The sequence below is a fragment of the Salvia hispanica genome, chromosome 3 (assembly GCF_023119035.1).
Source record: "Salvia hispanica cultivar TCC Black 2014 chromosome 3, UniMelb_Shisp_WGS_1.0, whole genome shotgun sequence".
Lineage (NCBI taxonomy): Eukaryota > Viridiplantae > Streptophyta > Magnoliopsida > Lamiales > Lamiaceae > Salvia > Salvia hispanica.
The window spans coordinates 51,715,624-51,787,712 of record NC_062967.1 but is presented as its reverse complement, the minus strand read 5'-3'; the positions used below and the strand labels follow the sequence as shown (position 1 = coordinate 51,787,712).

At 35.7% G+C, this 72,089-nt stretch overlaps 6 protein-coding genes across 8 annotated transcripts; 2 read left to right on the top strand and 4 right to left on the bottom strand.

The window, feature by feature from the left end:
- The first annotated feature begins 994 nt into the window (after window positions 1–994).
- Window positions 995–3,062, top strand: LOC125216090 (probable methyltransferase TCM_000336). The gene is made up of 4 exons (XM_048117710.1): window positions 995–1,198; window positions 1,298–1,702; window positions 2,163–2,435; window positions 2,570–3,062. The coding sequence occupies exons 1-4, from the start codon at window positions 1,124–1,126 to the stop codon at window positions 2,912–2,914; spliced, it is 1,098 nt and encodes a 365-aa protein (XP_047973667.1). The 5' UTR covers window positions 995–1,123; the 3' UTR covers window positions 2,915–3,062.
- Window positions 3,063–22,092: 19,030 nt separating this feature from the next.
- Window positions 22,093–23,097, bottom strand: LOC125212941 (bZIP transcription factor 11-like). The gene has a single exon (XM_048113252.1). The coding sequence runs from the start codon at window positions 22,747–22,749 to the stop codon at window positions 22,282–22,284; it is 468 nt and encodes a 155-aa protein (XP_047969209.1). The 5' UTR covers window positions 22,750–23,097; the 3' UTR covers window positions 22,093–22,281.
- Window positions 23,098–29,050: 5,953 nt separating this feature from the next.
- LOC125213847 (putative 4-hydroxy-4-methyl-2-oxoglutarate aldolase 3) lies at window positions 29,051–31,849 on the top strand. Of its 3 annotated transcripts, XM_048114601.1 has the most exons (3): window positions 29,093–29,202; window positions 31,044–31,122; window positions 31,201–31,849. In XM_048114601.1, exon 3 carries the CDS (start codon window positions 31,221–31,223, stop codon window positions 31,719–31,721), a length of 501 nt encoding a protein of 166 aa, XP_047970558.1. In that variant the 5' UTR covers window positions 29,093–29,202; window positions 31,044–31,122; window positions 31,201–31,220; the 3' UTR covers window positions 31,722–31,849. The 3 variants fall into 3 exon arrangements, with proteins under 3 accessions (XP_047970557.1, XP_047970558.1, XP_047970556.1); XM_048114600.1 differs by lacking the exon at window positions 31,044–31,122 and having other exon boundaries at window positions 29,051–29,202; XM_048114599.1 differs by lacking the exons at window positions 29,093–29,202; window positions 31,044–31,122 and adding an exon at window positions 30,469–30,623.
- A 71-nt stretch (window positions 31,850–31,920) lies between these two features.
- LOC125213845 (thioredoxin domain-containing protein PLP3A) lies at window positions 31,921–34,523 on the bottom strand. Its single transcript, XM_048114597.1, has 9 exons — window positions 34,390–34,523; window positions 34,193–34,300; window positions 33,493–33,567; window positions 33,362–33,409; window positions 33,107–33,249; window positions 32,787–32,859; window positions 32,643–32,704; window positions 32,238–32,335; window positions 31,921–32,160 (listed from the first exon to the last, which is right to left on the bottom strand). The coding sequence occupies exons 2-9, from the start codon at window positions 34,274–34,276 to the stop codon at window positions 32,057–32,059; spliced, it is 687 nt and encodes a 228-aa protein (XP_047970554.1). The 5' UTR covers window positions 34,277–34,300; window positions 34,390–34,523; the 3' UTR covers window positions 31,921–32,056.
- Window positions 34,524–43,299: 8,776 nt separating this feature from the next.
- On the bottom strand, window positions 43,300–45,761 carry LOC125210777 (AAA-ATPase At5g17750-like). Its single transcript, XM_048110362.1, has 2 exons — window positions 44,695–45,761; window positions 43,300–43,867 (listed from the first exon to the last, which is right to left on the bottom strand). Exons 1-2 carry the CDS (start codon window positions 45,727–45,729, stop codon window positions 43,424–43,426), a joined length of 1,479 nt encoding a protein of 492 aa, XP_047966319.1. The 5' UTR covers window positions 45,730–45,761; the 3' UTR covers window positions 43,300–43,423.
- Window positions 45,762–60,302: 14,541 nt separating this feature from the next.
- Window positions 60,303–64,578, bottom strand: LOC125216217 (toMV susceptible protein tm-1(GCR26)). Its single transcript, XM_048117875.1, has 9 exons — window positions 64,364–64,578; window positions 63,341–63,994; window positions 62,995–63,201; window positions 62,479–62,694; window positions 62,176–62,392; window positions 61,730–61,977; window positions 61,268–61,446; window positions 60,924–61,177; window positions 60,303–60,640 (listed from the first exon to the last, which is right to left on the bottom strand). The coding sequence occupies exons 1-9, from the start codon at window positions 64,568–64,570 to the stop codon at window positions 60,489–60,491; spliced, it is 2,334 nt and encodes a 777-aa protein (XP_047973832.1). The 5' UTR covers window positions 64,571–64,578; the 3' UTR covers window positions 60,303–60,488.
- Between the last annotated feature and the right edge of the window lie 7,511 nt (window positions 64,579–72,089).

Below are 72,089 nucleotides of genomic sequence, written 5' to 3'. Positions count from 1 at the left end.
TGTTTATGAGAAAATCTTATAATACGTGATATTAATGACCAATAGTCCTATATCAAAATTATTTACTAGTAATAATTTATAAATTAAGAATTATTAGGCATAATTTATGCCCGACAATCTCTCTCATAAAGCATGTTTTCAAATAGGGACTCTGCCATCTACTTGAAAATTTATAATACAATGGCAGCTGGGAAACAACTCATCAACATTAATTAATTAGAGCATCATTAGACATTAATTATACTTATATTGATCAACTAATCTAAATCAAATTCAACCACTGGTCGTTCTCTCATCGTAAATAGTGCGGCCACAAATCATATAATGAAATAGATAGATAATACTAATAAGTAGTATAAAAAATGTTATTGTCAGAACCGCTGATTCCCTGATAAGAAAATTTACTTATATTAAAGAACTGTTTTCGTTTATGAATGAAATTGAATTCATTGTAGATTTTCAAACAAAATTTAATTATATTAAAGAAGAATAATACTCCCTTCTCCGTAAAATTTTTTTAGTCCGTTCTTAAAAAGTATGAACTTTCTAGTTTTGAAAAGTATTTTCTTTTAATACGGTTATCCGGTGGTTTTTTGCAGTTCCAATTTGAAACCATCAGGAATCAGCGGTTCTGGCACGGTTTCAGTTCCAAAAGTTCGAAACCTAAACCGACCAAGAATGACGGTTTCGGTTCTATTTAAATCTCATGTTTCCGGTTCAGAACCGTAACCAACGGTTACAGTTTCGCGGTTCAAGAGTTGACCAATTTTTCGTAGCACCCCGAAAGTGCTCGGAAAAACTGGGCCCTGCTCGAAAAATTGCTCAGAAATAATTCCGAGGAAGCAAATGGCTAGCACCATTTTTGCTCGGAAAACGCCATTTTTCCTAGCACTTTGGGAATATTCCGAGCACTACGGTGCTTGGTAAACGCAGCTTTTTTTTGTAGTGACATAAACTTTGGACATGGAATCTTAGACAACGTCAGCTCGTTTATGCTTTCCTCCAACTATAAAACCCAACTCATATATCACATCATCAACAACATCAGCTCGTTTATGCTTCGTACACTTAAATATTTCCTATAAATTCTTCTCATCATTCAAAAACCGCTCAATTTTTCACCATGGATCTTGAAAAGGCTTTCCACATGAAGGGTGGCCTCGACGAAACCAGCTATCCCAAAAATTCTGCATTGCAGGTCATTTTCTTTCTATGACTTTTTTTATTCTTATGGTTTTTGGAATTACAATTCACACATATTGATCAAAAATTAAGTTGTGATTATTTGATTAAGCAGAAAAAGGGAGCTGAAATGGTGAAGCACATAACCCTAGAAAGCATAGAGAAATTGATAATGGAAACAAGGCCAAAGAGCATGAGGATTGCAGATATGGGCTGCTCTTCAGGGCCCAATACTCTGTCACACGTTAAGGATATCGTCGCCGCCGTCGAGGGAACCTGTCGGAAAATCGGGGAGGCGGCGCCGGAGTTTCGCATCTACCTCAACGATCTGCCCACTAACGACTTCAATGCAATTTTTAAGGCCTTGCCGGAATTCTACCGGGAGCTCAACGTCGGGAAGGAAGACGGCTGCCGCCCGGTTTATGTCGCCGGCTTTCCCGGCACGTTCTACGGCAGGATCTTCCCCGACAACTGCTTGCATATGGTCTATTCCTCATATAGTCTCCACTGGCTCTCCAGGGTTAGTTGTTCACTTTTTATTTTAGGACAAATTGCCGGGAGAGGAAAAAAAAAAAAAAAAAAAAAAAAAAAAAAAAACACGAAGTTTGGTCATAGTCAATTTCAAAAATAGATAATTTTATTATAATTTTGATTTAGATTTTGAGAAAAACTATGTATGATTTGAAAGCCGAAATTCATGATATATATCTCTCGCAAAAATGATTGATTTTAGTACGAAAAAGAATAAAATTAGACTAAAAGTATTTTGGCTCGTTTTTCCTTAAATCTAAATCAATAGGACAATTGAGAAAATGTCAAGGTTATAATAGGAATTGATTAGTTCGGAAAGTTGCGGAATTGACCAGAATTCGAACCAAATTTCATGATTTTTATAGCGATTTATTCTCTATTTTAATCCACTGGAATGGTGTACGTTGCTAATGATCAGAGTGTCACATTGATTATATGGTTGAATTCAGGTTCCTTTAGGAATTTATGATGAGCAAAATATGTCGATGAATAGAAAGAGTATTTATATATCTACAAGGAGCGAAAATGGAGTGTGTGAAGCATATTACAAGCAATTTCAAGAGGACTTTTCATTGTTCCTTAAATCAAGGTGTGAAGAGGTTGTGAATGGTGGGAAAATGGTGCTAATATTGTTGGGGAGAGAGGGGCCTTGTCATGTGGATAGGGGCGTTTCTTTGTTATGGGAACTTCTCTACCAATCTCTAGCCACCCTTGTTGACCAGGTAATTTAATTACATAAAATGCAAACTTTATATATTATACAAACTCAAACTCTTCGATACTGTGTCAACACATTGTAAGATCTAAGTTGTGTATGTATGAATATTTGTAATTTATATTCATGATCATGGTGTAGGGTGAAGTTGAGGTGGAGAGATTGGAATCTTATGAGGTGAACTTCTATGCACCATCAATGGAAGAGTTGGAAGATGAAGTTAGGAAACAAGGGGGTTTCAAGATTGAGGTGATTCACAAGTTCCAAATGGATAGAGATGCCGCAGCCTCCAATTCAATTAGCTATGGAAGTGCAATGGCAAAGGCAATCAGATCCATACAAGAACCAATGATTGCTCACCACTTCGGACATGGAATCTTAGACAAGTTATTCCAACTTTATGGGAAATTAGTGGACCAAGAGATGGCCAAGGGTCATATTTCCTCTACTTCCATTGTCTTAGTTCTCACTAAATTGTACAATTAATTGCTTGCATGTGTGATTTTACAGCCATGGCCCATGTGTGCTTGAGGTAATTCAGTATTGATTGTAACAAATACTATCTCATACTGTGAGATATCTGTTCATTTCATAGAGTTATTACCAATTAAAAAAATAAATTTGTTAAATTGCATGCACGGGAGTTATTTCATCTGAACACATATATATGATCCTTAATTAAGAATTTTGTTATGAGAGCTTAATTACGAATCTATAAATCTATAAAAGCCGAGTTTTGGCTTCATTTTGAATATTTATAAGTTTTGGGCATGAGTTTTAATAATTATAAATTTTGGGCCAATTTGGATATTTATAATAACTAATGAATATTTATGTATAATAAATGCCATGAAATAATTTAGGCTATAAACGGCATAAATAATGAATTTAGACAATAAATAGCAGTTACAAATATTTATGCGTTTTGGAGTGTTTGGAAAGGGACGTTTCCTTAATCATTATATCAATTAGCCACAATCTATCTCTCTATACACACACACATATATATATAGGGATGTATTAAAATACTTTTCATATCTTTTGTCCTTTTTCCTTCTTAATCCTAGCCCCACGATTTTGTCATCTGACGATTAGATTAATGTCACGTGTCATTTAATAATGCACATTTTCATTCTAATAATACACAGCGGCTAATAATGCAACATTATAGACTAATAATGCATTGATCACAACCATCCAATTCAAGGATCCAATGGCTGAGATTAAGAAGGAAATAGGACACTTAGGGTGCAAAGGAGCCTAACGCACCCCTATATATATATATATATATATATATATATATATATATATATATATATATTTCGTAAATTAACATAACATCTATTAATAATTAATTGTATGACTAATATTTCTAATAGTATATTACTAATAAGGATGAACATGGGTTGATCCGTAGGCCGCGACAGAAGTAGATTACAGGAGAAATGAACAGATAAATAAAGAAGAAGATGTGACATTGTTGTGTTTTTGTTTGGTTAAGATTTCTTTTGTTTATTTAATTTGTAAGTACTTTTAAGTTTGTGTTTAGAGTTTTGAGTGTTGGGTTTGGTTCGGAAATATATTCTATGCATAATTGTGCGAGCAATATCTTTTTTTCTAAATGCAAGAGACATTGTGTGAATATTTTGAAATTTATAATTTGTATCTACATGCTTAATGGTACTTATGATTTCAGTATTACTATTGTTACAAAATGTGGTATACGTAAATAAAGTAGTTATTGGAAGCTTTTAATTATTTTATAAATACTGCAATTTTCGTACAATTATCTTAAATATGTTTGGCACTTGATTGATTTCTAAATTTGTTTAATTTTATGTTTTGGGATTACACATTTAAATTATTTTATATGTTTATGATTTTTAATCCTTACTTGTATTTGATTTTAAATAATTAATTCAAAATATAAATCTAAAGTGATAAAATTAAACTGATTCGTGTATCGAACGGGGGTAGACACTAGTAAGTGTATATTTACCAGGAATTTTGCCACTAATTTTATTGTAACATCACACCACCATTTTAGCCATTGGATCTGAAAATCATGTGCTTGTCATGCTGCCACGTGTAAAAATGCGGAGGGGTAAAATAGGAAATTTCTAAATTTACGTAACAAGATTGCAGTGTTATTCATTGAATATTGCAGTCTTACCACAACAATATTGCAGTTTACAACGACTGCAATATCTAATAGAGTAGACTGCAACCCGTGTTCTGTTCACGAAATATAATCCTACGCGTCCATAAATGAGATCTAACAGACTATATTGGTGGTATGGTGTTATCCTATCTATGTTGGCACCATAGTCCTCCCCTACACTGATACGAAGGGCTTCGTATCTGGCCGAAACAGGGTGGAGCACCGCATTTCGGCGCCGCCTTTTCTCTCTAGGGTTGAGAGAAAGGCAAAAACCATGCGTAAAAAGAAGGAATAAAATTAGGAAAATTTTGTTGTATTGATTCTTGAGGGTTTCAATGAACATAATTCCTATTTATACTAAGGACCGTAGGTTTTGGTTCGACTAGATCATTTTGGGAAAGAACCAACAAGAAAACCTGAAACGGAGCTTATAATTTGCTCGACTCAAAAGTTCCAAATTAAATAGTTCCAAAATAATGTAAAACAATAAGTTAAGCAAAAGTCTAATAATAATAAATCTAACGCGAAACATAATCTCTGAACCATGCTCGCTTCCTTCTTAGTCTCAACGGCCGTCCCGGCTCTTCCGTCTCGTCCTCGCTACTCTCCTCTACCTTCGGCGGATCCGGTATAACATTCGAGTTACTCTCCGATGAGTCCTCCACGACTGGTGCTGCCTTCGTTGATTGAGTAGTCGTACCCGTATCAACCCCCTCCCCGTTAAGAGGCTCCTTGTCCTCAAGGAGCGACGGAAAACGCTCGGCTATAACATCCAGTGGCTCCCACAAAGCAAGGATGTCCTCCTCCCCAGACCACTGGATCAGAGCCAGCACCACAGGCTGCCCGTCTCGCAGTGCAACACGGCGGTCAAGAATTCTGGCTGGCTTGATCACTGAGCGAGTGCCCACGAACTCCCCTCGTAATTCAACTGGTGCCACCAAGGACCCTCCCCCCCTCTACAAAGGGTCAAAGCAGACTTATATGGAACACATCATGGATGCGTGCTCCGAGCGGAAGCTGCAGACGATAAGCGACTGGGCCGACCTTCTCGACGATGGTAAATGGTCCGTAAAACCTCATCGCGAGCTTCGCAGACAGGGGCTTCGCGACAAAATGCTGCCGATAATTTTGCAACTTCAGAAGGACCTTATCCCCTACCTCAAACTGCACATTTCGCCGGTGATGATTCGCGAAAATGCGCATACACTGCTGCGCGCGTTCCAGAGTACGCCGCAACTCCACCAGAAGCGCCGCGCGTTCCTCAATCAGCGTCGATACGGTCGGCTCATTCCGGATGCGGCTGCAGAAGGCGGCGCAGCCACAAGAGGCGGCGCTTCTCGCCCATAAAGCGCTTTGAAGGGTGACGTACCGATGGGGATGTCAATTCAACCCGAACCCGTGGGTCGGCCCGAATAGCCCGGTAAAATTAGTGGTGGGTTAGGGCTTTAATTTTGTAACCCGAATACAAAACGGGTTAAATGGGTTAGCCCAAATGGGATGGCGGGTTAAACGGGTTGGCCCGAATGGGTTGCGGGTCGGCCCGACGGGTTGCAACTTTCAATTAAAAAATTTTAAGTTTTAGGGGGGTTTTTTTTTTTATTTTTGAATTTCATGTGGCACAAGCATCGGTCTTTCTTCAATCTTTTCTACACTTTTCATTCAATCTCACACAATCAACTTCAAGTTCCACCTCGACTCGTTATTCCATCGTCCCTTCATCTGTCACTACTATCTTACCACCACCAAAGCCAATCAAGACAAAATTAAGAACTAACACATCAAAATCTCAAAATATTTATCATTTTAAAATGATTCATGTAAGATATAATTTTTAATTTTCATAAATAATTAATTACGAACAATGCCAAAATAATGACACGAACACAAGCTTTAATTCAATTGATTGATTTAATTATGATTTATCTTTAATTGTTTATGTTGTAGTTGATCGAGATGAAAGACTTGTCTCCAACTATGATCGAAGAAAACTATGAAATTTGAAGATTTTTTATGATTCTAAAACTAAAAAGAAAAAAATATTTAAAATTTAAAATCATTTTACAGACGAAAGTTTTGATACAAAAGATTTTTTTCGAAAACTTTGAGGTCCGAATAGCCCGATGGGTTAGCCCGAAACTCGGCGGGTTAGGGTTGAAAATTTATGACCCAAAAAATTCATAACCCGAATAGCTCACACCCAAATAGCTCGGCAACCCGGATGGGTTGGCCTGAACCCGAACGGGTTAGCCTGATTGACATCCCTACGTACCGATGCTCTCATTGTGAAAACGATTCAGGGCGAGTTCCGCCCAAGGTAGGAAGACCGTCCACTTCAGTGGACGATCAACAACGAAGGCTCTCAAGTACTGCTCCAAACCCCGATTACGGACTTTCATCTGACCGTCTGACTGCGGGTGGTACGCGGTGGAGAAGTGTAGCGTGGTGCCATTGAGATAGAGCATGTCCTTCCACACATCACTAAAAAATACCAGGTTATTAGTAAGAAGTGTAGATCATTATTTGTTGAAAATTTTCTATATTTAGACCTCATCTAATTTTTGGGGATGTCTCAAAATAGTAAAACTAGTCTAATTTTTTGGGGACAGATAGAGTTAGTTTTAAATGAATTAGTAGAATGTGGACCCTACTACCATTTATAATATAAATGAACCGAGACTCCTATTTGCGGACAAGACTGAAATGGAAAAATAAAACTCTTATCCGCAGACTGAGGGAGCATATTACAACTGCTCGTGATAGGTATTATTTAATATTTTAACGTTTACGAAATAATGTTCCAATCTATCATTTCGAGGCTTTCATGATATAAAATAATATTTAATTTTTTTTTGTTTTGAGCGAGTGAAATTAATACTCCTTCTATCTCATCGTATTTGATTGATTTCTTTTCTACATGAAATTTAAGGAAAAAGTAGGAGAGATAAAAAGAGAGTAAAATATGAGAGATTAGATATTTTATTATTAGATAAAAGTATATATTAATCACTCGCAGTGGGACAATAAATGTATAAATTCTACACATTTTCTGCCAAATTTCTTCACGTTTACAAAAATCTGTTGCGAGAAAAAATGAGATTTCAAATAAAGGATGAATGGAGTATTAAACACATATTTGTAATTATTGTTTAAAAGTTAATGATAATATATCACTATTATTTATCCCATTACTTAGTTTGTCTCATTAAAAATAAAGCGTTTTTCTCATTTTGGTTATCAGCAGCGAAGGCTTTCAAGTACTGCTCCAAACCCCGATTACGGACTTCCATCTGACCGTCTGATTGCGGGTGGTACGCGCTGGAGAAGTGTAGCAAAGGAGCGAAGTGGGCGTACTTCGACAATCGATCCACCACGACCATAATAGCAGTATATCCTCTCGATGGTGGCAACCCCACAACAAAGTTCATTGAGACATCCTCCCAAACCCGTGACGGCATCGACAACAGTTGCAATAAACCTTCGTGGTTTGGCAAGTAATGCAAGAAGCTATAAAAGCCTTGACGTCCCTTCGCATGTTGCGCGAGTAAAATTACACAATCAAACGGCGCAACGTTCGATCAAAGCCCAGAAGCCCTGCCAATGGCGTGCTATGGTGTTCGTGCAGTAGTGTTTCGCGCAGGGGCGAGTCCTTGCTCACCACAATACGGCGTCCCCAATAAATCAACCCATCTGACAAAGAATATTTAGGATCAGCCGTGCCTGCCTCAAACTGGCTGCACAAGGTACATAAATCCGGCAACGCCGCCGTCTCCTTACGTAGCAGCCCCAAAAGACCGGGAATTGGGTGAGCTAAAGCCGAAAGCAGGGCACCCTCGCCCTCAGCCCCCTCATCGCGATGCGACAACGCGTCAGCCACTTTGTTGGCCGCTCCGGCCTTGTATTCGATCGTAAACTTGTAACCCATCAGCTTACAGACATAAAGATGCTGCTCCAGAGTCTGAGTTACACGTTGTAGAAGTTCCCGCAAGCTCTTCTGATCGGTTCTAATGACAAACTCCCTGCCAAGCAGATATTGGCGCCACTTTGGAACCGCTTCCACTATCGCGTACAACTCTTTATGATAAGTACAGGCGCTCCATTGGCGGGGTCCCAGTTTCTTACTATGAAAGCCAGAGGGTGGCCATTCTGCATGAGAACCGTGCCTATGCCAAAATCATAGGAATCTGTCTCCAAGTAGAAGGTCTGCGAAAAATCTAGAAGATGAAGAACCGGGAAAGCAGTCATTGCCCGTTTTAGCGCCTCGAAGCTGTCAGTCGCTGCCTGAGACCAAGAAAACACCTCCTTTTTAAGGAGGTCAGTCAGAGGTGCCACTATAACAGCGTAATGTGTAATAAAACGGCGATAATAGCCAGTGAGACCCAAAAACCCACGAAGCGGACGAACCGATGCAGACGTTGGCCAGGCGACCATCGCCTCTATCTTTGCGGGGTCGGCCTTGAGGTGACCCTCTGATATCAAATGCCCCAAATAATCCACGGTGGTACTACAAAACAATCATTTAGATAACGTCACAAAAAATTGGTGGGCTTCCAAAGTAGACAAAACCTGATCCAAATGGACATTGTGGGACTCCAGGGATGGGCTGTAAACCAGAATATCATCAAAAAAAATACAATTACCGATTTTCTCAAAAATGGCTGGAATATGCAATTCATCGTAGACTGAAATGTAGACGGAGCATTGGTCAAGCCGAAGGGCATCACCAAGAACTCGAAATGGCCATCATGTGTATGAAACGCCGTCTTAAACGCATCTGTCTCATGCATCCGAATCTGATGGTATTCCGAACGAAGGTCCAACTTGGTAAAGAACCGAGCCGCTCCCAATTCATTAATGAGCTCGTCCGCCGTCGGGATAGAAAAATGGTCAGGGGCCGTGGCCTTGTCCAGGGCCCTGTAATCTATGCAAAACCGAAACGTGTCCTCTTTCTTGCCAACCAATAGAACCGGCGAAGAAAAAAGGGATGTGGCTTTGCTGCATCACTCCTTGGTCCAACATATCCCTTACTTGACGTTCAATTTCATTCTTCTGAAAGTAAGGATACCGATACGGCCGCACATTTATCGGTTTGCTGTTAGGTAATAGGTGGATACGGTGATCGAATTGCCAGGCAGGAGGCAGCCCCCTGGGTAGGCGAAACACATCTCCATGGCAGCACAAAATGGCGCTGATCGCCGGCGGCAGGTCATCCAGAAATTTCTCCTCCGTAGATGGCGGATCAGCTTCGGTATCCGTAGGGGCCTGGAGCAGCTCGTATAGTTCAAACGCCGCAGAGTGCGACATCAACGAAGCAAAGGAGTTCAGAGACAGCAAGGAAGGTGCCCGCAACGCCCCCGAAAGCACAACCAATTTATCGCCCTTGACAAACTCGATAGACTTAATACTAAAGTCGGTGGTAACTCTGCCCAAGGACTCCAGCCATTCCATGCCTAAGATGAAGTCCAGGCCACACGAATTGGTAGGACATGTAAGTCAATCAAAAATGGATTTCCCTGAAATGTCAGGCTGGTGGCCTTGCACAAATGAGAGCACAACAGGGAAGCACCATTCCCTACATAAACTCGAAAAGGCCGAATAGCTGTCAATGGGAGGTGCAGCTTTCCTACAATTTTCGGGTGCAAGAAATCGTGAGAGCTCCCGGTATCAATAAGCACCTCCACCGGCTCCGAGTCAATAGTGCCCAAGAGGGTAAGGGACTTCGACTGCCGCCCTCCTTCCATTGCCAACAAATGGGACAGGTCTGCGGTTATAATTTCATCCGGAATAGCCTCCTCGGATGTCTCAACAGGGTCGTCCTCATCTTCACACACACCCATGTATGCCAAAATACGATGCTTGCAGACGTGACCCGTAACCCACTTCTCAGGACAATAGAAGCAAAGGTTCAATCGGCGTCGTTCCGCCTTTTCTGCGACCAAAAGGCGAATAATTGGCGTAGCGGCAGAATCCTGAGAGCGCGCTTGATGCACTTTTTATTAGCACTAAAAATACCTGCAAGTATACAAGGTAGATCTAGTATAGCTAAAGGTCAGTACCGGGTTGTCGAACACGGGAAATAATATCACCGATTGACTACCTTCTACTAAGCTTCTTTTACTATTTGGAGAAATAAAGATTTCTCGAAAACTTTTGAAAACAAGAAACGGAAAGCAGCTAATTGCAACTACAACTAGAGGTAAAACATATGAGATAATAGAATTCCAGAGATGAGCGTTCACAGTTATGGTTATACAAATTTCAACTACAACACCCTAGCACAGTTTATACTTCGATGGAATGTGTCACACTAGTTATGCCCATGCAGTACAAGCGTAAATTACTAACACTAGGGTTGTCAATCCTAGATTCATAACTCCTAAAAGCTCCTAAGACCCTTGAAAAGTCCTCATTCTCAATTAACAATGCCGCTTTAAGGGAAGCTAATTGTAGTGTCTATTAAGTGGATCTAACTCACCAACCTCCTCTCACTATTATGTAGCAAGTTATATTAAATCTGAATCGAATGTGTCACTCAAACATGCAGTATTACGGAACAACTTAAGGAAGAAACGAAGTAACAACAAAACGGGTAATAAATAGAAAATGGAATTGTATAACCAAAGTCGTTACTAACACATCCCTAGAAATCCTATGAATTTAGTTACACATTATAGAATAATCTAAAAACATAGTTTGAAGGGAAAGCAAAGTAAACATAAGAACTAAAGCGATAAAACCCAAAGGTAGAATCCTCGTAGCCTTGATCTTCACTTGAATCTGTCTTCAACCTCTTGTACAGCGAAGAACTCTCAAATATTATGCTCTAGAATTGTGAGGCAAAAAGTGTGTAAAATAAAGTATGAGTGTCTGTGAATGAAAAGGTTCGAGGGGTATATATAAGGGATAATTTGAGTCCTATGGATATAAGGAAAAGGTTGGCTAATTTTGATAAAATCTAGAGGAAATCTAGGTCAAATCGTGTGCCGCGTTTTCGCAGCGGACCGCTGCGCCTTGGCCAGCGGTCGCTGTGCGTTGCCCGTAGCTTCTGCCCAGTGGCTTTGGGACCTTCTCGAGTGGTTGCTGCGTACTCCCCAGCGGTCGTTGGGCGTCTTCAGATTTTTAGCACAACTTACTCCGGAGCGGGCCGCTATAGGTGTAGCGGTCGCTATGACACACACAGCGAGCTGTTGGACGTCTTGAACGCTCCAGACTTCCATCTTCGACTTTTTCCTATCTTTTTGGCTCAAATATGAACAATTCTCACAAAACATGTCAAAATACCAAAATAGATAAAAACATGTAAAATATGGACATGAATTGCCATTTTAGACACTGAAAACAGATAAAATAAGGGCCTTAAAACCATGCAAAATCCGAGCGTATCAGCGGTATCGAGAACGTCGCGCGGTTAGCCGGAGCCGGCGATGCCTGGCTGGTGGCAACCGGCGGCATAGCCTGACTCCGTCCTCTGTTTTCTGCTCTGCATGACGCCAACTATAAGGCGATAGCGAAGGTAGTCGCCAATGACGCCGGGCGATGAAGCAGGACCTCGTCCTGAATCGGTTGTTTTAGTCCGGCAACATACAAATCAAGTAACACGTGGTCAGGAACACCCACAATTTTAGTTTGTAATTTTTCGAAAGCTAATTGATATTCCAAAACCGTACCTGTTTGCTACAGTTTCTTAAGAAGACCCATGTGATGCAACAATGAGGGTCGAAACGTCGTCGGACGTCATCCAAAAATTTCAGCCACGTCACAAATTCATGGCTAGAACAGTAATTCCATATCCCATCAGCGACCCAGGTTCAAAAAGCATGATCACGTAATGCAGACGTTCTGCGTCTGGTGTACCGACGTGGTCAAAATAAAATTGAATGCCACGAATCCAGTTGTTAACCTTCGTACCGTCAAACTTTGGTGGTTCAATCTTAACTGCGGGTTGTCTCTGCTCCGCCTGAAAACTACCGAACGTAGTAGTCGGTCTCGGTGGGCCCCAACAGGACGAGGCTCTCCGCAACAGAGGGTGAGAGATAGGCAGACGAGCCGCTAATCGCTGCTCCGGCTGGCCGAACAGCTATTGTTGTGGTATTGGCTGTGAAATTGTGGTCGTTGCGGGTATCGAAACCCGTGCATCCTGAAATCCAAATTGCGGCATCGAAATTGGTTGCGCAAGGATCAGAGTATGAGGGAACTCTGATGGGAAGGGAATTCAGATGGGAACGAGGGCAGATTGGCCCTGCGTTGGGATGCTCACGTCGTCGTGGGCGTCCATGTGAATATCGGAAAGGTGCTCGTCGTGAGCGGTGAAGACTGCATGACAAAGGGCGGCGCTGGAGGCGGACTACCAAAAATCAGCGCATCGCCTGGGGTCTCCTGTCGCGATCTCATCTCACTCATCATGGTCGTGAGTTCCGCTACCTCAGACGACAAAGCATACACCGTCGGATCCGATGTCCCACTCGGCGGTGGCGGTGGCGGTGGCGGTGTTGTCACGCCCACAGGTTCGATGCGTACCATGCTCGAAGTATTGGCTGTCATGTCGAACGGAAGGAAGAGAACCAGTGCAAGCACCAATTGATACGAAGGGCTTCGTATCTGGCCGGAACAGGGTGGAGCACCGGATTGCGGCGACGCCTTTTCTCTCTATGGTTGAGAGAAAGGCAAAAACCGTGCTTAAAAAGAAGGAATAAAATTAGGAAAATTCTGTTGTATTGATTCTTGAGGGTTTCAATGTACATAATTCCTATTTATACTAAGGACCCTAGGTTTGGTTCGACTCGATCATTTTGGGAAAGAACCAAAAAGAAAATCCGAAACGGAGCTTATAATTTGCTCGACTCAAAAGTTCCAAATTAAATAGTTCCAAAATAATGTGAAACAATAAATTAAGCAAAAGTCTAATAATAATAAATCTAACGCGAAACATAATCTCTGAACCATATCGGCTTCCTTCTTAGTCTCAACGGCCGTCTCGGCTCTTCCGTCTCGTCCTCGCTGCTCTCCTCTGCCTCTGGCGGATCCGGTATATCATTCGGGCTACTCTCCGGCGAGTCCTGCACGACTGGTGCTGCCTCCGTTGATTGAGTAGTTGTACCCGTATCAACCCCCTCCCCATTAAGAGGCTCCTCGTCCTCAAGGAGCGACGGAAAACGCTCGGCTTTAACATCCAGTGGCTCCCACGAAGCAAGGTTGTCCTCCTTCCCAGACCACTGGATCAGAGCCTGCTCCACAGTATGCCCGTCTCGCAGTGCGACATAGCGGTCAAGAATTCTAGCTGGCTTGATTACTGAGCGATCGCCCACGAACTCCCTTGGGCGCCCCCCCTCCCCCCACCCACAAAGGGTCGAAGCATACTTACATGGAACACATCATGGATGCGTGCTCCGGGCGGAAGCTGCAGACGATAAGCGACAGGGCCGAACTTTCTAATTTTGAAAATTTCAAACAACCCTACACATCATTTTATTTACAATTTATACCATTACTATTAACACTTATACCATTATAATAATGTGGACCTCACTCTCTACTAACAATATTTCCACTACCCTTTCTCTCTCTTTTTCTTACTTTTTCCCTTATATATTAAAATCCGTGTTCAACCCAAAATTCATGCTCTTTGGAGAAGGAAGGAGTATAATAATATAGTTATATTAATGATAATTTTAATTATAGTTATTTATGATGGAATGTGATCAAATGCAAACTTTAAATATTGTACAAACTCCAAACTATGGTATGAACCGTTAAATAATATCAACAGATGATAAAATAATAGCAACAAAAAATGTCAACACAATGTCAGCGATTGATGTGTTGAAATTATGTTGACGTTCTATTGAAAAGTTTTGGAGTTTGTACAATATATGAGTTTGCATTTTACCACTACCATATTTATTATTCCCTCCGTCTGGGAATAGGAGTCCCATTTTTTCATTTTAGTCTGTCCACGAATAGGAGTACTGGTTCACTTTTACCATAAATGGTAATGAGATCCCACATTCCACTAACTCACCCACTCACATTTCATTTTAGACTAATATATACAAGTGAGACTCATATTCCACTAACTCTTTTCCACCCACTTTTCTTAACATTTCTTAAAACTCGTGCCGCCAAGGAATGAGACTTCTAACAGCGGACGAAGAGAGTATAACGTAATTAAGTGTAACACCCCTAACCCAGTAGTTGACCGACCGAATCGAAGGTGTCACTAATCCCGGTATCAAAATATGCTGAATAAAAATTTTCATTTTCGCAAACCAACTAATAACTAATTACATTAAATAATTTGTTATTTATAGATGTAGACGTGTATTCCAATGTCAGCAATAGAAACATGTTCTGTAGCATATTTACAACGTAGCGAATCCAAAATATAGAATTTATCTTAGTCGTGCCATAGCCCATCAAAACGAGATATGTACCCAAAACAAGACTTGATCACTGAGTAGTAAGGCGTAGTGCTGACGTAGAGACAAGGACTAAGGCCAAACTCCAAAATGACAACCTGTACAAATTTCAATATTATTACCAATTCACAAATCAAAGTATGCAAGCAAGATTAGTAGTATGTATTCAATCCATGTTGAAACATCATTATTTCTTGTTACTTGTAATACCCCAATAAATCAAGCAGCATATATAATCATAAACATTTCCAGCAAAATATCAATAGCTATAATATCAACAAAATAACCTCAATAGCTCAGTAATGTGCCTGGTCTTAATACATCTTACATTTACTACTGATCAGAGGCCTAACATAGGCAAAACAGAGGCTCCGCAGAGCAAAACATATCAGAGGCTCCGAAGAGCAAGACAAAGGCCCGGTTAAGGCATAACAGAGGTCCCGATGGACAAAACAGAGGCCCGCAGAGGGCAAACAGAGATCCCCAAAGGACAATACAGAGGCCCCGCAGAGGGTAAACAGAGGTCCTGAAGGACAATCCGGAGGTCCAAAGGACAATACAGAGGCCCGCAAAAGGGCAATACAAAAGCCAACAATGAATATGTACGAACTAAATCCAGGGATAGAGGAAATATGTATGTGCATCAGAACATGAAATCCAACCATTACTATTCAGCCAACGAGATTATGCTAAAACAGAAAAATGACAAAGCTTTCCAGTAGAAGTACACTATTTTCTCAATTCTTTCTTTGTCGAAGAACAAATCTAAATATTGATCGTATTATCTAATAATGAAAATAGTACTAACATCTATTGACTAATTTATGTTCTCATAATTTGCAACCATCACATTATACGTAAAGAATATACTAATAATCACACAAAAATGGAACTTTTCCCACATATTAATTTTACTAATAATGTCTCCCTTTAGCTGCTAATCATATACTCCCTATGCACAAACAATTTCATTTTCTGCAACTAACCCCAAACTTATTCTTCCACCAACAATTTCAATCTACTGTAGCAGCATGATTTGGAAGATAAAAATAAGCTTATTATCTCCTACAATCAATTCTATACAACTAGTAGTGAGATTATTATTCGACCAATTAGTGCACTTGCCTTTCCTAATTATTTAGTCCTCAATTAATTAATTTGTTTATTCACATAGCAACATAATCTCACTCCTATATCATGTATTCAATACAAATCTAAACAAAATAGAACAATTTCAACAATGTTCATGGGGAAAGCTTTGGTCTTTTGTCAATTATTCAATAGGTGAGAATATAATTCATCATTTCAAGTAGGGAAGTACTAAAGACAAGAGCTCAAGTTCTTACTGCAATTTCGCAAGAAGCAAAAACAAAAACTTATATCTCCAAGCTTGAACCGATCAAAACTGCGGACGGTGAGTGGGGGGCTTGGTGGAGTGTGGTGTTCTACTTGTTTCTACTCCCTCCGTCCCAATAAATATGAAACATTTGATTTCCGGCACAGAATTTTATGCAAATGTTGTTTTGTGAGTTAATGAAGAGAGAGTAAGGTAAAAGAGAGGGAAAAGCACAGAGAGAGTGATGTTTCCATTTTAGGAAATATTTCATTTTTAGTGAGACAATCCAAAAAGGAAAACGTTGCATTTCTAGTGGGACAGAGGGAGTACTTTTCATCCGAGAGAGAAGTGAAGAGAGAGTGATTCTTTTTCCTCCCCCTTTCTCCTTTAAAAAAGACTATAAAAAGGATTTATCATAGGTAATTCTAGAATAATCCACACTCCTCTCAATTTCTCTACTATTTTACCTTTTCATTTTCTTTTATTTCCTAAAACAAAATAAGTATTTACCTTTTCATTTGCTATGTGTTAATTGCAAAATACAAGTCCTTATATATAGGCACAAATACAAACAATTAAAATGCTAAACACTAATTAATAAAGGAAAATAATATCAACTAATTACATTTTTATTTTTAATTTCAATATTTCCCCTCAAGATGGAAGCAAAATATGCTTCCATCTTGGAAAGGAAGCAACAAACTAAGAAGAGAACTACAAGCAAGGAAGATTTATTATAATTCCATGTCAAGGGAAGATCCAACTTGATCAATTGCAAACCGTTACTTTGCTGGAATTGGAGTTCCTACAACAACTGCAGATGCAACATAAAAATCTCCACTCCACCAAATGCAGAAAAACTAAAAAAGATCTCACTCCCCTTAGCACCCGACACAGCGAGTATGAGTAAGCTTCACAGATTCTTCTTCACCAGATTGAACATCAGCTCCTCCAGTAATTTTCAATTGTAGTTGGAATTATGGTAAAACCTTGATGCCTCAAAACATTCACTAGCATCGACTACATCCAAAATCACCACACAAACCATACAACAACTTCTAATCCCCCAATTCACAAGTCCACGTACAATTGACTCCAACCGACAGTCCCTATAACTCTCAGCCTCAAACCAAGCATAACATCATTTTAAACAACAATTTCCTCCCCTCTGATCCATTACTCATCAATGAAAAAAACAGAGCATTACTATCCATCCACCAAATCCAGTCCACATGGATCTCAAAGAGACTCAAACGCCTGAAACATTCCCATACAATCAGAAAACAAAGATAGATCTGAAAATATATTCAGAGATTCTATCAACAACAAATTTGAGAAAACATATTGTCAAACCGAAACACTCAATCGATTTTAATCGGAGAGATACAAACTTGGATCATACAAATTCAATGAACAAAGGATTAAAAAAAGCGGAGCATACAACTCCATACTTCAACATACTAGACCAAACATGAACTCTGAAGCAGAGAGAACCGATTACAATCGGAATTGAGAAAATTAAAAAAATCAATTGAGATCAGAAGATAGAGAAATCACCATCGATTGGTGAAAACATAACAATTTCAGTGAGAAGAACAAAAAGATGGGATGGGATCCCCTCAGGGGGTGTTGTGGGAATCAACAAAAAGATGCAAAATGCCACAGCAGGGGGTGTTGTGGTGATCTTCACCATTCTAATAAAGGAAAACAATATCAACTAATTACATTTTTATTTTTAATTTCAACAGAAACAGGCGGTTTAGCGGCGAAAGACGGTGGCGACATTTTCAGATAGGGCTGGTTTGGGAAATTGGCGGGTAATACAATTTTATGACATATGTTTTCAAGTATATTGGCTGATACGGCCCATATGAAATTTGGGCCATTCTTGCTTAATTCAAATGACCCAAATATTCTTGTTTGGGCCAACAATCACTTGAATGTCAAAGTTCATTAATTGTCGGATTTGCAACAACAATGGAAATACTAACTGAAAATTAATGAGTTAACAATTTTAAGAGTGAGATATTTTAAGAGTGAGACGTTACTTCTTAATTTCTTATCACTAATCAAAGTAAATATTTTTTATGTATATTCTAAACGTAGAGCTTATTTTTTCAAATCTGAAATACTACTCTCTTCGTCCGCGAATAGAAGTCTTTTTTTCCATTGTCCGGATTCATAATTACCATAAATAATAAAAAAACCTCACATTCCACTAACTCTCGTTCCACTCACATATTATTTAAAACTAATATTCCTTATCTCCACAAAAAATAGACATGTTTTACCATTTTTGGGCACCACCAAAATTAGACTAAGTCTAAAAATGGAAAGTTTTAAACTAATACGAACCATACACACCATTCTAAATATGAACCGCACAATCCAGTAACACTACCTCCACCACATTTTTCTTCCCTCACTCTTACTTTACCAATTATGCAATAAAACCCGTGTCATTTACAACTTTGTCTATTTTTTGTGGACGGAGGAAGTATATATAAGTGGAACTCATATTCCAATAACTTTATTCCACACGCTTTTCTTAATACTTCGTAAAACCTGTGCTATTCGCAATCGGAGAGAGTACTAGCATATAAGATTTTTACTAGACTTTATAAAACTTATTTACCACGTTTTGGAATCTATTGAATAAAGACTCCGAATTTTCTGGGTGAAAAAAGAAAACTCATTCAATTTTAATCATTTTAATTATAATTATGTTAGTATTAGCAACTTTCTAATTCAATATTTCAAGTACATCTAATAAATATTCTCAAAGCAGATTAAATAAGAGACGATGGTCTATATAGCACAGTTGTATAATTCGAGTTTAATAAAATCCATATCAAGAATCACGTCCTGTCGCTAAAAATATCAGTTTAATAAAATCTATATCAAGAATCACGTCCTGCCACTAAAAAAAAATCAGATTAATAAAATCCATATCAAGAATCACATGTTGCCACTAAAAAATATTGATAAGGGCGTAGTCCTTCGAAGCAATCAAGGATGCTAATTTGTTTTTCTAAAATATATCATCAACGCTTCAAAACAAATGTCATTATTGTTGATGTTCCAACTAAAATTAGAGGACGCAAATGAAAGCGTTCTAAAAAATAAAAAATTAAGTTAATGATCCTTAATTTAGGAACGCTTTATTTTATATTCTAAATTTTTATTATTTTTTAAAAAAATTCAGCACAAGTATTTAATTTTTGCATTCTTTAAAATTAAGTTTGTTGTAGTGAGGGAGTGTTATATTGCTAACTCAATGCTTAATTGCTAACTACAACTCAATAATAGCCATTAGATATTCAAATTAAAGGCCTAGATAATTCCAATAAAAATCAATAGGGGTATTAATGTCAAGTTAGTTATAACTAACTTTTAAAAGAAACCCCAAAACTTTATATTCATATAACATATTCAAATTAAAGATAATTTTATAAGGATTCCAACGATATACTACATGCATATGTTCCGACGTCAAAATTTGAAAAAAGTTTGAATTTTTTTTTTGAATTTTCGTATTATTGACGAACAGATTTATGTCAATACACCTTACATAATATGTCAATATTATGCTTGTAAAATGTAAATATGAAATTGTTTTGACATTATTATGTCTTCGTGTTGATGTATTTCATACACTGTATTGACATTGTATTTCTAAACCCTAAATTTGATAGTTGTTATTATCTTTATAATATTAAATAATAAAAAATGAAATTACACATGATAAATTGTAGATCATAAAATTTTTAAAATCTTATAATCTTAAATTAGTTGTAGATAGCAATTAAGAGATGAGTTAGCAATTGATCACTCTCACGTCGCGGTGTATATTAATCATGATGAGGTTAGCAATGAAAAGAAAATTCCACAATTCCAGACCTAATTCTTAGCAAACAAAGCATAAGTGCGACTTAAATTGGACACCCTGTATTTCCTGGGAAGGTGAAAAAATATTATAAAGTATTATTGACGTAAAGAGACAAAATGGGTTTCATATAATAGATATTAATAATTAATATTTTTGTCTCGCAACTTGCAAGTGCATGAATCACCCACTGCGTCGATGAGGTACATAAACTAAATAAAGAATTATTTTCTGCTAATTTAATTTGTAGTTATATATTGATTGGGGGTGGCATGTGGTATGCCCACTTTTTCTGATTTATTTATTGATTTTGGGTGCACAAGCTAGTATGAAATGCATTATAAAGAATATGGTTATGGATCTACCGTCCAAACACATTGCTTGCAATTAACACACTTAAAACTAAAACTAATTATTTATTAGCTGTTAATTTAGTGCAAGAATATAACCAGAATATGCAGTTCATGTGTTCAACTACGTTTAATATATATTTTTTTTAAATATGTGATCAAACGCCAAAGAAGGGTTTCATTTTACAATTAATTAAACTTTTGCAAAAAAAATGGGTCGAGGATAAAATTAAAATAAATGGGAAGTTCCGTTATTTAAATTGCTAAAATTCAAAAGGGTGATTTTTAAAGATCAATTTCATTATCTTCAAAATATATAGAAAAAAATAGGAAATTAATCAAATAAACTAATGTTATATGTTCCCATGATTCCTATGGGTGTCATGCACATAGTTTTCTTGAGAATGGTATTAAAATATATTGTACACGACATTAACCTGCCACAGATTCATTTCCTTTAGGACTGGGCATTTGTTTAAGAATGACAATCCATTTTCCATAATTTTAAATGAATCATAATGCAAACATTTCTTGTTAAAAAGTAGTGTATTTAGTTAGGTTTGTCCAAATAATATTGATGTATAGTAGTATAGTTTAGCAATGCAACATTAAGTTAAAGTCTTATCTTGTACAACACAAAATTATCATGTCTATATTTAGACAAATTCCTTGATATATAATGCACTTATTATTTATTGAAAAAGACGAAAAGATTCGGCCAAGAGCCATAATCAACGAGTATATATATTGCATTATTGCATGATTGAATTTTTGGGTTTTGTTAGTTTTATAAATAAAATTGTCAATTCATGCAAGCCAATAATTGAAAAAGATGATGTCACGCTCAATTTTAGAAGGTTCAAAAGCCATGCTGCCCCTAGATGAGTACTATTAAAAATATGGTGTTTTAAGAGATTAGTCCAACAAATGTTAGGTCACTTTCTTAAACAAATGTGCAATTACTATTGGTTGAGATTGCATATGTATGGATAACAGAAAGAACACATTGTGATTTCTCAATAGGAATACGATATTACTAGAGAACTATTGGAGTGGACAAAGAGCCTAGCCCTGTCTTGTTCGGATTGGTTATATTTCAAAGTTATAGCTAGTGTTAAAATGTACTCAGTTTAATTACTTTATTTTAAAAGCTCAAACTTCCCAAATTGTTCAAACTTTTGTATAATTATCTTTTAAAAAATTCAAACCTTCTAGATTGTTTTCAATTTTGCTTGTGATTGCGTAAATCGGAACAATATCATTGATTTCAGTAATAAAAACATTTATGAGAGGTTTTATGTAATACATCAAATATAACACATAGGATAGTGATAAAATGCAGAACTTTATATATTGTACAAACTCCTCAACACAATAAAAATTTCAAGATTTTAATGTAACACAGTGACAACATAGCGTCAACCGTTGACATTTTTTGTTATCTGTTGATATTTTTTATCGATTCAGATCATAGTTTAAAGTTTGTATGTTTGCATTTGGTTATATCACTATACCGACATAACTGGAACAACAAACTTGTGATGAAAATGAACATAATATACATGATTTTACAATTAATAATGCTTGAAATGATTAATGAAGTTCTAACTCGATTACATCACTCATTAATCCATCCAACTATTAACCATACATTATTAATCAAAACATGACAAATTAAATGAAATCCCATGGCTCAATCATCATCATCTTAGTACAAAAAAGCATCAGCAGAAGCCATGATTGGGTGATTAACATGGATCAAACTCCATGGATTCAACAAATCATCAAAATCTCCTCCATCTTCTTCAACAAATCCAGCACCAGCCGGCAACAATCCCTGGCTTGAGCTCAAGCAGCCGGTGATCTCATTCAAGGCATGGAGCCTGTGATTCAGCTCCGACATCTGAGCCCGAAGAATCGAATTCTCGGACTCCATATTCAAGTAGAGATGCGTCACCACATTGATGTTTGATAGCATGTGATTGTTCTCAGCCCTTAGATGGTTCGCCTGAGCCGTCAGATCATCTAGAAGCTTCTGCTTCCTCATCCGCGATCGCCTCGCGGATTCTCGATTCGACAGCATTCTCTTCCGTTTCCTCATCTCCGACTGCAGATTGTTGTTGTTTTGATGATCGGAGTTTGAGCCTGAGGAGGTTCCGCTGATTGGGGAAGCCATGGTTGGATTGAATTTTGTTTTGAGTGAAATTAGGGTTTGTATGTGAGAATTGGGGATTTAGGGTTTGTGTTCATGAAAAAACGTAGAACCAGTAGAGGAAGACGACGGAGAAGGATTGGACGAGGTGAGAACGACGTCGTAGAAAGGAGTTGATGGTGAATCCGGAAAGGAGGATCTCACTCACTAAAGGTGACATGATGATTCCAATTCTATCATCCAACGCTTCCACATGAAAATATTATTCTCGATTAACTTTGGATTTAATTCAGTTTCAGGGTGAGAGAGAGAGAGAGAGAGGGAAAGGAGGAGAATTTGGGTTTTAATTAGAGGAGAGGGAGAGAGGCTTATGGTGGTGGTGAAGGGGGAGATTTATACAAAGAGAAGAGTGAGTGAAGATATTAAAGAAATGATTTATGGTGGCAATCATTATGATTAAATTATTTGAATGTCGGTTCATTGATTGTATTTTAAAAGAAGATTGAAAGAATAAAGTAGCGTGGGCAAGGCATCTTATATTCTTGAAATGGCTGTCACGTAATGTTTGATAAGGTAAATGTAACATGCAACGTTTCAATTTTCAACCACATGAGGTTAAAACTTATAGTAACCCATATTTACCAGCTTCGTTAGTTGGGATAGGTAGAGAAAATAAGTTAGATTGAATATTTTAATGAGACGCGAGATCTCTAAAAAATGAATATTTTGAGTGATACAAACTGAGAAGGAAAGATGGACATAATTGAGTGGGACGAGGGAGTATATGATATATGTTAGGGAGATTCAATATACAGAATAAAAAAACCGATAATTTATCTAAAAGTCGTGATAAATCACTTTCAGATCAAATCAATTTCGGTGGTTCAACCAAACTATTTGATCGGATAAAATTCAGATAATACATAAATATCATATGTATATTTGAGAGAGTAAATCGAACCAAAGAACTGATCAGTTCTTAATAAAGATGAAGAGTTGCAACTGTTAATTTCGAAAAGTTGCATCTGTTAAATTCTTAACCGAATTTAACTGATTTTCAAAGTTTTCGAAATTGCAAATTAATCCTTTGATTTTAAGAAATTACATTTTCGGATAAATTTCTTATAAAGTAATTTCGTTGGAAAGCAGCTCGACCCCAGCCAGGGGCTCTGCCCCTTGGACCCCGCCAGGGGTTGCCGCCCCTTGGACCCCGCTACCCGGGGGCGCTGCCCCTGGACCCCCGTTCATCTGTTAAGGGGCTTCGCCCCTAACATCATAATGAATTCAAATAAGTGTGCACTCCGCACTTCCAAACTTAAATGATGTATCATTATAATAATACTGATCAATTAAGTTAATCCAATTACACTAAAATATCCAACAATATACTCCCTTCGTTCCATAGTAATAGAGGCAAAACTTTTCGTCACGGAGATTAAGAAAAGTTGTGTTAGGTGAGTTAAGTAAAGAGAGAATAAAGTGGAAAATGAAAAAAGGTAGAGAGATGTAGAGAGAAAAAAGTAAGAGAGAGTAAAGTAGGTGTGAAAAAATGTGTTGACTTTTACTAAAATGGGAAATGACTCTATTACTATGGAATGGACGGAAATGGAAAAATGCCTCTGTTACTATGGAACAGAGGGAGTATTAGATTTTGACAATGATTAAAGTAGATATATAGGTATAAAAATAATAGGACCGGAGGGAGGTGTTATATTGTTATCTCAATACTTAATTGCTAATTACAACTAAATAATAGCCATTAGATATTCAAATTAATGGCCCAAATCATTAGCTCCGGAATATCAATACGATCAACAAAAAATGTCAATAAGGGTATTAAGGTCAATTTACAACAAATTAGTTGTAACTAACTTTTGAAAAATATCCCATAACTTTAAAACGTATATAGCTTTCTTGATTTAAATTATTTTTTCGCACAACATATATCAAATTAAAGATAATTTCATAAGGATTCTAACGAGATCCCGCTTGCATATGTTCCGACGTAAAAATTTGAAAAAAAAATCAAAATTTTTTAATTTTTTCGTACAGCACAAATGTCAACATAGTATATAAAATATGTCAATATAAGCAATGTGTTAACATTCTCAAAGCATTGCGTTGACATTCTCAAAACATTGTGTTGATATTTTCATCAAAAATCCTAATTTGATAGTTTTTTTTTTTTTTTATCTTTTTCGATTTAATTAATAGAAACGAAAATTACACGTGGCAAATTGTAGACCACAAGTTTTTTAAAATCCTATGATCTTAAATTAGTTGTAGTTAACAATTAAATGATGAGTTAATTAACGCTATATTGACATTTTCATCTAAAACTCTAATTTGGTAGTTTTTTTTATCTTTTTTGATTTAATTAATAGAAACGAAAATTACACGTGGCAAATTGTAAACCATATATTTTTCTAAAATCATATGATCTTAGTTGTAGTTAGCAATTAAATGATGAGTTAACAATTGATCACTTCCTATGACGGGATATGTAAAAGAAATAGAAATGAATGTGAAACGAGGAAAGGAGAAACTGAATAAACAAAAGTGTTCGAGACAACCCACTTACTTCTCAATACAAATAAGGTGATCAACAAATAAAAATCCAATACTAAACGTGTATTGCAACACAAATGACACATCAATCATACTAATATATATATCTACCACAACACTATGCCGTTTCTAGATTTTAGATCAATAAAAGTGGCTTCGAAACGCTTTCACTTCCTCCTCTTTCGAAATCTTTTCACTTCTCCCATTAATCACAGAAACAAAATTAACTTTTTCATTTTCCCAACTTTATTATATACCTTAATCTCAAATATATGGAAATGTGTATTATGTTTATTTTTTAAACTTTTCCACTTCCACTCCTCTCAATTATCACAATAACAAAAAAAATAACCTTTTTAAAATATTCATAAAAACTTTCACAATATGGCGGATATGATAGGAGAAGAGTAAATCAATGAAAGTATCAAATAATACGCCATTAATTATGAATTATCTATTGGAGAAAAGAGGGTAGATTGAATCGAGAAAAGCAGCGTATCTTTTGAAGATGGAGAAATCGGTTTTCTCCAAAAGATAGAAACAGTAAAAAATGATAAAAGATACTATATTTTATATAATTCTTTCTTAATAACAATAAAACAGATTATTTTTGTCGTAATGTTGTTATGTTTTACATTTAATGAATATTTATTACATATTTAAATATATAAGTAACTTAACACGGTCTAAGTCTTTGTTTTAGTAGAACGGTTGTGGGCGTCGTCCACTTAAAGGTAACACGGTCAATTCTGAACAAAGAAAAAGAAGAATTTCACAACCTAGATAGACTTAGACTACCTATCATGAATGGTTGCAATGTCAGTCCGCATATTTGTAAGCCTTACTGAAATAAGATGACATTGGTGTGGTATAGCACTGAATTGGATCTAACAGGGAGACATATCTTTATGCTATCTACTGAAAGACGAGGTCTTGATAATTATTGTTTCTTAATCAATGTACGTTAGCATTGAGCATACGATATTGATTATGCACTATTTTGACTTACCAAATGGTGCGGGTTTTTCGCAACCCAATAAACCTGGTACATTGGGTAGTGGTGATTTATATCTAGTTGTGCTAAGATTGCTATTATATTGAATCGTGCGCGAGGCGAGTCTCGTTTGATAACATCCTCAAGAGAAGCTCGAAATAAGGTTTTATTATTCGGAACCTAACTACTTGGAGTTTGATTACTCTATGAATAATAAATAAGAATTTCTTGTTGAGTCCACTCTTGAATTAATAAGAGATTAATTAAGTAAGTCTATAGTAGACACTACTTAATTAATGGATGTTTCTATCTTAAGCGCGGAAAATAAATGACAAGCAATGGAAACCCGGATTACTTATAATTTCGGATTTGGATGAGGAGTGCAATATTACTTCTGTAGTGGCTGCTCGTAATATTCCAATTAAAAGCTTATATTAAATTGGAGTTCACTTTAATAGTAAAAAGCTAATTGGAGGAGCCCATATCCAAAACCTTCCATAGATCTAGAGGTGTCATGATTTTTCCTCTTCCTCTCCTCCGTGAGATAGGTTTTCCGTCTTCTTTATTTAAGTCCTAGTATACTGGTGAGATCAGCCCACCCTGATATCAGTTTACAGTCCGGGAACCAGACAGAAGATCTGTGGTTTAGTACCGAAGATCTTCACGTGGAGAAAGCGCTAGCTATCTTCGGTTCTTTGGAGAATCATCAAGGTATAATAGCTAAACCGTAGAAAAGCATGTTTTAGGTTTTGATTAATTTAAAGTATGATTTATTTGAGTTATGAGCATGATACATGTGATAATTGTGCGAATAGAATTTGTCTAAATAATCGTCTAAATAGATCTTGATTATCTGATTTATTTGTTGTACATTAATCTCCGTACGCTTTTGTTGCCAGTCCCTTCAATGTGTTGAATGTTTATATGTTGATATATGAGTTTACTGAGGTTTGTTTGTTAATTTGACTCATGTGTAAGTTAATAAAATTAGATAGAATCTATAGATGTTAGAGTTTATGTTGTGTTGGGGTTGCGCAGCGGAAATACACAATTGTCAAACAGATCCCTAAGCTAATTTACTTAGGTGATTACGCAACAAATTCCATTTTCATGCTATATAAATCTACGATAAACACATCAAATACACATAAAATTACGTAAATTATGTGTTTCGTGATTGTTACCTTGCAATCCTCCAAAGGACTTGTCCAAATCAAGATGGAATAAACTTCATCTAATCTCTTTAAAATATTAGATTAATTCTTTCATTTCATCATAGTTGAGTAACTTTTCTATTTTTGGAAAGTTTCATCATGATCGACTCATTTCTATATACAATGGAGTAATAATTAACTCACTTTCTATTTCCTACTTTAATATCTCTCTTACTTTATTCTCTCTATTTTTTTTTCTATTTCTTACTTATTCTCTATTCATTTAGCACAGTAAACATTTTTTTATTAATCTCCATGCCGAAAAAAAAACGCTTGAACGGAACGGGTGGGGTACCTTATTGCACTCTACTTTACTACACTCAATAACTTTATATAAATCACATGTCACTCAAGAATATGATCATGCTGAGTGGGGCGAGGGAGTACTATTAATATTATAATCCAATTTAGTATCTAATAATGTTAATATTGTAATCCAATTTAACACTCTCTCTGTCCCATTAGAAATGAAATATTTTCCTTTTTAGTTTATCTCATTAAAAATGAAATGTTTCTTAAAATAGAAACATCTCTATCTCTATTTTTTCATCTCTCTTACTTTACTCTCTCTTCATTCACTCACAAAATAACACTACATAAAAATCCGTACAGATTCTCATATGTTGCATATTTCACGGGACGGAGGGAGTAGTATCTAGTAATATAGTGATGCAAATGAAAAAAAATGGATAGATTGTTATAATATGAAAAAGAAATAGCAAAGGAAATGGGTAAATAGATGCAAATGCAATGCACATTTTTTATTTCTCACTCAACCTCACTATATATACAACTTAAAGAAAAATTGTATTTTCTGCATTCCACAAAATTGGCATCAAGCCGTCAATCATCGGAGCAGACTAAACATGAGAACTTAGTCTAAAAAACTAGTCTATTAAGAGAGAGAGTTTATTTAGTCTATATACCTCACACCAGTTGTTCTCACAACTGATGTAGGATTTGAGTCTGTAACACCATCTCTCTATCGTTGCATTCCAAATTTATAGTAATTTATTTTTCTCGTTTCTTCGGCTTCATTTGCAGAAACTGCCGACGACGGCGTTGGGGTGTCTGCTTTCTCTTTCCATTTCTAGTTCTCGACTACGCAGGCGGAGAAACTCATCAAATCACTCAGTATGTTCGCCGATTGTCGAGAGGTTGGTGGAGGTTTATTCCTCTAAAATGTTAAGCTATTGAAAAAATTAGAAAGACATGATTTGTTAGGTACTCCCTACATCCCCTATCTCCCATATTAATTGCCACCAATTTCGTTTGTTGTCAGTTTCTAATTAACTGACATCCTTATTTTTTTTAGTAATGGATCCCACGTTCCATAATTTATTTTTATTAACATTTTATTGTAAAATTAATATCGGCATTTCACTCACTTTTTCCATCTATGTTTTACTACATTTTTTAAAACTCGTATTATTTCGAATCATGCCAATTAATCAAGGACGGAAGGAGTAATATTTTTGTATTATCCTTTAAATGGCTAAAATATTAAAGCCTTGTAAATTGGGGCCCAATCCATAACCAACTTGTTGACATGAAAGGGAGGATAAGATTTGTCGGATCATACGCCATGGCACATCCAACGAAAAGATGAAACCATTTTCAGTATCATTTAACTTGTGGTTTCAGAGTTTAATTGGGAAGGCTTCATCGGTGGATGCTGTTCATCTCATTTCTTCTTCACAGGTAAAACTTCTTTTATTCAACTTTAGTTTTGTCGGCTTAGTTACAACAGGTTTTGTCGTAATTGAGCTCGAATTTGACGTCAGGATTTTACATATTCTAGTGTTAATTTGGCAGTGCTGTGGCTTTTAATCTTGTGTTTTAAAGCATATTTTGCGATTCATGTAGTAGTAATTTATATTGGTTTAAAGGTAAGAGGTGTGCGAAGAATTGAGCCAGAAATTAACCATTCTTGTAATTGGAGGGAATTTGCTCTTACTAAACTACCATAGGACTAGTTGATTGCTCGGTTTCTAATTAAGATTGATTGTCATTTAATCATAATTTTTGGTTGAATTCTGGTAATTAATCATAATATTTTTGCACATTTCTCAATTGTCCAATATGATTGAAATTTTGTTGAAATGTCATTTAAATAATAAGTTTTCCTTAACTTCTTGATAAATTTAGCGTTGTTTTATATTATGATATTTGATTTTAGATGATTATTACGTGATTAGTGAAAATATAATGGCGGATAACACAAAAATCACAACAAATTTCATCAAAATTTCAATTGTATGTGATAATTAAGAAATATACAAAAATTATGATTTAATTAGCTATTTTTATAAGTGAAGAGTTTGATCTAAAAGCAAGGGCGTAGCCAGAATTTTGCTTAACAAGGAGCAATAGTATATAGGAAGATTTTATGTATTTAGGAGAGGTATTTAGTGTAGTTAATATTATATGTAGTTGAAAATATATTTATAGATATATAATGATGAAAGAAGGATGAGGAGAGGCAAATGTCTCATCTGACTATGTACAGGTTCCACCCCTAATCAGAAGCTAATCAAAAATTACGATTTAAATGATAAATGTTTCCTAGTTAAGAATTAGAACACTCTAGCTATGGTCATACACCAAAAAATAATTTTACGGCATAAAAATTGTCGAAACCAAAATATTCGACGGTTATTTTTTGGAAACATTAATGAAATAAATTAAAATAAGTGCATAAAATTATTATTATATTATTAAATTATTCATAAATAAATTTTAGAAATATTAAAAGCTAAGATATGAGTTTTAGAAAGAATTATTACGTGTTTAGGAAAAATCGTCGATTATATTACGTTTTGATTCTAATTTATTTGTTATTAATATAAATCATAATATGATATGAAAATAAATTAGTAAAAAAAATTTAATTTAATTTAGAAAAAATATAAAATAACTTAGTTGATAAATCATAAATATGACAACTTCTAGAATCTCTCCACCGCACTATAAAACTTGTCCAAGATTTCTTCCTCAATTTTTTTTTTTAACTAAATTCGTGACCTCCATAGTTGAAGACAACCGATGTGTTCTTAAGCTCTTCCTCCCTCTCGATTTGACATCGTATCGTCGTTCTAATCGCGTGAATTCTTATAGATTAAGTAAGCTCTACTTATCCACACTATATTTATAGCTTGAATAATTGATATATATATATTGTGTAAATTGTAATAATATCTGATAACTTGGTCCTCTTTGGGTTGGAATGATAGAATTTTTTAAATTTGGATACATTAGCATTTAGGCGATTGTAGGCTTCGTTTATGGTTTGATGTTTGAATTAGAAGTTGGGTCACATGTTTATTGATATGGATGAATATTAAACGTGGGGTGGCTGAATTGGTGAATTTTGAGGTGAAATAGTTGTTTTAGCTTAAATTGGTTGTTAATTTACATTATTCGACGTGTTTTCGAACGCTAAATTGAATCGAGATCGAAATGAATTGAGAGTTACCTTTATGAACGAAATTCTGACCTTATAGGATCTTATATATATGGATTTTTGTTGGTTAATTTGGTAGTGAATATGGAATTTACATCGAAAATTAGGCATTGTTAGAGTTGCATCGGACGTCGAAGCCCTAGAACTGAAACTATTGAGTAAGAGGTGTTAACATTCTTGTCACTTTTGACATCTTGTTTAAAACTTGATTATATGGTTGCAATGGTTTTGACTAGTTTGAGGAGAGGAAGGACATATGGGTTCTTTAGCAACTGCGGAGGTTTGTGACACGAATGCATCACTGGTGGCAGTTGGTGACATCCGAGTGCTTCCACCTATTTTCAAGACGTATGGACAGTCGCGTGCATTCTCTGGACCGATTGTGACTCTCAAAGTGTTTGAAGACAATGTATTGGTGAGGGAGCTTCTTGAGACAAAGGGGGAAGGCAGAATTCTGGTGATAGACGGGGGAGGGAGCATGAGGTGTGCGTTGGTAGGAGGAAATCTGGGGCAGTTGGCTCAGAATATGGGTTGGAAAGGGATTGTTGTAAATGGGTGCATACGAGATGTGGATGAGATCAATGGGTGTGATGTCGGGGTCAGGGCATTGGCATCACATCCCCAGAAGTCATACAAAAGGGGCATCGGCGAGAAGCATGTACCGATTAATATTGCAGGGACGCTCATTCACGATGGGGAGTGGCTCTATGCAGATTCTGATGGAATCCTCATTTCCAAAGGAGAACTTTCTCTCTAGTTATTTTCTGCACCAATAATAGTAATAATAATCACAAAAGCACACAGTTACTATCATTATGCATTGTTTTTGCCTGTTGGTGTTGTATGTTATCATAGTAGTTTATTAAGACTCTGTTCCATTGCAAATTTACGAGTCTATATCTATCATTACTCGAGTATTGCATATAATAGTATCCCAGCTCACAAACGAAACGCGGTAGCAGCAAAACAAAATAACACATACAGCAAGAGTTACAGCCATCGACGAGTCCAGTAAAATTTTACAGTAACTACAAAAAAAAAGCAGAAAATAACTGCAGTTCAAGTTCTTGGGGCAAGCTGCTCTGTGAGTTCTTAGTCAGAGTCCGAATCTGTATGTACTGATGTTCTAACTGACGTACGTTTTCCTTCAAGATAATCATCATCCTCTTCATCTCGTTTCTTCTCCTCGATAATTCCTGAAAATATAGGTTTAGAATCTGCAACAAAGTAAATAAATGCAGCTATAACGCAGGATTCTGGAGAACAATGTTACCTTTCTTCAAGAAGAAAAGTTCAAGCTTCCTTGTAGGGAAATCATCTTTGCCCCCTAAGTCTTGAAACCCCACCAGCCTATCGGATGCTACTCCTTGTCTGTGTGCATGTTTGTATGATCAGATATGATGCTAAGCAATGCTATTTTGCACAGCAAGTCATAGCAAGGATATAGGAAGCATGAAATCTTACTCGACAATGAAAACTAGGATGCCACAGAAGTAATTTGGTGATAAATATTATAAGATTCAAACATATATCTGAGTAGTTCTTTCCAACTTCATTAAAATGTAATTCATAGCCATTCATGTCAATTATAAATGAATGGAATAATCCAACTTTCCCACTTGCTAATGGAAAAATTAATAATTTGGAAGTTTAGGAAGAGTATGGAAACAAGGATTACCTGAATAGTATGACACATGGCAATGTCTTGATTCCAAGCTTGGTAACAAAGAAAGGAGCATTCTACCAAAAAGAAAATAGCACATATGAATTTCAGCTTCTTTGGTGTACAATACATACATGCAGCACGACCTTCTATACTAACCTCAGCATCCAATTTGAGGAATTTAGTAGTAAAATGTCTAGGAGCAAGGGACTTCAAGTGCTTATCCATAATCCTAGAGAATGCAACAACAAAAGATATTATAACAAATGCATGTTTTTAAAGGATCCTCAGAATAAAATTTCAAATAATTGCAATATAAACTAGGGTGACAGAGTCACCATAAATCCTTCTTTTAGCTGTTCAATACTTAACTACTTAACAAATTAATATGATAACATCACATGCCTAATTGAAAATATCAACTCAATATATCCGACTTTTTACAGATGCTGCAAATAGGAGACATTATGCATCATTACTTGCATCGATAGAACTCTCTGTGGTAGAAATGACAAATCACTTTTTCGGTGCCAGTAACTTCACCCAAAAAATCTCCTTCTGTTATCTCCCTGTACTCCCCATGACCTTGCATTGTCAATTTTTGCCGCTTCTCTGCTTCTTTCTGTAAGGAAAGTTAGTAAATATAGAACAAAAGAGGCAAGCTCTGCCTCATGTGAAAACCTAGACAGATGATCTCAAAGGCAAGAAGAAAAATAAACCAGCTAGATAGATACCTTAAGAGCCGCTATCCTGTCAGCGTGCAATTTCTCCAGCTCAGGGTCCTATGAGTAGCATAAACATAGCAAAAAGATGAGATATACAGAGAAAAACAAAGCAACATAATGTAAATGCAAAACTTACTTACATCCATAAGCTCATCCAAATCCACTTCGTCATGAACAGAGCTTGATGCATTAGCTTTCCCTTGAGCCAGCAAATCCTGTGGAAGAAGTTACAGCAATTGAGATCCACAATCTTTCCTTCCTTTAAGAAATGTTATTCGCATACATTACTTAAACCAATCTCCTTCCAGCTCACAGTTAAATTTTATATTTCAGAAACCTTGAAATGAACCGAACCCTCATTTAGCAAAATCCATGCTTTTGCTTAATCAAAACCACACAAATGAACATTCAACTGTACTATCTACCAAACTGCAGCATCTAATTTGAAATTCAGCATTCGAACTTTATTTCAATTCTGCCTCTTTTCCATAAAACAAATAAAACTTCCCCTTTACTACATCAATCAAATCATCAATATTTACTCTTGTTAATATAAACTCCGTATGCTCAAGCAGAGAGATATTAATCTAGTAGAATAATGTCCAAAAATCTTCTTCATTCATTCTTCATACCTCATCAGAAACTAAAGCTAAACATTACCAGAAAAAAAGGTAGAATTATGTAAATATACCCAATTAAATCAGTTCGCATAAGCTATTCCTGCAATTCATCAATTCTACTAGATCTGCTGCACACAGAATTAACGAAGCAGAAATACAGAGCATGAAATTCATCAAAGTAAATTAACCTTAAAAAAAAAAACTAAAAAAGATTTGGAACCTTTTGGTAATCGCGAGCTGCAGCAGCCATGACATTGCCGAAAGCCAAATTAGAAAGAGTCGATTTCACTGAATCCGGATCCATTTCTATCTCTCTCTGATTGCAGGGCTGAAATCGAAATATATTACCACTGTTACACCATAATCAACCAAAAAAAAACTAACGAATTTGTCAACTAGGGAAGAGAATTAACTTACCAATAAGATCTGGATTCACAAATCTACAAGCTCAAAGACAAAGATTAACTCGACAATCTACAACAAAATTTATAGCGAAATTCAATTTCACTAGGTCTTGAGTGATTGATTTTTTTAATTTGATAAAAAAAAAAATCTATATTTTCTATTTAAAAAATGCGTAAAACTTGGGCTGAGATTTAATCTATTTTGGACTTGTTGAAATTTCTGGACCTTTTGCTTTTCATCATATTGGGCTGAGAATTTGTATATTTTTCGGATGTCTATTTTTTAAATAGGGGTTCGTATTTTTATTTGTTATGGTCTTATATATATGCAGAATCATGGAGTACTTTATACTGAGATTTACGTTTAACGTATCTCATAATTTTGTGAGATTGTGCTTATTTCACTTTGTGCCGATGAAACTTATAAATTCTTCTTTTTTTCTCATATACTTATAGATTTAATTTGGGGAGCCTAAGAAGTGATAAATAAATTACTAGTAATTTTAATTTACGTGATGACACATGCTATATGCACACTAGCACACTACTAGACGCTTTCCATTCGTCTATGCGATGCCATTAAGAAGAAATATTAGTACCTTTTTTGTTTATTATTCACATTTTCCTTCATTCATTCACATCTGAGAAAAATAAAAAAGTACTAATGCTTTTATAAGTTTTGGGATTTTGTAGCTGTGTGCCTAAAATGTTTGGTGAAAAAACACGAGCAACTACTTAATGAGAGAATAATTTGTAGTATCCATATTTTTTTTTAGTAGATCTCATTATTAAATACTCCATTCGTTCCATAAAAATATATGTACTTTTCATTTTTCGTCTGTCCTACAAAAATATGTGCATTCTACTTTTGAAAGGTTTTATCAATTTAATAATGTAAATCTCACTATCCACTAAAGTCACTTTAACTACCATTCTCCTTCTCTCTCTTACATTACCAAATCATTCTCATATTCTTTCTTACTTTACTAATTTTTTCTTAATTCTCATGTCATGCTCATTGGCTCATTGCCCATATTTTTATAGGATGGATGGAGTAATTTATAAGTTTGGCAAACAATAATTAGAAGAAGAAAATGAAAGTACATAAATATGCGGTCAAAGGTTTTGCTCAAGACGCAAATGTGACGAAACATTTAATTAAGAGACATGTGGAGACATTTGGCACCCGTTCATCTCCTTGGAAACGTGGGGAAATATTTGACTTCCGTCCGTCCCCTAGGAGATGTGGGGGAGACATTTGGCACCTCTCTATCCCCTGGGAGATATGGAAAAACATTTGGCTCTCGTCCCTAGGAGATGTGGTAAGACATTTGATGTTAGGTTTGGAATACAAAAAAGTATGTTTCGTGCACGAATAGAATCATGCTTGTATATGTAAACTCTACAATCCTCTTTTAACCCGATTCAGTATTATTTGAGCGGTTTCGCACGAATTGAATCAGTATTATTATTACATTGTGTTTGTTTGTGCATTTATAAGATGTTTTACAAACATTTAAATGTATAAGAAGCAAACAAGTCCAAGTCTTTGTTTTAGTAGACCGGTTGTGGGCGTCGTTCACTTTGAGGTAATATGGTCAGTTCTGAACAGCAGAAGAACAATATTTCACAACCCAGATAGGCTTTGGCTCCTTATCGCGAAAGGTTGCAATGTCAGTCTGCATATTTCTAAGTCTTACTGAAATAAGATGTCATTGGTTTGGTATAGCACTGAACGGATCTAACGGGGAGATAAATCTTTATTGCTATATACTTGATACGCTCGGATTTTGCATGGTTTTAAGACCATTATTTGACCCGTTTTTTATGTCAAAGTCACTCTACATGTCCAATAATTGCATATTTTATACATTTTGGTATTTTGACGTGTTTTGTGAGAAATGTGCATATTTGAGCCGAAAAAGGGAGTCAAAACTCAAAGTCTGGAAATCTAGGAGTCCGGACGGCATACCGCCGCAAGTTGTATGGTGACCGCCGGCGCCGGCGGTCAGTGTTATGTAGCGGCCCGTCCGGCGACCGCCGGAGGTCATGCGGCGGTCCGCCACCGAAGGAACAAAGACTCGGGACTCGCAACGCGGCGACCGCCCATGCCAAGGTGCGGCGGCCCGCGGAGAAAAGGCGGCGAATCCGACTTGACCTAGATCTGCTCCAAGATTTACCATATTTTGAAGATCTTTTCCTTCTACAATGAGGATTGACTTTTCCCTATAAATAGGACCTCAAGCTTCATCAAATTAGAGCTTCTTTTTGCAAAATAATTCTCAGAGACCAAAAGCTAGAGTACGTCATTGTGCAAGGAGTTGAAAAAGGATTTCAAGAACATCAAAAACGACAAGGATTCAACCTACGGGTTTTATTTGCTTTAGTTTTATGTTCAAATTGTCTTCCCTTCAATCTATGTGTTTAGCTTATTCCATTATGTGTAACTAAACTCATAGGATTCTAGGGATGTGTTAGTAAACGACTTTGGTTATACAATTCCTTTTTTCTATATAATATCCGTTTTATTTTTACTTTGTTTCTTCTCTAAGTTAATCTTGATGCTTCATGATTGAGTGACACAAGGAAGGAGGATCCGATTCTACCAACCTCCATCATTGCGGTCTTTAAACCCGAAACTTCCGCCCCGATAGTGGAGGAAATCAACTACATGCAAGGAGGCGGTTCCAATAGAAATTTCAACAACAATTATCACCCTAACTAGGGGGCGGTAATTTCAACAATTATAATAGAAACCGTTCTCATCCTAATTTTTCTTATTCTAACAATAATTTCTTGCAACCCCCTACAGGATTTAATGTTAGCAAGGGGGGAGTAGTTGAGCCCATCAAAAAGGAAGAAAAGTATGACCAAGGGATCATGAAGATTTTGGAGGTGATTGCGCAAGATAGAAAGGTGAATGATACCAAGATCGGAGTTGTGGAAGCTAGGATAAACAACCTCGAGCAAGGGATAAACACGATCTCGACTACCATATCAAATAATAACACTCAAATGGAGCAAGTCCAAAAGAAGCTTGATGAGGACAAGGCAAAGGCAGCAGCACGAATGGATGATATCAACAAGAAGTGGGTGGCGAAGCAAAAATCTGGGGACTGCCCAGCCGCCTGCGGACTGCCGCCACCACAGCAGCGGGCCGCCACTGACCCACCGAATGTAATCTGCCAGACCACCGGCGGACCGCCACACACCCCGCGGCAGGCCGCCACTGAGACAACAGAATCATCCACCAAGCAGGGACTCGTGCGGCATAATGGGATTGTGCTCCCTTTTCAGCCAAAGAGGAAGTTTAAGCTCGAAGAGCAGTTCAAGCATTTCCTAAACAAGTTTTGTAAGGTCCATACTAACATTCCTCTAGTTGAATCGCTGCAGGAAATACCCAAATATGCAAAGTTATTAAGGGATGCGGTGATGAGAAAGAAAAAACCGACTAAAGTCGACCTTAAGCTACCACATCATTGCAGCGAGATCATCCAAAAGGAAAGGGCAGTGAAACAGAGAGACGCTGGGCAGTTCATCATAAGGTGTCAAATTGGAGAAAGGAAAGTTGACAAGGCCCTATGTGACTTAGGGTCATCCATCAATCTCATGCCACTGAAGTACTACGAGAAGCTAAACATTGGGCCACTCAAGACTTCAGACGTGACTCTTATAGGCTGGCTGATAACTCGTCCATCAAAACAGTAGGTATGATTGAGGATGTATTGGTGAAGGTTGACGATTTCATCTTTCCTGCCGATTTTATTGTACTTGATATGAAAATGGACAAGAATGTTCCTCTAATCTTAGGCAGAGATTTTCTAGCCACTTGCAAAACCTTGATTGATGTAGGTCGTGGGGAGATCACAATCAGAGTGACAATTATAGTCGCTCCACCTACAAGATTGAGAGCGAGATGCTTAAATTTGAGGAGGCAAAGCAGGCAGAGATGAAATGGCAGTGCATGGCAATCATGGTCATGGACTTGACAAAGACTCGTGATCCATTTGAAGTGGAGGACCCTTCAACCTCCACAATTTACATTGTCAACAAGGTAAGTCCTTCTCCTAAAAAGAACGAGCCTAATTCTTCTAATCCTAATTTGCAGAAAAAGAAGAAGAAAGGGCCCAAAGAAGACCACGAGGTCTATGTGATTAAAACCAACAAGGGGAAGTATAATTGGTGGAAAAAGCTAGGAACTAAGTTGGTCCAAATGCCGATTTTCAGCACTAGGATCGCTGATCCGCCCAATTGGTGGGCCACTTCAAGTCGAGCTAACGACTCAAAACAAAAGCGCTTGTTGGGAGGCAACCCAATTTTTATTTTGTTATTTCTTGTTATTTTCGCTTTTACTTTTCTTTCAAAAAAAAATAATTGGTGGCAGTCGCTGCACAATCCACGGCGGTCGTCATACGTGTGTCACATGTGCAAGATGGAGTCAGGCCTGGGGCAGGCTTAGGGCGGGCCGGAGTAACCGCTGAGCGGGCCACGGCGGCCCGCCAGGAAGCATCGTTTTCGACAGCCCGTGTGGCAGCCCGCCACGTAATACGTGGCGGTGCCACGGACGATCCAGAGACGGGAATTGGCTATTATAAGGTAAGCTTTCCATTCCTTCTCTAATTCATTCCTTGCACACAACCCCCACCATTATAAATCACCAAATTCACACACCCACACTCTCATTCTCTCATTCTACTTCAAATTTAGAGCTTTCCTCCTTCAATTCTCTTCAACAAAAGGTATGAATCCTAACTCAATTTCTGAGCTTTGCTTTAATTCTTTCATGGATTTTGGTATTTCTTGGATGAATTGTTCGGTAGAAACTCTTAGTTTGTGATGGGGGGATGATTGTGTGTGCTTATTTTTGAATTTCCATGGTTTAATTTGTACTTTGGGTGGTGAATTGTTGCTTAGTGAATAGTGATTCCCTCTTGTTCTTAATTGCTAATATGTTGCAATCATGTTCATAGCACTGTGAGGCTATTATTACTTCCATGAATTGTAAACTTATGAATTTTTAGAGATTGTTGATTTGTATTGTTTTATTGTTGATACGTCTCTGCATGGGGGATGAATTCACGTTGGGGGATAGATTGAAGTGCCCTATTTTTGTTGATTATGCTCTACATGTTAACATGTTACAATTTAGGATGCTATGATACACAAACTTGCACATGATTTTTAATTCTTGATTTTTGCTTGGTTACGTGCAAGTTTGGGGGAACCTTTGATTGCCTAGTTTGTTGTTGCTCTTTTAAGAGTGTGAATTTCTTTTGTAGGATAATGGGATCAAAGGGAAAGCCCGAGAATGCGAAGAATCCCAAAACCCGAGAATCCTAATATCTTGGGTAGTGGTGATAATGTCTGGAGGTGCTTAGTATTGTTATTGCAATGAATCGTGCGCTAGGAGAGTCTAGTTTGATAATGTCCTTAAGAGGAATTTGAAATAAAGTTTTATTATTCGGAAACTGGCCAATTTTATTCCATGAATAAGAATTTCAAACCAAGTCCACTATTGGAATAAATAAAATATTAATTGATTTAGTCAAAAGCAGACTTTAATTAATTGATGGACATTTATAACTTAAGCGCTGAAAATAACGTATTAAAGAGGAATGCCTAGAATTATTAGTAATTTGGGATTGGACGGGGGGTCAATATTATATTACTGTAGCGGCTGATTATAATATTATGTTTGGGCTTGAATTAAATTGGGACACAATTTAATTAAAAGTCAAGCAGGCATAGGCCAAGTCCAACCTCCATGAATCCCTAATCTGGCCCATCATAACTCTATATAAAGGAGACTAGACACAAGACATCATAATAATTATTCATAATAATTTTTTAAAATTCCTCTCTGGAAATTTTCGAATGTTCTCTCTTCTTCTAAGAGTAGCCTTTATCTTCTTTCTAGTCTAGTCCTTTCAGTTTTGATAAGCTTTGCCCACCCAAAGATCATAACTTGAGTTGGGGAACATATTAGAAGATTTGTGGTCGAGTTTCGAAGGTTATAACGTAGAGAAGGCGCGAGCAATGATGATTCTTTTGAGAATCAATTCGGTAATCCTAAATTGTAGAATTCATGTATTGTATTTATACCTTGAGCATGTATTATTTGCGTTCCAGCATGTAATTACTATGTATTAACATGTGAATTGATTAATCCCATAATGAAGCCACTAACCAAAATTTTGGTGGAGCCAACTTCAAGAAGTGACGCGTAATAATGTCGTCATGTTTAATAACATTGAGCATCGTCAATTTTCTAAAGGAAAATAAGTCGTATGCGCCAAGTGCACAAAAGACAAACGTCGTCATCTGAGATGCATACAATAGTTGGCACTATGGGAAATACCTATTAAAAAACATTGTTTTAATTTTTTTAGATTATAGTCTTGTACATAGTGTATTCCATTATAAACACATCAAAAGTGATAAAAGAAAACTTAGAGAAAAACTTGATCAAATATGACGAAGGTAATATATCAGTCGTGGTCACTAAAAAAGTCAATCATGTCGAGAACAGATTTGGTTGGTATATCAACATAGGCTCTACTTCCCACATGTGTGTCGACCGAAGTAAGTTCTATACTTACAGAAATGTTGAGGGGATGACGTTCAACATGGGGAACCAAGCCTAATTCGAAGTTATCGGTGTTGGAGATGTGGTGTTCAATATGACGTCTGACATAAATTAAAGCGATGCATGTCCTGGACATCCGCAAGAACCTAGCTTATAGATCAATATTTGTTAATAAGGGTTTTGAACTTATATTTGAATATGATAAGTTTTTTGTGTAAAAATTTAGAAATCCACTCGTGATAAATATGGATTCTACAAGCTTTAAAGCCTAAATATGGTCAGTTTTGATTATCTTTCATGAAAAATATGATCTTAATGTTTAATATTTGTACTATTTGATATTTTGACGTGTTTTGTATGAAATGTGCAAAATAGACTTAGAAAATGGCAGAAAATAGTCAGAATTGAAGTCCGGAAGAATTGGACCATCTCAGTGGTCTGCTGACACGAAGTCAGCAGCCGCCAATCGTGTCAGTGATTGATGCAAGTCCAATGGCCCGTTATATAAATCAAGCCTAAGCCGACGTACCTACCAGCGACCGATGAGAAGAAATTAATGATCCACCGAGTTCAGTGCCGAGAGTCCAGGAGTAAGTCAGTGACCCGCAGCAATCCACTAAGTTTGTACGGCGAATGCAATTTGTCCTATTTCGCTCCAACAGTTACCTTTCTGAGCTAGAATTATTATCATACTAGAAAAACACCTTGATGTTTATAAATACCAAAGAAGAGTAGAAGAAGAAAACAAAGAATTTGTCTTCGAGAAAGCTCATAACCTCGAGATGTGTAAGATATTTCTAGTTATTAAAGTTCTTTATATTTGTCCATGCTTAAAAAATTTCTAAATGTGTCTTGTTGATTTGACCATAATGAAAGTCAATTTAATTGTTAGTGCTCCACTCAATTTCGATTTTTTTGCACTATGAGATGGAAAAATTTTAGGTCAAATATTTGGCCCTTAAATTAGGTCTTGATTTGAAAGATTCAATTAAAAGTTGAACATGATAGAGACTCAATGATTAAGATAATATATAATGAGTGTTTTTAGTTATTACTTCGTCATCCTAACTATGATAACCTCGCGTCATTTATCCCTCTTCGTAATGTTCACAACTCTTATCACTATTTCACCAATTATCAATTTACTTAATTGCACCAGATTTTAATCACATCTCTGATATGTTGTATTTTCAATTTATATATCCTAATTAAATGTATATGTGAATAATTGAAAATTATAAATTGAATTAAAAGTAAAAGAAAATTTAAATAATGAGAACTACGTAATAAAAATATTAACAAAATGATAAAAATGTTAATCATTCATCGATAGGACCAAAATGCACTAGATTTCTTTGATTAAATGTATTGTTGTGGGTTTTGTGGCCACTTAAAGACAAATGATACAATTGGTCACCCAAAGATGTCTACTAGCTTGTTGTCGAGAAGATGGATGCATCGTCTGTGTGTACGTATTTCCAAATAGGAAAAGAATGATATATAGAGAGAAGTTGGAGAAAATTTGTAGAAGAATTGAAATTGTGGTGTCAAAATAAGAAAAAATAATTTATGGTATTTATAGGTATGAAAATGAATACACAGAAAAATGAAATGTGCCAAAAATTGACTTAGTTTTTAAATAAAACACTAATTTCAAATGATCTAATTAGTTTGAATTTTAAATATAAAAATTGAAAATTAAGAATGTCCACTTAAAAATAATTATCTAATTTGTAAACAACAAAGTAAAAAAATTTTCCAATTAATACATCTAACTACTTTTTCTGTCTCCAATTAAATATTTAATTTTTTTAACTTTGCGTCAGATTTTTTGTCTCATTTTGCTTATAGTTTTTCTAGAGGAGTTCATGTTTTAGAAGCTCCGCCTTTGGGGTTACGTATTTGGTTGATCCATGATAGCGTAGGTGTTTCTTACGACCGTTAATTGTGTTAGTTTCAGACTTTGCATGTATTTTTTTACCAAAAAATATACTATTAATTTTTTTTCTTTCTCATTCATACTTATATCTACATTTATTCTTCTAATTAAATACATTAACCGACTACTCTTAAAATTTTATGATAATTAAAAAATGTGTCGTTTAGACTGTACAAAAAGGAGTTAAGTTTGTATAATTGTGGCACATGGGCTGTGAGTGCCCTTTAGAACTCAAGATGTGTGAAGGTATTACACGCAATTATTCATTATTTGCTTCTTTTTCGGTCGCTTGATGTAGACTCGTTCAATGGAATAATTATTTCAGTGTTGCATTTCATAGTCGATGAAAATTGGAAACAATTTTGATTCAAACCTATGACTTCAATTTAAAGGGGAGCTCAGACAGAAATTAAATTCAATTGTTGAAATGGAAAAGCACTAAAGCAACATGTGATCAAACCTAAGCTAGCAATATCCAACCATTTTACCATACCAAATTAGTAATTTCTTAATGTGTCACATTTAAAAGTCGCTATCGTGGGCCGTAACTTGGTCTTTGGCCACACCAACCTCCACATCTTTTTCACTAATAGTTTTGGTGTCATCTTCATCTTCGTTTGTCTTGCTTTTTAGAAAATTTAGCACCTCATTAAGGGATAAATCGACATCATCAAATTTCATGAGCTCTTCGGCGACTTCAGCGGGCGTGATGTTCTTCATCTTGATTAGATTTTCGATCTCGGGGAGACTGGGGTGGTGGCCTTGGATGCCGAGATAAGTAGAGGCAAGGAGGCGAAACCCGTCGGGTGTGAGATAGGACATGTGTATGTGCATGTCCATGCGCCCCGGCCGGAGCAATGCGGGATCTAGCTTGCCTTTGTTGTTTGTAGTGAATACAATGATTCGCTCGTCGCCGCAGCTCGACCACAGCCCGTCGATGAAGTTCAATAGCCCTGAGAGTGTGAACTAAAACAAAATCTTTCATGTTGTTAACATTTCTAGCTACTGCACTCATGTTACCATGTACAATGTGGACCCAAGCATAACAAAAAAAAAGGCTTGAAATATGATTTTGAAATCAATCTTCAATGCATTTTCTCATATTGAAAGCGAAATGTCGATATTGAAACTAGGTTCATTGAATAATACTCCCTCCGTCCCCTATTAGGAGTCACTCTTTGACCGGGCACGAGTTTTAAGAAATGTAAAGAAAAGTTGGTTGAAAAAGTTAGTGAAATGTGAGACCCATTTTTTTATATTGATTTTATAATAAAATGTGAGTGAATTGAGTTAGTGGAATGTGGGATCTACTTACTATTTATGGTAAAAATGAAGTGTGACTCTTAATTGGGGACGGACCGAAATGGAAAAATGTGACTCTTAATGGGAGACGGAGGGAGTAGTATCCAAATAACAAAAATTAATTCATGATAAAAATATCTCATATCTCATCGAAGATGACGACTTTCCTTTTTAGTTTGTTACTAACGTCTTAATCTCTACTTTATTCCATTTCTATTACTCCTATTTATTCTCTCCACCTGACCCACAAAATAAAACCGTATAAGACATGCCGCCCAGGGAAGGGTCATCTTCTTAGACACAGATGTTTCATAATTTTTAAAAGCAACTCAAACACACAACAAAATGAAATTGAAGCAAGAAAACAATAATAAGTGAAAATACATAATTGAAAAGTAGACCAATTTACCATATAATGTTAAAACAAGTGAATTCTTAAAAAAAAAATTTAAAAAAAACAGAGCATACTAGCAAGCATGTAAAAAAGCAACCTGAGTATCACGCGGGCGGTGGAGATGTGCATTAGCACCTTCAACAGCGGCGGCGACAGCGGCAGGGGAGCCTTTCCGGTCGGGAAGGTCGACGGTGCAATCAATGTCCTCAATGACAAGAATGGACCTGTTAGCAGTCCTGAGCAGCAGTTTCCTCAAATCCGAATCCCTTCTCACATTCGTGAGCTCCAAATCGTAGATATCGAACTTGAGATAATTGGCCATCGCCGCAATCAAGCTGGATTTCCCCGTGCCCGGCGGCCCATACAGCAAGTACCCCCTCTTCCACGCCCTCCCGACCCTCCGGTAAAAGTCCTTCCTCCTCACAAACCGATCCAAATCCTCCTTGATCCTCTTCTTCAAATCCGCCTCCATCGCCAGCGTGTCGAACGTGGAGGGATGCTCCAGATTGACGGAGTCCCAGACGGAGGAGCTGCTGTAGGAGGGGGCGCCGGCGAGCGTGTGGAGCTTGACGACCTTGTTCTGGTCCTTGATGACTTTGGCGCGGGCGAGGACGGAAGGGATGTAGGATTCGAGGACGGTGTCGCGGGACTCTTTGGTGAAGGTGAGCTCGAAGTAGCGCTTCTCGGAGTCGGGGTGGTGGGAGCGCTCGTCGAGATGGGGCTTGTTGTGTTTGTTGTGTTCTTCGTTGACGAAGCGCCAGAGGAGGGGGATGCCGCGGTGGGAGTCGGGGATGGAGTGGGAGGAGGCGAAGCGGAGGGAGAGGGAGGGGTCGTTGGGGCGCTTGGTGAGCTTGAGGCGGTGGGAGTCGGGGCGGAGGAGGGAGCAGAGGTAGGTCTCGGCGGCGGAGAAGAGCTCGTTGGAGGAGAGGCCGTCGCGCTCCTCGATGAGGAGGGTGGAGTGGGAGGGGCGGCGGGGGAAGAGGCGGCGGAGGAGGGAGAGGAGGAAGCGCTGGGCGGGGAGGGGGAGGAGCTGGTTCATCATTGTTTGGAGGAGCATGATGGACGCGGAGATGGAGGCGTACATCGAGAAGATGGACGAGGCTGGAGGCATGTGAGCCATCGACACAGCCATTTTGCGGAAGGAATACTATCAGAGTGAGAGGAACCCACTATTTATATATATTTGAGGATTTAATTTGTTGGGGTATATGAATTACTTCGGCACGAGTTTAAGAAAATTGCGTTAACTAACTTAGTAGTATCCAACTTCGACTAAAAAAAAAAAAAAAAAGAGGTAGAATAAAGTAGGGAACGAAAAGAAACAGACAGATGAAAAGAGACTAAAGAAGAGTATGAGTAAGTAAGAAGAAATGTGTTGGTTTTTACTAAAAAGGGAAATGAATCCACAACTATGCAACGTACTAAAATAGTAAAATGACTCCGGTATCATGAAACAAGGGAGTACTACCTACCTATTTGTGCCTCTCACTATCCACTAACTACTTTAACTACTCCCTCCGTCCCGCTTAAGATTTACACGTTTTCCTTTTTAGTTTGTCCCAACTAAGATGACACATTTCCTTTTTTGGTAACTTTCTCTCTCCAATTAATACACTCAACCACTTTTTCTCACTCCTATTAAAATATTCATCTTTCTTCATCTCTCTGCTTTAATACCTACACTCATCTTCTCTCTCTCCAATTAAACACTTTAACCAATAACTCCTAAAATCCCGTGCCGGCTAAGTAATGTGTCGTCTTAGCCGGAACGGAAGGAGTATTTTTCTTCTAATCTTTGTGACTGTACTATATCTATTAATTCTTATGTCATTTCAAATGCATATATTTTTATTAGATGGAGAAAGTATTATTTTATTAGTTATGCGTTAATACTTGTGTCATTCTAAAATTCTTTATTTTTATAAAAGGAAGGGAGTATTATCTTTTAATTTTTTTTATTAATTTTGCATTAAAATTCATGTCATTTAAATAATTCTTATTTTTTTAACTTCTTTAAGAATGAAACAAAATACTGTAATAGTTATTCTCTGAATTGGACAACCTGCAAAATTCAGTTAGAACTTAATTTTATCTAAAAATAAATAAATAAGAGCCACCCATTGGTTAATCTCCCCGTTGGCCCGTTAGGCCGTTCTAGGAGAATTGCTCAAACAAGAGTGAGGATGTAAATCGGAAACATGGCTTTTTCCCTATATATATGCCCCTAAAAAGTTTTTCAGTTTTAGCAATGATTAAATCGCGTTCTCACACAATAAATTTATTAAATTACATCATCATAATGTTTACTTTATTATAATCATCATAATGTTTACTTTATTATTACAATAATAGTTGACACATATACTTTAAGTAATTTTTATGAAAATGTCGTCATACAAAATTATTAAATTATGATTCATTTACATCCACGTAAATTACCTTCACTTGTGCGAAAAATTAAGTAAATTCGATAAAGTTAATTATACTCCTATAGAATTTAAATTTTTTGAAATGTTTTAGGAGTACCGACGGTGATTAATGGATAAGTGCCATTAGAGATTAAAAATTATACTCCATAATAACATCAAATTTACTTCATCATAAAACTGAATTTACGACATTATTCTAACACTAAAATGCAATCATTATATGCAAATTATTTGAATTTGGTTAAAACTTGTGAGAAAAAAAAAACGTTATCACTTATCATAAGTCATAACTGATTGTTTTATTAATTGACAAAATGACCACTTAATGTTATAATTAATTAAATTTGGTTATCACATAGTTGTTGATTTTATGATTACAACTTTGATATTTTATCCTGATTATACATTAAATCTAGTTCTTTTTTTATTACAGTCAAACTTAAGACATCAAAATATAGAAGTGGATATGATATTGTGTCAAAAGATAAAAGAGTTTATGTCCTTGTGCGCGTGCACAGTGAGACCATATATGATTACTAAGCATCTCCAAGTGGGTAATTGAAAAGGTATATTTCTCATTTACTTTCTCAAAAAAATAATTATACCTTCTTAAAAAGTAATGTATTCCAAGGAAAGAAGGTAAATTAAAAAGGCAAAATAATGTTAACTAACATTTTACCCTTTCTATCAAGAAGAGGTAAAGATACATTCTTAAATGAAAAAGGTGTTGGAACATGAATTTTTTTAAAGAAAAAATAAATATGATAATTATTTTCTTTTATCTTTCCATTTACCCTTTCCTTTTGAGATTCTCTTAATGTTATATTAGCTATTTACTTATAATAAGGTTAAATGGTAGCAAAGTTTAATAGTAAATTATAATATTCGTGCTCATCGTGAAAAAGAGCTCCACAAGTTTATAATTGTAATAATTTCATGCGTGCTTTCAATTTGATATTAAGGAAGACAAATACAAATTGAATTTCCTTGCTTTTATATGAGTGTAATCAATGGTTCAACCACCCTTAATGCTAGCATATTGTTGGGAAAATAGCAGCAAAAATCACTAACTTTCTTTGAAATTTGGTAGTATTTTTTACAAACTTGAAAAGTGGTTTGAAATTTGGTATTTCTTACAAACTTTAACAATAGTGAGAAATACTAAGAACGTTGGATGATGTTTCGATTTCCCATAAAGTTAATGTTCTAGCCAATTTTAATTGGTGTGGCTTGTCGGATGCCCTACGTGTAACCCCTGGAAGATGAACAAAATGCACCATTTTTTAAAATAAGAAAATATCATGGTTTCGAACTCTAATTCTGTAAAAAAATAAAGTCAAAGATGTCTTAATAAATGACAATTTTTAAAATGATTTTAAATGTAATTAGGGTTCAAAATGACGGACGTTTTCTTATTTTTAAAATGGTCTTTTTTGTCCACCTTCTTGGGGTTACACGTATAATATCTGGCGAGCCACGTCAAATAAAATTTGCTGAAAAATTAACATCATGAGAAATGACACACCGTCCAAAGTTCATTATATTTCCCGCCCTTTTAAAGTTCAAGAGAAATACCAGATTTCGAGAAAATTTCATGATTTTATGGTTATTTTCCCTACATTTTTTTGTTTTCTTTGTCCATTATTTCTTTCTTTATTTGTTAAACGATAACTTCTTATTACCAAAATAAATCTATAGAATATTGCATGAAATCTAATATTTTACTCGTTTATATATATATTATTTTATTCAAAATCTTTTTATATATTTTGTATTAGTATTTTATTTATTTTAAAAAGCCTAGTTTACACTAGTAAATATATTTGTATAATATTCATAACAAGTTTGGATTTTTAATTAGTTGTTTATTTCATTTATTATTTCTTTTACGAATCCCATCAATTAATTAACATATGACTTGTTTATAATTATAAAATTCTTAATTTTTGTAATAAATGAGTAAGTGATAACGGATATATGTATTAAAACATCTTTCAAAATCAATTAATTATAATAAGAAAAACAATCAAATTATTAGTATGATGTAAATTTATATATATGAGTATAATATTTAGATGACTAATATATGGTCAGGAGTATATGCAACTTAATGCTTGTTATACATTTAGGGCTACTTATTTATTTTATTATTGAAAATATACTCCGTTTTCAAAAAATAGAAGCTCTTTTTCTTCTAGGAAATGGACCAATAATCTATTAATATTAATTCCACTATTTTTTCATAATTCCACTATTTTTTCTCTTTCTCTCCCTTACTTTACTTATTTTTTTCTTCAGATCCCTTAATTACTGCATTAAAACTCGTATTATTTTAAAGTTTCTATATTTAGGAAACAAATGATGTATTAAATTGTGCTCCACTTTAATTACTCCCTCCGTCCCATAAGAAAATATTGCATTTGAAATGGCACGAGAATTAATAAGTTGGGACAACTTAAGAGAGATGAAGAGTAGTGTGGTTAATAGGTTGTAAATAAATTCATGTATATGGATAATGAGTTGGGACAACTTTATAAATGAAAATGCTTATATTTTTATGGGACGGATGGAAATGAAAAGTCCATAAATAAAATTTAATTTAGTTCCTTCTATTTCTGAATTCTGGATCAGCCACTACTTGAGACGAAATCTTTGTTGTATAACTTAAATAGAAGAAACAAATTCAGCATGCTGGAATAGCATTATTTCTTCTGCTTCTTTTGATAAATGGTTGTGACTTGTGCATGATGGGGATGGGAGAATAACATCAAGTTACTCAATAAATGTGTGAAACTAAAGTAAATTTGGAAGTCTCTTGTTGATATACCCCAAACAACACAACACACACACACAAATAACTAAAATTATTATGTCTCGATTGCTAGTATTGCACTGGAAAGCATGGGTGCCACCAAAATAAATTTGCTTTACAACGTCAGGTAGCAACAAAAAATCGACATGGAACACATTTCACACACGTTTTGAATTGAGATTGGATTTGGCGGCATGTACTAGTATAGTAGTATGTCCTAAATCCTAATATAATATGGGGTCACTTTAGTTATTAAATCCAAATCTTCTAAATTTTTGGATTTTAATTTTTTGGAATTTCGGATTTCTTAGTTGGATCAATTGTGTTAATAAATTCTCAAATTTTCGGATTCCAAGTTTTGGATATTTGTTGGATTCAATTTTAATCCAAATTGATCGATTTATATTAGTAGTAAAAAATCTGAATGCTTCGATTAGTCCTAATCTAAATTCCAAAGTGGGCAATTCTTAAAAGTAGCAAAGGAAGAGAGCAAAAAGTTATTTTGTCCTCTTTCACTATTTTAACAAATTTGTACGTGGATATACAGCCAGCAATTTCCCTCTTTTCTTCTATCCCACGTGATGTTATATTTCAATAACACCCAATGGTACATGGTAAACTTAATTTTTGGATAAGAAAGAGAAAAAATGACTTTAGACATTAGGTGTGCTGGTTGATTCTGGGCCGTTGGATGTTGATGATATGCAATGTGGGGGTGACACTTGTCCTAAGCTACATAAACACTAGCATTGCGTTTCTAATAAGGGAGAGCAGTGAGGTGGTCCAAAACTGGTATTGGAGTGTAGCATAGAATTGTGAAAGGAGAATCTTCAATCAGTGATTTTGTAGCTATTTTTTCATTTATTTTGATTTACTATAAAGAGGAAGAGGTACAATCCCATGAATTCTTTGGCAGAATGGATTGATTAGCCAATTGGGATCTGTTGTAAGAAAAATACCCAATCTACGTTATGGAATCTGTGGAGTTTCACATGGGGGAGAATCACTTCACCCAAGAATACTAAAGGGGCTCTGTCATAGGTGTCAATTTAATATTGCCTCTCTTTTTGGCAAACTAATCACATTCCAATGTGGTTTGATGTATTCCAAGAGGTTTAAATTGTGTCTTCTTGTTGTAGGATTAGGACAATTTAACAAGAGACGAATGCAATTTGATGGTGGAGTTATTGGTAATGGTTTCCAAATGTACGGATCGACTTGTCTGGATTCGTGGAAGTTAAGCAAATTAATTTTTGCCATCGCCTAAATTGATGGGGGGACATGGGCACGCCGAGTAGTCAGTCTGGACTCGCCTCTTAGGTCATCCACAACGCTATCTCTTATTAATCTATTAACCATCCATGGCCAAATTGTACTTTTCAGCCCATCTCTTAACTAAGAGACAGCACCTGCATCCCTCCATCTCTTAACCATCTAATTCCTTTACTATTCATTCAATTTCATTTTTTATTTTTATTTTCAACAAATTCAATTAATAAAAACACATTTCATTAAATAAAGAGTAGATGTGAGAAGAATAGATGTGTGTTTGTGTGTAAAATGGAGAATGAAGAGTATTTATAAAATAAAAATAAAATTAAAAAATTCAACCGTTGAACGGTCATATTACCGTTTTTAAATTTTTTTTTTTTTGAAAAATCGATTTTTTTAAAAAAAAATCAAATTATGACGTCATAATTACGATGCCCACTCGCGGGCCGGCGAGTGGGCGTCACGCCTAGCGCCAGCGCGCGCCACGTGGCGCTGGCGCGTGGCCAGACAACTCGTCGCGATGCCCTTCCGCGTGCGACGTGGGACGGGATGGCTTGTCCCGACGGGACGAGATGGTGTTTGCAACGGCGTCTCGTCGCCGTCTCGTCTCTGCGGGACGAGATAGGGATGACAACGAGACGCGTTGCTGATGCTCTTAGGGCGCCGAGAACCGCGGCTCTGCCCAATTTTTTTTTTCTTATTTATTTCCTATAAATATACCTGTTCCTCTCAATTTTGTGTGATGTCGATAATTTTCGTTGTATAATTTTCCTCTTTCTATAATACAACGAAGATTTGGTTTTAATTTTCTTTATTGAATTTATGTGTTTTTTTCTAATTATTATAGTCCGATAATTTTTATTCTAATTAAATTAAAATATACCATGAATTGAAAAAATAATCAGATTTGTGGCTTGGGCTTGTCCACTATTAGGGTGGTCAAGTTTTTTGTGGCAATGGACAAGTTTTTGTGCCTTGAGCATGGTCTCTTCATATTGTGGACACTCTAATATGGCACTGACCCATGAAAGGACTCGGCTGTTCTGATTTTTGAACGAAAATTGATGATATTTTTTCAATTTTAAAATAAATCATCGCTGGTTCATGATTCGAAAATTTTTGAACCGAAATCAGACTGCCTAATTCACTATTGCAAATATGGTTCGGCCTGAAACTGTGGTCAACTATCCTAACCGTCGGCCAACCATCCTTTGGGATTGGTTCCATCGTCCCCCCACCGATTTAAGATTATGTATATATGTATGCGATACTTATAATTAGAAATTGTGGTGTAATTGACATTTTCATAGCATTAGGAGATGTGCTCAAAACTCCCTTGCACCGATTTTTTTTTTCAGTTACACACTTTTTATATTTTTGTTATACACTTATATTAAGTCTATTTTATTTCTTCTAAATTATTTAGAATTTACACCATATTAATCGTCCATATCTCTTTTTAAATTTTTATATCTTTTAAATTCTACTGGGTTCTTTATTTTAAAGAAAATATATTCTGTCTCTTTTGTTTTTTTCGACATTGTCATTTAGTATCTTCTAACTAATTTTCTCTTATTAGATATTCTCTTTTGTAAATTTCACTGTCAATGTTACAATTTCAGTCGGCAACCAACATAAAAAAACTCACAATTACTAATAGTATTTTGAGCCTTTCCACATTAAACTCTTAGCTTCGCCTCCGTAGACCGTAGCCAACTATCCTATTCCAATTCAACCTTGCATAATACTACATCTTACAATGTAAAAAGAAAAAAAAAAGGAGAGGTGATTAAAGGAGTTGGATCATGGCCGATGATTGATCAATCGAAATTATTATTCGAATGTATTCCATCAACACAAGAAACCAAATGCCAAAGGCTCCACTTAGATCAATCATGAGGTTTGCTAACCTCTTCCATCAACATAAGAAACCAAATTGCAAAGGCTCCACTTGGATCAATCATCCGTTTAATTGGTCGTATTAAATTTCAAAAAAATTGCAAATAAAGAAAATGTTTACATATTTGGCTTATGCTTTTCAAAAATTTTGTGCTGCTGTATATATATTGATACGGGGAGTATTATATTGCTAACTCAACACTTAATTGCTAACTATAACTAAATAATAACCATTAGATACTCAAATTAAGGGTCTAAACTAAATCATCAACTCCGAAATGTCAATACGATAAAAAACAACGTCAACAAGGGTATTAAAGTCAATTTACAACAAATTAGTTGTAACTAACTTTTGAAAAATATTCCAAAACTTTAAAATGCATTTAACTTTCTCGATTTAAAATATTTTTTCACACAACATATATCAAATTAAAGATAATTTCATAAGGATTCTAACGAGATCTCACTTGCATATGTTCGACGTCAAAATTTGAAAAAAATTCAAAATTTTTAATTTTTTCGTACAATATAATACATGAAGAATGTCAATATAAGCAATGTGTTAACATTGTCAAAATATTGTGTTGACATTCTCAAAGCATTGTGTTTATATATTCGAAACACATTATTGACATTTTCATCTATAACCCTAATTTAGTAGGTTTTTTTATTTTTTTTGATTTAATTAATAAAAACAAAAATTACACGTGGCAAATTATAGATCACAAGTTTTCTAAAATCTTATGATCTTAAATTAATTGTAGTTAGCAATTAAATGATAAGTTAATAATTTATACTCCTTGTATTGATATTGCACATCTGAGTGGAACAATATGCTGAAACTCATATAGTCAAACTCCAAACTTTTCTTAAATCATTATCTGAAACTAATTCCAATAATTTAATGCAGACGAAACTACTTTACTACACCTTTTTTATAAACATTTCCTACTTTTTTAGATTATGATTTACGAGTCACTTTTTTCATAAACATTATATGTTGTGGATGAAGCAAAAGTTTTTGCAGACAAACCGAAAGTGGTTCGTTGCTTTTTTCATTTTTTTGCAATTGTACTATTAAAAGAAAATAAACTCTTCAATGATATAAAAGGAGGTCTTATGACTCATAGTATTAAAATGTGGTAAAAGAAAAGGCATAAATTACCCTTCCCCACCTCCGAAAAAACAAAAATTAATTAATACTACTACTAACTAGGGCTGGGAAAAAATACCGAAATACCGAAATACCGGCCTTATCGTATCGAAAAAATATCGAAAATACCGAATTTTCGGTATACCGTGACTTTCGGTACGGTATGATACCTTACCGGAATCTTCCGGTAAGGTAACAGTATGAATTTTCAAATACCGCGGTATACCGCTGCATACCGAAATTCGGTATATACCGTAAATTAAGGTATATACCGTAAACTAAGGTATATACCACAAAAATATAAACACAATTATATATAAAATATATTTTATATATTTTTAAATTGTAAAATCTATTGTGAAATATAAATATAATTATGAATAAATTATATTTAATTTATTTTTAAAATTATAAAATATAAATAATATTCTAAATACTCTAATTTTCTATTTTAATTGATGTTGAAAGTCAGGTATACCGCAAAAGTAAGGTATACCGAACTTCGGTACGGTATACCGAAAATGAGGTATGGTATCGGTATGGAAATTCGCCATACCGAAAATAAGGTATACCGAAGTTCGGTATACCGAAAACTTTGGTAAGGTAAAGGTATGACTTTTTCGCATACCGTATTTACGGTAAGGTATATGGTATGGTGGTTTCGGTAAGGTATACCTTACCTACCCACCCCTACTACTAACTACGAAAATATCCCAAGTTAAAGTACAACCTGCACAATAAGTCAATAACATGGTTACAAGGGTACAAAAGCCAGTATACTTGGTTACTGTCAATGTTTTAAAAATCGGATCGATCAGTGAACCGATGATGCTACTGGTTCATGATTCAACCGGTCTGATCGGTTCAATCACTGGTCGAACCATTTTACCTTGCAAATATAAAATTAAATATGCTCTTACAAAATATATTAAATTTAGTGAGTAATATATTACAATTAATATTAACATATAACAAAAACATATACTCCCTCCGTCCACAAACAATAGATCTATTGTTGTTCGGCACGGGTTTTAATGTAGAATTGATAAAGTAAGAGAGATTAGGTGAAAAAGTAGGTAAAGTAAAAGAGATAGGGAGAAAAAAGTGAATAAAGTATGAGAGATGGAAGAAAAAGTGGGAAAAGTATGAGAGAGTGAAGAAAAAGTGGGAAAAGTATGAGTATAAACTTTCTATTTTTAGAAAGTGATCTATTTTTTGTGGACGTCCCAAAATGACAAAAGTGATCTATTTTTTTGTGGACGGGGGGAGTATTAAACATTTTAAGTAAATTAAATATTAAGAGTATTTAAAGTAAGTGAATGGTAAAATTTAAATATTTATTAAATATATAAATTTTTAATTAATGTAGCCAAAAAAAGTACATATTTTACATTTAATAAATAGATAAAATTTATATTATCTCAAAACATTTATGTGGTGAAATAATATTATAGACAATATATAAAATTAAACATCAATTTTTAGTTAATTTGGATAAATATATACTATAATAGTATTATTAGTTATTACATAAAATTAAACTTGAATTATTAGTAAATATGGAGTAATAAACTATATTAATAATATATACTCCATGTTACATCAATAAAAATAAAATTTAGTGGCTTATAATTAAAATTAAACATATCATAACTAAAAATTATTTTAAAGTATAAAACTAAACACAAATTATTAATTTATGTGGACAAAAAATTATAGAGTTAATATATAACAATAATTAATGTTCACAATATTTTATTCAAGACCATGTGGCGGAGTGCTAGAGGTGTTGGTTTCTTACCTAGAGGTCTAGGGTTCAATCCCCTCTAGTCTCATATGTTAAACAAGCTTTTAAACATAAAAACCGGTTCCCTGTTTCCGGTTCAATCGGTCTAACACACGAACGGTTTTAGGGGCCGAACCGGATCAGACCAGCTGCCGGTTCACGGTCCGACCGGTCGAACCGGCCGGTCCGGTCCAGTTTTTAAAACACTGGTTACTGTTGTAGATAGTACTCATTGATTAATTACAAATCAGAACAAATGATTTTATGCATGGTTAGTATTTTATTAGAGAGAAAATAAAGTAAGATAGTGATATTTCTATATTATTAAGTGGGTTATAGAGTAAGACATCCTAAAAAACATGTTAATCCTAAAAAAATATGTTACGTAAAGTGTAACGAAGGGACTATAGTATAAACATTAAAGATCATTCTTTTATTACTTCCTCCGTTTCATAAGAATATGCATTTTTTCCTTTTTAGTCCATCCCACAAGAATATTCACTTTCTAATTTTGAAAAGTCTCTTCTTTCTAATGAGGTGGAACTCATTCTCCAGTCCACTAACAATACTTTACTTACTTTTTCTCTCTACATCTCTCTTATTTTACCAATTTTATATTAAAACTCTTGTGCCGTTCCCAAAGTGCATATTCTTTGGGAACGGATGGAGTATGATTTTAGTGAAGCCTCCTAGATACTGTCTCACTACTAACCAATGATATATAAAACCAGATCGATTTAATGAACCAATAAAGTTACTGATTTTCGATTCAATCTGTCAGATCGGTCAAACCAGAGATATATAATGAAATATATATTATAGAAAAATAATAAAATTAATTTAATGATGTCTTAATTTAATTAAGATTAATGGTAAATGATCACTTAAAAGACAACATTAAATATGGTAAATGATGTTAAAAAGCAAATTTGCATAGCAGTATATCGTTAAATAGTCAAAGTTCATCCATTACCCATCCCTTGACTCAACTCTTTTACTTACTACATTATTCATAGTTCCACAAAACTTTACCTTATTATTTATCTAAGAGCATCAGCAATGGAGGCCGTCCACGACCGTTGGATCGGCGTGCCGGACGTCCGCCATTAGGCGAGCACGAGGTGGACGTCGCTTGCGGACACCACAGATCCGCGACTTTCTGATGACGTCCCATTTTTTAATTTTTAAAAAAAAAACACTATATATACGACTCGTTGAACTTCATTTCATTCGCACCACTTGTCTTAACGAGTTTCTCTCTCTCTAAGTTTCTTTTAGTATATCCGAAATGGCTAGTGGTAGTGGTAGTGGTGCGGGCGGCAGTGGTGGGGGTGCTGGTGACTTACGCCGGCGAATTAACGAAGAGGTGCGGGCCGTTACATCCATGGAGATAAACCGCTTGATACAAGCGGCCTTGCAGTAGCAGCAGCAGCCGGCAGTACGTCGACCCATCCATCATCGAGCTATAGTATCCCGGGACCACATCGCTGCACACCGTCGGTTGTATGAGGACTACTTCGCTCCAGAGCCTCAATTTGGGGAGAACATGTTCCGGTGACGTTTTAGGATGCATCGTCCGCTATTTCTGCGTATCGTGAGCGCTTTAGAGCATCAATACGAGTATTTCAGGATGAGGGAGGATGCGCTTGGTAAACCCGGCCACACGCCCATACAGAGTGCACTGCCGCAATCAGGCAGCTGGTATACGGAGGTGCGGTCGACATGTTCGATGAGTACCTCCACATCGGCGAGACAACTGCCCGCGAATGTCTGCAGTATTTTTGTGAGGGCGTTAGGGAGATATTCGGGGATAGGTATCTTCGGAAGCCAACCCGCGAAGATTGCCAGGCTCTGATGGATATGCACGGGAACCAGCACGCGTTTCCGAGAATGTTGGGCAGCATAAATTGTATGCATTGGGAGTGGAAGAACTGCCCCGCCACCTAGAAAAGGGTGTACACTACCGGTTTCTAGGGCAAGAATCCCACGATGATCCTTGAAGCGGTAGCTGGCTACCGATTGTGGATTTGGCATGCGTATTTTGGAGTAGCCGGGTCGAACAACGACATCAACGTCCTCCAGTCGTCGCCCCTTTTAACGAGCAGTGCATGGGCGTTGGTCCGACCGTCAGTTTCGTCACGACAACCAGCACAATATGGGCTATTATTTGGCGGATGAGATATACCCTATGTGACCCGTTTGTGAAGACAATCAGATGCGCAACAGACAAAAAGAAGATCTATTTTGCGGGTCGTTATGTAGAGCGGGCATTTGGTGTGCTCCAGGCTCTATGGGCGGCAGTGAAGGGTCCATCACGGATGTGGTGTATTGACAACATCGGTGATGTCATGTACGCATGTATTATCAATTTATCATGCACAACATGATTGTCGAAGCACTGACTGATTGGACCAATGATGTTGATGTTGTCGGTCCAAGTCACGGCGTGGCCACCGCCAATGTACGTATGGGGATACCCCATGGAGAGGCCGATCGGGTCCATGCATTTGCCAACATGCGCCAACGACAAGCCCATATTAAACTCCAGAACGATATAATTGAAGAGCTATGGACGCAGAGGGGTGCATGTTGATACTTTTAATGTAATTTGTTTAATTTTTTTTTGTTGAACTGTACCTTTTTTGTTTAATGAAATTATCATTGCACTTTCTTTGTCCGTATTCGTGTCGAAATTTTAATTTCGTAAATTGTTTAATTTGGTGAATTTGGTGAATTTTTATTATTGTGGATGTCCGTCGAGATGTCTTTGGGGATGTCCGCCATTGTGCAGTGGGATGTCCTTATGATGTGGCAGTGCAATGGGAGGCCCTTATGACGTGGCAGGAGGTGTTTTTGATAAGTCCATCGAGATGTTCGCCGAGACATCCGTTGCATTGTGGATGCTCTAAGCACTCACATCCACTATTCCTTCACTTAACTATCCATATGTTCTACTTTTAAATTTGTATTCATTTCTTATTTTAATGTATTTATTATAAAATTTAATTAAATTATTTTTTAGTTTAAAATAATTTAATTAAATACAAAATTTATTAAAAATAAACAATTACATGCAAATTAATTTTAGTTACTTTTTAAAAAAATTAATATTCAAATTAAACTCAAATGGTAACAAAAACATCAATATGATATTAGAAAAATGTAATAAAATGAAAAAAAGGAATTGAAGTTTCAAGATTGGACACATTCGCAGTCATTGAAAAAGTAAATACTCCCTCTGTCCCATTAGAAATGAAACGTTTTCCTTTTTAGTTTGTCCCATTAAAAATAAAACGTTTCATAAAATGGAAATATCTTTATCTCTACTTTTTCACCTCTCTTACTTTACTCTCTCTTCATTTATTCACAAAACAACACTACATAAAAATTCGTGTTGATTCCCAAATGTTGCATATTTAATGGGACAAAGGGAGTATCATATACTTCTTCCGTCCCTTAAATTTTGTCTCACTTTGACCGGGCACGGATTTTAAAAAATGTAATGAAAAGTGAGTTTAAAAAGTTAGTGGAATGTGGATCCTACTTTTTAATATTAGTTTTATAATAAAATGTGAGTAGGAATGAATTAGTGGAATATAAAGTCCACTACCAAAAATGGTAAAAAAGTGAAATAGAACAAATTTTGTGAGACGGACGAAAATGAAAAAATGGAACAAACTTTTAGGGACGGAGGGAGTATAAAGTATCTGAATCATATGTTTTTGACAAGATACATATTTGTTGCGTCTGTGAGGATTGGTATATTGAAAAACATGTTTCGAACAAGTTGCATGATTAGTAATGCTTGTATACAATAATTTTACAATCCACTTTTATCCAAGAAGAGAAGAGGTAATTTTATCACTATGTTTGCTTATACATTTATAAGATGGATCAAAAACATTTAAATATATAAGATACAAACAAGTCTAATTCTTCTGTATAGTAGACTGGTCGTGGAACATGTCATTTTACATTCGGTTCTTTGCAGAGGTAAAACAGTATATTTCACAACCTAGATATGCCTTAGCTATCTAATTGTGAAATGTTGCAGTGTCAGGCCACAAGTTTCTTTAATTCAGGCAACTAATGACACTAGTGCAGTATAACACCAATGATCAGTGTCTAGTGATGCTAGGATTGTTCTATGATCAGTGTCTAGTGGTGCTAGGATTGTTCTACGATATACTCCAACAAAAATACTCAATTTGAACAAAGGTCGTGTTCTAGCCAGGCCCATTTCATAAGCATTCGTATAGACCCAACTCAACCCATTTTATATATTTTGAATAATCATTTTGTTTTTACTAAAAATTGATCAAGCTTTATGGATAATTTTTTTTCGACAAATTAATGAAACTCAAACTCATTCATTTATTCATATAAAATTGTAAAGGGTTAGTGTAATTTCTCTGTTACATTTTTAAATGTCATACTTATTTCACTACACCAATACATATGATATACGTACATACGACAACATGATAAGCATCAAGGGACATGAATCCTTTTGCAGATTAGCAACATTGGAGCTGACAATTTAAGAAATAGATATGGTTTTGTACTGCTTTACCGTACCTGTTATTGCTTGTTCAACTGGCAGCCTCTCCAAGCTGGATGCGCCGTAGAATCCATGAACACCTTCAGTTCTCTTCAACACGTATTCTGCTTCACCCGGTTCGGATATAGGGCCTAGAATTGCATAATAGTATCGAGTTAACATTCGTGCAGAGCATCAAATGATCAACAACTCCAAAACATGAATCTTTTTCAACTTGAATCCAAACACGAAAGGTGTTATTTTTGCGATATACAGTATATAGCAGTAATGAGACGTTCATGTATAGACAATAGTACTTTGTAACATCTGCATTATCCTATCAGAGATTGAGTAAGCAGTGAATTTGAAGATGAATGTTTGCAGTGCAAAAATCTGCTTTGGATCTCTGTTTTTGCAAAAATAAGAAAATGTTACCTCCATGACAAAGAACAATAGTTTCGGGATTGATCCTGTGAGCAGCATCTGCAATAGCTTGTACAAGAGTTACACTTTGATCGAGTGAGAGGGCCGTTTTAGCACCAATAGAACCAGATGTCGTGAGGCCCATATGTGCCACAATGATGTCTGCACCAGCTTTTGCCATTGCCGTTGCTTCTTCTTGGTTAAAAGCATATGGGGTTGTTAAGAGGCCCATTTTATGAGCTTTTGCAATCATCTCAACCTCAAGACTGAGAAATGGAGATAATTCAGAGGTGTTGTTTTGATTAAATGTGAGCGAACAATGAATACGAAGGTAATTACTGATGATAATATGTTACCTATATCCCATCCCGGTTTCTTCTAGATTTTGTCTAAAATTACCATCAAATAGACCAACAGTTGGAAAATTCTGCACTCCTGCAAATCCAATAGACTCCAATTGTTTCAGGAAGAAATCAATTCTTCGGAATGGGTCAGTTGCACAAACTCCGGCAAGAACTGGAACTTCTTTGACAACCTTCAAGAGAAAAGATGGATGAAATCTGGTTGATTTCCTTGTAAAATAAAAACCATAAATTTTTCAGTTAATACTGAAACATAGAATAGTTATAGAATTGGAAGACACACACTAATTTATCTTCCACGACTACAACTACAAAGATTTGAGACATATTACGACCCTTATTTTTCCAGATAACACGATTTAAGCAGAAAAATCGGCAATAGACATAAGCTCCCAGAAAGAACAAGGCCATACCCTGTATCATGTAGAGCTCTTAATAGGCAAAGGAAAAACTTACAGGCAACACCTCATTGGCCATGTCAAGCACAATTGCATTTGCGTCAGCAAATGGCAACAGACCTGCCAATGACCCTCTTCCTGCCATCCTAAACCGTCCTGAGTTGTACACGATGATCATATCAACTCCACCAACTTCCTCAAACTTGGCTGATATGCCCGTCCCAGCTCCAGCACCAATGATGGGTTTGCCCTCTTTTATTTGATATTTCAATTTTTGGAGAATCTTTCGTGTTTGTTCCAGTGTTTCTGATCCAGTAAACCAACATTGCGTAATTCAATCAAAAAAACAGAAGAATGAAATGCAACAGGCATTTTGTACAGAAGTGAAAAAAGAACTTGATTTTGTCCCACAATTTTAGTTAGTCCAATTGAATAGTCCCAACACTTGTTGATGTGAAAAAATTATACTAATTCAAGCGGGGAGAAGGTAAGAAGGAAAATAACCTGGTTTTGCATCAGGGAAGTTGCTCAAGGTATATGAAACGGGAATGATATTCTGGGAACTTGTCACACTGGAAGAAGTTTTTCTTTGAGTTTGTTGGATAGATTCATGAACAGGATGACTATTAATATCATTAATATTTGTAGAGATCTCCAAGAACGAGTCCACTAGAGCATTTGCAAACTCAGGGTCATTAATATGTTGTGGCAAAACCTTAATCTGTCAACAAACAAAATTAGCGTTACATACTGCAGCAAATGCAAAATCTTGATCATCATACATGGCATGTTAAGCAGTGATAGAACCTGACGACTTTCACTTGTTTGAATTAGCCTCTGCATTTCCTGTATAAGTGTATCGGTAGCAACAGGATCATGAAATGCCTTCCCAGGTGCATCCAATGCCGATACACCCATCTTTGGCAGGCAAACTCGAACTTTAGATGAGGACTTATTCAACTTTTCTGCAATAAATGCAGCAACTTTCTTATTTTCGTCCACTGTCGTTCGCATCAATGTAACCTGGGAAAAAAGGTAGACAGTCATGAAAAGTACAGCTTAGGAAAATTGGACCGTGGACACCCAAATAGATTATTGTAACTCATCAACGTCCACTGTTCTACAACTTCTTTGATAAACAACTCTGCTATTGGAGGCAGCAGCTAAGGACGCTATTTTCACATGCATGACCCCAAAACTATCATATGATGGGGCTTTGGAAAGTAAGGGTCAGAGGCTTATAGTTTAATTAGATTACAAAATTTGTGAAATATACGAGATTATAGAGAGAAAAAGACAAACAGGGTGAGGGAAAACCATCACCTGTTCATTGTGTTCATACAACCTTCTTTGCTGAAACTTAGAAGGTACAGTGTCTTTGGATCCAAAATTCACCATATCCAATGCTCCAACACTGAGAACTAAAGGTATTTTTTTCTCTATGATGGCATCAAAGCGGGAGGGATCACATGCCATGACACCTCCGACAATGTAATCTGCCACCTCAGTTGTTGTAATATCCAAAACCCCCTACGTGACAGGAAGAAGCAAATAAGAGAGAATTAGAAAGTTAGATAGCCAATAGTTACAATAGTTTCAGTTATGGTAAGAGTTTATTTGGATATATGTTTTCAAGATACATAAATGGAAACACTGGAGGTAAAAATACCTGTATAAATCCACCTCTAACTAGATCCTCCATAGCTCTCCCCCCAACCCCAGTAGCATGAAAGACCAAGGTCTCATACCCTTCTCGAGCCAACCTGTCTTTGACAGCATTGACACACGGAGTTGTAACCCCAAACATAGTTAAACCAACCGTACCCTTCTGAGAAGCAGTAGCAGCAGATGCTTTGGAATCCAGATGTCCAATCACCATTCCAGCCAACGCAGAAGCAGCGTTATACAACACAACTCTACTCACATTATTAATGCCACAAATGTCAACCACTGATGGAAACAACACCAAATCCGATGTTCCCACATAAGGTTCAGTCTGACCACTAGCCACAGTTGACACAATCAGCTTTGGGATTCCAAGAGGTAGTGACCTGAAGGCAGAGGAAATTAACGACGTCCCCCCACTTCCTCCAAGCCCAATAACTCCAGCAAGAACTCGATCCGCATGAGCCTTGCAGAGGAAAGCCTGAAGAGCTTTATTCATCACAGCAATAGCTTTGCCTCTATCATCAGGAAGCTGATTACCATGCACCCCTGCTTCAGCACAGCAGGAGAGGACGTCTCTTCTCGACACAAAATCAAAATCATCACAACTCTCGATAACTTTTTGACCAGCTGATACATCTACCACAGTCACCACAAGCTGCACACCCACAAAATCACATGGAATCAATCCATATCCACCAAAATATCAGCATCCATCACAACAAACTGACAAAACAAGTTCATATTGATCGAAATCAAACGGCAGAATAAAATAACAACAATCAAGTTCAAAACTAATAGTAGAACAGAAATGTCAGATTTAAAACAGCATCAAGTGAGTAACAAACCAAAATCCCCAATACACTTCTCAATTCTACGGATCATACACCTCAAATCTACAAATAAAAAAAATCTAATTCATCTTCCGTACACAGAAAAAAAACATTTTGAGATCTAAACCGTACTTTGTAACCACGAATTTTTGGAAAAGTAACAAAAATGGTAATAAATGAGTAGAAATTAAAACCTTTGAGGAAGAATTAGCGTAAAAAAGGTTGAGATTGTCTCGAATTGACTGAGCGAGGAATCGAATCTCATCAAGCTTCGTGTCAGCTGTGCCAATGCAGAATACTTGCATAATGTTGTTGTTCCTCAAATCGTCCATTGATGAAACCTCAAACGAAATCTGTGAATGTGAGGGGGTTGGTAGTTGAGCTGAGTGTGTATATTTCATACAGTGATTTACAGTTGCTGGAGCCAATTAATTATATTTATAAATTTATAAATATCATTAATTACGCTCGAGTTTTAATACAATCAATTTGTGACTAAATAATTTTTTTATTTATAATAACTCGATAAATATATACTAATGTTGCCAATAGTAAAATATTTTGAACTTAAAACCATTACTTGAATAGCTAAATGTGAGCTCAATTTAACCTATCTCGACTCTAAGCTGGGCTAGTATATTCCTGCTGTTCGATCAAAATACTTTTTTGCATTAGTGATAAGTTGAATTGTGTCACTCATTTTGGTTCATTTTTATGCTATAAGTATGAAACATTTGCTTATCGCCGCGAGATTTTTGTGCAGTGTTGTTTTATGAGTTAATGAAGATAGAATAGAATAAGAGAGATGAAAAAGAGAGATAATGTTGTGTCTATTTTAGAAAATGTTTCATTTTTAATAGGACAACTCAAAAAGATAATTATTTCATTTTTAATGGGATGGGAGGAGAACGGATTTGCATGTGTAGATGTGACTGATTACAGTAGCGGACGTAGAAAAAAATTATGGCAGCATTATACTTCTTCCATCTGCAAATACTTCGTATATCCTTTTTCGTTCGTCTTAGGAAACTATAGCATTTACTCTTTTTATTATTTTTAATAATTGGACTACATATTCCACTAACAACTCTTATTACATTTTATTAATATTTCTCCCTCCGTCCCGCTTAAGATGACACGTTTTCCTTTTTAGTTTGTCCCAATTAAGATGACACATTTACTTTTTTGGTAACTTTCTCTCTCCAATTAATACACCCAACCACTTTTTCTCACTCCTATTAAAATATCCATCTATCTTCATCTCTCTACTTTAATACATACACCCATCTTCTCTCTCTCCAACTAAACACTTTAACCAATAACTTCTAAAATCCCGTGCCGGCTAAGCAATGTGTCATCTTAGTCGGGACGGAGGGAGTAATATATAAATATGACTTAATTTTTATTAAATTTTTTCATTAACTTTTTTTAATAGTTTTTCAAACCAAACAAGAGCTAAAGTAAGATACCGTAAATAAAAAATCACGAATAAGGGATGAATTTTTAGTTATACATATATAAAAATATACTCCGTCCATCCCTACATAGAAATAAAATGTGACAAATTTTTAGGGACGAAGGGCATAGTAAACCAAATATTAAAATTTCAATTAATTAAATCAAAATTATCTTACAATAACATTATAAAAGATGGTAAATATTACTTGAGGCAAACTTCAAATTATTCAACTTGCAAACTCTAATCTAAACATATTAAACTTAAATCAAAAAATTGGGAGTTTCGATATTCTGATAATTGTTGATAATTTTGAGAATTTTGATGGTTTGGGAAATAAGGACGATAATTTGTTTGTGAAGAGTTTTGATGGTCTGGATAATTTGGATCCATGAAACCAAATTTATCAAAACAAGAATGAAAAGAAAGTTATTTGTTTGTGAAGAGTTTTGCATGCTTAGTGGGATATATATAGAAAAAATGAAGCACAATAAAAAAATAGCAAATAATAAAGAAATAATAAAAAAATAACAATTAATCATAAATAAAATGAACTAGTTCACGTGAATTTTTCAGAAAAGGGGCTCACATGAATGTTTGGAAGAATAATTCACATGAGTTTTGAAATGATATATAAAGACAAAAATAATAGTAATTAAATAAATTAAAATTAATAACTTAAAGTAATAAAATTTTCATAAATTCACAATGTTCAAAATATTCAAAAGATGATTATCTAAAATATTTAGATTTCATATTTATAGAATACACATCTAAAACATGTACTATATAATTAAATAAAGTAGTGATTAATCAATAATTAATAGTAAATAAAAAAAGTAAAAATAATAATACATGGAGCCAATGAAAAATCGACATGTGTCCTTTGGCCTCCACTTTTGGTTGGGTCGGCTGACAAGCCTTGAAATTGGGGGTTGGGTTGGGTTGGGTAATTTCATTTTTGCTTTATTTTTATTGCTTCCTATTTTGTCTTATATGCTCCACCTCCATTTCAAAGTCACCAATGGGGGTGGTCTTACCAGAATCACAATCATCTCTTCCTTGCTGCCGCTGTATCACCTCACCAAATTGTGAAAATTACAATACTAAATAATCGCTCTTGATCACCTCACTGTTCTTGTCTTTCTCATCCCTGCGGCTCTATCATTCTGGACATCTGTCAATCTATTTGAGTTTGAAAGAATCCAATCTCTCTCTTCTTGTGTGCTCTATCTCGACCAAGGGTTGTTGTGCCGCCATGGCAGTGTTGCGCTTTGTCTTCTCTCTCAGTTATCATCTTCCCTTGATCCTAAATCCCTCCAAAATAATCCTAGCTTGTCAATTTAAGTTTGTTTCTGCAGCTTTTTTTATAAGAATTTCTATGATAATTATTTTGATTGCATGGGAGTTTCTCAACCAGAAGAAACTCAACTGCTTATTGTATAATCAAATAAATATAATGTGGTTGAATGGTTGATCTAGGTACAATAAAGCTTGATATTAATTATGACATTTTGTTTAGTTTGATATCGATCAATAAGAATAAATATCCTCTATTATCTTTTAGATTTGATTTATTAGTAGATTTATTTCAATGTCCTTGTTAGTAGGAGTTCTTGCGATTATGTTTAGGTAGTAGTAGTAACCTTTTAGATTTAGTTTATCCTTTTGTTATCAATTATTCTTCCTAGCCAAAGATTTTAATTTGCAGAGTCTTTATCAATTAGGAGTCTGTAATTTCGTATAAATACCTCCTTTCGAGATTGAATAAATGTATCCACGGGATCAAATTTTGTGAACGGCAGTCCACCACGGCCTCGTTAAGAGGATTGCTTCTTTGTTATTTTATTTCCATTAGTTATCTTTTGCTTTTCACTCCATATAATAGTTCTTTTTACATATAACATATTTCTAGCTACTTCACTAATAAATATCATAACTACTTGTAAATTAGAGCACAACCAGAATAAAAATGTTTGTATATACTTAGTATTTTATCTTATCGTTCATTGTTCTTTGCCTTTTCTTTCACAGGTCAGCATCCCATCGTTCTCTTGTGTTAAATCATATAAAAGATTACCTATCCTACTAATTAATTTAGCCTTTTGTAGTTTTTTCTGTTGCAAAAGTGTTTCCTTGCTAATTAATGTTCTATGTATATTTGAATCTTGAACTTGAATCTGAAATCAACCATAATACATTTGCACTATAGTCTAAATTTTCCTCTCTACAAATTTTTTTTAGAGCCACTAGAATTTTTGTTCAAGCAAAATAGAGAAATTTGAGTAAACAAAATTACTAGAGCTATACATGAAACACATCCTAACATACATTGCTTTTGTGGTCCTCATATGTTGAAAAATAAATAGGCACACCAAACAATGTCTATTGTACTGAATGGAGAGGATAATTAGATCATTTTAGTGTTTTGTTATAGAATGCAAACAAGTGGATTTTGTGCACTTAGTTTGCTAATAAATTTCATATGTGTTGGTTGATTTGAACATGACTAATCTTACAACGTGATTACATATTTTTTTTTGGGTTATTTTACAATCCATTTTCTAATTTACTAAGTTAATTATCTATATTTAATTTATTATATATATATGCTTGGTGGAATTTATTAAAACAATCTGGATAGAAGTTGGATGACAAAGTCAAGAATGACAATAGAATACCAAAATGGACTTGAATATTTTTTGGACTATGCTTTTCGCAATGCAAGCATGAAAGATAAGATATTATGTCCATGCAAACGTTGTGGGGTCGGTATATCCGTGAGTAGAGATGAGGCATTTGAACATTTGACGGTCGATGGATATATTCCAAGGTACACCCAATGGATAGCTCATGGAGAACTTCCTAGTAGTCACTCATCTAGGTTTGACAACCAACATAATTTGGGTGATGATGATATGCAAGGTTTAGTTCATGATGCCTTTGGAGTTCCAAATAAAGGTGGATATACAGAAGAACATACAAGATCTCATATAGATGCAGAAATTGTTAATGGACAAACAAGAGAATTTTATAAGTTGATTGATGGTTCACAACAACCATTGTTTTTGTTTGAAGGATGTGTTAAATTCTCAAAACTCTCATTCACAATCCGTTTGTTGCACTTAAAGTGTATTGAGAGTTTGAAACAATAAAGTATTTGATATGCTTTTGGAATTATTAAGAGAAGCTTTTCCAGATGCCATGGTTGATCTACCGAAGTCTTACTATGAAGCCGAGAAATTGATGAAAGAACTAGGACTTGGTTATGAAAAAATAGATGCGTGTCAAAATGAGTGTACTCTGTATTGGGGGACAAATGAAAGACGAACCTCATGTGACACATGTCATCAGCTAAGATGGCGTACTTCAGATGCAGATCCCACGGGTGAGAAAAGAAAGATCACTCAAAAGGTATTGTGGTATTTTCCAGTCAAACCAAGGTTGCAAAGATTGTTCATATCTACAAAGACGGCATCTCACATGAGATGGCATGCTGAAAATCGTACGAAGGATGGGTATATGAGACACCCTGCCGATTCCCCAGCATGGAACACATTTGATACCTTGCATCCCAGTTTTGCTCAGGAATCTCGCAATGTTCGATTGGGATTGGCATTAGATGGAATTAATCCTTTCAAAAATATGAGTGTGTCACACAGCACATGGCCTGTCATATTGTTTCTCTATAATCTTCCTCCATGGATGTGCATTAAAGAGCCTTATCTTATGTTATCTCTATTGATTCTTGATCCATTAGCTCTTGGGAATAATATTGATATCTATTTGTTGCCCCTAATTGCGGATCTAAAAGATTTGTGGGAAGTATGGGTTGAAACATACGGTGCCTCAGAAAAGCAAAATTTCCAATTACGCGTTTCATTGTTATGGACAATTAGTGATTTTTCGGGATATGCATATTTATCTGGATGGAGTACCCAAGGTGAATTTGCATGCCCAGTTTGTAACAAAGAAACACACTCTCTTAGACTGAAACACGGTGGGAAGTATTGCTACATGGGGCATCGGAGATTTCTACCTAAAGAACATGAGTTTTGGAAGAACAGACGACTCTTTGATGGAACGATTGAGCATGGAGAAACACCACAATGACAATCTGGTAATATGGTGATGGATGAGCTTAAAGACTTCACAATTAAGTTTGGTAAGCAAGTTAAAGGTAATCCAAAGCTTTTCGGTTGGAAAAAAGAGAGTATATTCTTTGAGTTGCCATACTGAAAAGATAATGTTGTCCGCCACAATCTCGATGTCATGCATACAGAGAAAAATGTTTGTGAGAGTATTTGCAGCACATTATTGGATGTAGACGGTAAGTCTAAAGATAATTATGAATCGCGCCAAGACTTTGAATGAATGGGTATTAGGCCTGAACTTCATCCAATTTCAAAAGGACCTGATAAATTTTATTTACTCGCAGCAGCTTTTACAATGGGCAAAAAGGAGAGGACAACATTTTGTCAGGTTTTAAAAAATATTAAAGTTCCTAATGGTTATGCATCAAACATCTCAAGGTGTGTTCAGCTAAAGCCGCCAAAATTGTTAGGCTTGAAAAGTCATGACTATCATGTTATGATGCAACAATTGTTGCTTATAGCCTTGCGACACACTCTCCAATACCGTACGTGCACCTTTAATTAAGCTCAGTGAGTACTTTAGAGAACTCTGTTCCAAAGTAATTTGTCCCGCTGATGTCATTCGATTAGAGAAAGATATTGTTGTGGTACTTTGTCAATTATAGAAGATATTTCCACCATCATTTTTCAATGTAATGGTGCACTTGACTATACATTTGGCAACAGAAGTGAAGTTGTGTGGGCCCGTTCATTATCGTTGGATGTATCCTATAGAGAGGAATTTATGAAAATTTATATTGTTAATGATATTTTTTGAATGATGAACTCCTTAAAATATTTGTAAAACATAATGCATATTTTTTTTTCTTAAACAGATATTTAGGCCCATTGAAATCCTATATGCGGAATAGGAGCAAATGAAGGTTCAATCGCTTGGGGATATCTAGTAGAAGAATGTTTGACATTTTGTTCTTTGTATTTAGCTGAATACGTGGAGTCAAAGTTTAATTGATCATTGAGGAATGAAACTGTGAATGATAATGCAATAATTGTATTAGATGTATTTACAATCACTCCATTCAACAGTTTCATAAATTAGAAGAATAAATTAGGGATGCTAGATTAGGGATTGAGCAGGAGATACATTAAGCGCCAAATTAAACATGGATCTTACAACCGTCCACTCCTCCCACAACTCCAAGCAAATTCAGGAACTCACAATTATCTATAGTTTAGCAAAGAGAACAAGAACGAGAAGAAAATCAAGTTGAGACCTACCATTGATTCTTGCAAGGTGAGTTTTTTCAATGAAATTATTTTCAAAACGAACGATGTAATATATTAAAGGGAATGATAATCTACTGTTGTTAACATAGATTTTATGTTTTAATCACATACCATAGGTTTCAAATGAATTTTATTATGCGATGTGATCAAGTTTAAAGTAATTTTTATTTTACTCCCCAAGTGTTTAATGAAATGATCTCAAGTTTCACTATATCATTTTACCAGCTGTTGTCTTTACTTACTTTCACTCCAATGTATGTAGTTACATATAGCTTCTAAAGGAGGGAAGCAGATTTAAAAAGTGCTCGTTTACAGGAGGAAAGGAATATGTCACTCAAAGGTTTACATCTAGTGAAGGTAAAGAAAATGCTCGGCTTCTAGGTGATTGTAGGGAAGGAAAATCATTTTATGTTTCGATTAAATAGTGAAATTAAATAGAATCTAATAGATTTATTCTGACAACAATATAACATCCAGATTCAAATCATTCCACCCCTAAACTCCATTTTTGCCGCACTGTAATCTCAATAATCTCATTGAAGAATTATTAAATTCTAAATTTTCTTCCTATTTTTAGTACTTTGTCTAGTTAAATTCTAAACCCGTCGAATTAGGATTTAGTAGATCCATTGCTATCTCTAGTAGTGGTTAACTTGAGAGGCCTTTCACCATTAACTGAGTTTCAATAATAGAGTTATAATCATCAATCATCCGTTCCAATGACATAATATAATATTTTATTTCAGATGTCTCAAAAATATAGTACCACATGTTAAAAACTTCATTCTTTACTAGTAATTTTTGTAATCCTTGTGAAAATTTAAATCAGCCAGATTAAGTTGATCTTTTTTGTTTAACGCAATATACTTCTACGTAGTTAACAAATATTTTTAATATGAATTTTTATAATGATTAGCAGGTTTTATAACTAAGACAACAATGAGCAGAAATAAAGAAACTGTAAATATGGTCACATATTCGAACCATATCCATAGGAGTGTACCACCATTACCAAATGAGGATATACGTGTTGACATCGAAGAAGAAGAGGAGGATAGTAATGGGCAATCACACACTCTAATA

Coding starts and splice junctions, on each gene's coding strand:
- LOC125216090 (XM_048117710.1), top strand. CDS start 1,124: ATGGATCTTGAAAAGGCTTTCCACATGAAGGGTGGCCTCGACGAAACC. Junction 1,703..2,162: donor GTCTCCACTGGCTCTCCAGG/GTTAGTTGTTCA, acceptor GGTTGAATTCAG/GTTCCTTTAGGAATTTATGA. Junction 2,436..2,569: donor TAGCCACCCTTGTTGACCAG/GTAATTTAATTA, acceptor ATCATGGTGTAG/GGTGAAGTTGAGGTGGAGAG.
- LOC125212941 (XM_048113252.1), bottom strand. CDS start 22,749: ATGGCTTCCCCAATCAGCGGAACCTCCTCAGGCTCAAACTCCGATCAT.
- LOC125213847 (XM_048114600.1), top strand. CDS start 31,221: ATGGGTTCTTTAGCAACTGCGGAGGTTTGTGACACGAATGCATCACTG.
- LOC125213845 (XM_048114597.1), bottom strand. CDS start 34,276: ATGGATCCGGATTCAGTGAAATCGACTCTTTCTAATTTGGCTTTCGGC. Junction 33,410..33,492: donor ATTTGGATGAGCTTATGGAT/GTAAGTAAGTTT, acceptor TGCTACTCATAG/GACCCTGAGCTGGAGAAATT. Junction 33,250..33,361: donor ACAGGATAGCGGCTCTTAAG/GTATCTATCTAG, acceptor CTTTCCTTACAG/AAAGAAGCAGAGAAGCGGCA.
- LOC125210777 (XM_048110362.1), bottom strand. CDS start 45,729: ATGGCTGTGTCGATGGCTCACATGCCTCCAGCCTCGTCCATCTTCTCG. Junction 43,868..44,694: donor ACCGCCCGCGTGATACTCAG/GTTGCTTTTTTA, acceptor ATTTTGTTTTAG/TTCACACTCTCAGGGCTATT.
- LOC125216217 (XM_048117875.1), bottom strand. CDS start 64,570: ATGAAATATACACACTCAGCTCAACTACCAACCCCCTCACATTCACAG. Junction 61,447..61,729: donor TGGCCAATGAGGTGTTGCCT/GTAAGTTTTTCC, acceptor TTTCTCTTGAAG/GTTGTCAAAGAAGTTCCAGT. Junction 60,641..60,923: donor TATTGTTCTTTGTCATGGAG/GTAACATTTTCT, acceptor ATGCAATTCTAG/GCCCTATATCCGAACCGGGT.